This window comes from Artibeus jamaicensis, unplaced genomic scaffold (assembly GCF_021234435.1).
Source record: "Artibeus jamaicensis isolate MK-2021 breed Jamaican fruit bat unplaced genomic scaffold, CSHL_Jam_final scaffold_474, whole genome shotgun sequence".
NCBI classification, from domain to species: domain Eukaryota; kingdom Metazoa; phylum Chordata; class Mammalia; order Chiroptera; family Phyllostomidae; genus Artibeus; species Artibeus jamaicensis.
The window spans coordinates 49540952-49610977 of record NW_026522046.1 but is presented as its reverse complement, the minus strand read 5'-3'; the positions used below and the strand labels follow the sequence as shown (position 1 = coordinate 49610977).

At 50.9% G+C, this 70026-nt stretch overlaps 6 protein-coding genes across 6 annotated transcripts; 1 reads left to right on the top strand and 5 right to left on the bottom strand.

The window, feature by feature from the left end:
* Positions 1-2799: 2799 nt before the first annotated feature.
* LOC119060955 (keratin-associated protein 15-1-like) lies at positions 2800-3231 on the top strand. The gene has a single exon (XM_037161305.2). It carries the CDS (start codon positions 2800-2802, stop codon positions 3229-3231), a length of 432 nt encoding a protein of 143 aa, XP_037017200.2.
* Positions 3232-22460: 19229 nt separating this feature from the next.
* On the bottom strand, positions 22461-28160 carry LOC128626231 (keratin-associated protein 19-3-like). The gene is made up of 2 exons (XM_053657562.1): positions 28085-28160; positions 22461-22588 (listed from the first exon to the last, which is right to left on the bottom strand). Exons 1-2 carry the CDS (start codon positions 28158-28160, stop codon positions 22461-22463), a joined length of 204 nt encoding a protein of 67 aa, XP_053513537.1.
* A 5262-nt stretch (positions 28161-33422) lies between these two features.
* Positions 33423-33602, bottom strand: LOC119061003 (keratin-associated protein 19-7-like). Its single transcript, XM_037161377.2, has one exon. It carries the CDS (start codon positions 33600-33602, stop codon positions 33423-33425), a length of 180 nt encoding a protein of 59 aa, XP_037017272.2.
* A 15022-nt stretch (positions 33603-48624) lies between these two features.
* LOC119061008 (keratin-associated protein 19-7-like) lies at positions 48625-48804 on the bottom strand. Its single transcript, XM_037161382.2, has one exon. The coding sequence runs from the start codon at positions 48802-48804 to the stop codon at positions 48625-48627; it is 180 nt and encodes a 59-aa protein (XP_037017277.2).
* Positions 48805-53934: 5130 nt separating this feature from the next.
* Positions 53935-54114, bottom strand: LOC119061012 (keratin-associated protein 19-7-like). The gene has a single exon (XM_037161387.2). The coding sequence runs from the start codon at positions 54112-54114 to the stop codon at positions 53935-53937; it is 180 nt and encodes a 59-aa protein (XP_037017282.2).
* A 5266-nt stretch (positions 54115-59380) lies between these two features.
* Positions 59381-59563, bottom strand: LOC128626240 (keratin-associated protein 20-1-like). The gene has a single exon (XM_053657648.1). It carries the CDS (start codon positions 59561-59563, stop codon positions 59381-59383), a length of 183 nt encoding a protein of 60 aa, XP_053513623.1.
* Positions 59564-70026: the final 10463 nt, after the last annotated feature.

Sequence of the window (70026 nt, the reverse complement as noted above, 5' to 3'; positions counted from 1 at the left end):
GGCGAGGGCTCTGCAGCCGGCACGGCAGGGGATGGAGACAGAGCCTGGGCGGAGGGCGGGCTGAGGGGCTTCCACTCCACGTGGCTCCAGGTCTCGGATGGACTCACTTTACAGAAAAGCATCCATTGCACTCCTCACTCAGCACAAGTGTCTGGGGACAAAGACTCTGGTGTGGTTGAGAAGAGAATGTTCGATATTACTTAACAGGATCTCACAATATGCTTCCTTGGAAACCGCGTCTCTAAGACAGGCTGGCACTGAATCAAGGGAGCAAATTCCATTTAGGTGGCCGCAGTATTTAGATGGATGTCTTCCTGTTCACTATTTTAGGGACAGACAAAAGAGGAAGGTTTGGAGTGCATTCTGTTATTCATGATCCAGAAGACAAATAAATAAGAATTATTTATTTTGTAAAGAAAGGACAAAGTGTGCTAACTAATCAGTGAGGGACAACTGAGATGAGTGTGTCTATCCGCGCGTGTGCCAACGATCGGTGGCCCTTCGGTGCGCTGGCCGGAGTGTGAGTGCAGCAAACACTCACCACCTACATTCACTGCACTCAGCGAGGATCTCCGGCTCTCTGCAGACTGGAATCCACCACAACCACACTGGATCGTCCCCGGGTCTCAAGGGGAAATCTCTTTATCTACAGTCCCTCCTTTTGTCATTTTAGCCCAGTCTTCCCTTATCACCTCCACGCGGAAGTCTCCATTCTGCGTGGAATGGGTCTCAGCTCACTTGTGTTGAACGTGAATCCGTTATGGGAGGTGGGTGTCTCCAGGGGCCGCCGCTTCCTACAGGCTGCTGTGAGCCCTGGGGCCCCCAGTTCAGAGCCGGCCAGGGGGCCCCACGAGAGAGTCTAGAAAGCAGCCCCGAGTCCGGTCCCCTGGGCAGAGCGCAGGCGTCTCCATTCCAGGGCCCTAGACTCACGCCGGTGCGCAGGCCGATGCCCCGCCCCCACGTCCGCTCATAAAGCTCATTCATCTGTAGCCATGAATTCTTCAAATGCTTCACCTTTGCGCAGCGTGCGTGGCGGACGTGCTTCCTGACTTCTCGGTTTTCTTTACCCTCCGCTGTACCCTCCGCTGCCCTGTGCGAGGGGACCAAGGGAATGAAGGCCCGTTTCTCCTGTGTCGTACTTACTGTTTCGTTCTCAAGGGCACCACCGTGACCAAAAATCACGTAGGGTGTGTGGGGACGGGGAACTTCCGACCGTTCACTTTGTTGACGGCTTCTCACGGAAGCAAGTCGGCCGCAGAGCGGAGGTTCCTCCGCTTCAGCCTCTTTGCGGGGATTTCGGAAGCCCTCCTACCAACGCGAGACCCCAGTGCCGGATCAGCCACCACGCGGAGAACTGTCTCCTGACCGAGCCCCCCACTTCTGGGTGCATACGTGCAGAAGTCTGAAATGCTGGTCAGAAAAGTTGTGTGCACTTCGTGTTCCTCACGGTGTCACTTACAGTGGTGGGGACATGGAAGGCACCCACATGCGTGTCGGCAAACGAGGGCATGAGAAAGCGGTGGTGGGCGGTGGAACACTACTCAGCTGTGAAAAAGAGCGAAGTCTCACCATGTGCCAGCCCGGCTTTACCTGGAGCACAGGCGGCCCACACAGGGCCCGGGGGGCTGAATCCCGTCCTCCGCCTGGTTTCAACCCGCGGCGGCTCTGAGCTCCTGACCCTAGTTAAGGAGTGGTTACATTCACACAGTCCTAAAGTTACATTTGGCCCTTTGAAGGCAACCATGGGCCTGATGTGGCCCCTGGTGACAGTGAGTTGGACACCCCTGTCCCAGAGGGTGTTAGGCTAAGTGAGATAAGTCAGTGTGAGAAAGACAAATACCGAATGGTTTTACTTGTATGTGGAATCTGAAGAACAAAATGAATGAAGAAGAAGAGCAGAAACAACAGACTGGCAGTCCCCAGAGGGGGCGGGGTGAGAGGAGGGAGCTGGGTGGGCGGTGTGAGGAGGTACAGGGAGGCAGGTACGAAAACCGCCACAGGACCACGGAGTGCAGGACGCAGAATGTGGTCGGTAACACGGTGACGGCGGTGTGTCGGGGGCCAGGTGTGCACTGCTGATGCGGGGGGCACTTTGTCAGGTGTGACCGTCCACCCACGGGGCGCCACGCCGGAACCTAACACAAAGTTGTCATAAACGTAAACTGCCAAAGAAGTAAGTAGACGGCTCCGTGTCCCCAACAGTGCCGGGGGTGCTCGTACTGTAAGGAAACCGGAATTCAGAGGTGTCAGACATTCATTTAGTGTTTCCACCGGGGAGCGCTGTTACCGAGTGAGTCTTCTACAAGGCCCGCGGGTCTGGGAGGTGAACCAGACGCTGAGGAGTGTTTTTCTGTCCTTGCCTGGGTTCCTAACGTGGAGCAAAGTAGGTGCCGCCTGCCAACCAGACACCAGTTTCAGGGCTTTAAACACAACCAGATCACCTCGGCGTTACCCACTCAGCATGACACACCCAAGGCTGGGATGAACAGAACACCAACATCATAGGTACAATTACGCCACAATGAACTCATCTACCCACGCTGGATGAATGAGAAAGGACATTTGTGTTTCATGAATAATTGCTTCGGAAAACTAATGAAATTCTTCTTTGAAAGCCCGTGTTCGTAAAAGAGTCCTTTGAAGGTCAGTGCGTCTCATTTTGCCTGCAGCCTAATTCAGCGTTCTTACCGCGAGGCCCCTGGTGCCACGCCCAGGCCTGAGCATAAAAGCGTCCGGGCGGATGGTGGCACCCACCCCCGACTCCTGGCTTCGACTCGGCCACACTCAGCCTCGCTCAGCATGTCTTGCAGCCTCAGCTCCGGGAACCGCTCCGCCCGCTCCTACCGGCGGGCCCTGCTCTGCCCCGGCTCCTCCTGCGAGTCTGCCTTCCAGGGCAACGCCGTCTACTCTCCGGGCACCTGCCAGCCCGGCCCCTGCCAGCCCGGCTCCTCTCTCTATGGCAGCTGCCAGGACGCCTACTGCGCACCCACCAGCTGCCAGACGTCCTACTTCCGTCCGAGACCCTCCGTCTTCTGCAGCCCCTGCCCATCCAACTACTCCGGGTCCTTAGGATGTGGCCACACCGGGCCCTTTGGCTACGGCAGCCCCCAGGTCCAGTCTCTGGGCTGCGGGCCCAGCTTCTACCGCCCCACTTGCTTTTCTTCCAGGAGTTGCCAGTCCGCCTGCGTCCAGCCAGCCTTCGGCTCTTGCTGTTTTGGACAAAATTACTGAGCACCCTGGGTCATTTCGCGGTGCTGCCTGCGACCTCTGAAGCCAGAACAGGCCTCCGGCCCGAAAGCCGTGACTGCCGACTCCCGGCCTTGCCGAGACTCCTGTCCCAGCTCCTGGAAGCCTGTGACTTGCTGTGGACAAAGCGACCTTGCCTATGACCTTCTCTGAACCAGACGCGTGAGACGGAGCTAACTTGCATTCTTGTGCCAGAGCTCAGACTCGAGTCTGCCACTTTCTAAGGTTCTTCTCTTCCTTCTCTCCTAGCATTTGCTCACATCAGTGTGTTTCAGATAAATACAGCATCCAAAATAAACTCATTTCTCCGAGATGAATCCGCGTTGCATTCGCAGTGTATCTGGCCCACTGGGGAGTGGCCGCCCTGCCTTCGCCCGCGGTCAGTAGGAGGGCCTCTCTCTGTTGTCTGCGTTTTGTATGTTTTAGGGTTGTTTTGCTGGATAGAACATGGGAAATCCAGAGGAGAACTTAAATACATGGCACCCCTTGCATCTTAAGAGACTCATTTCCCCTCATAGTTGCATTTGCTCATCTAACGGCTTCAGAAATGTGTTCTCGGTCCGTCGTTTTTCACGGAAAGGCCTGCAGAGCAGCCTGGTGCTGAGGAGGGACAGGCCCCGCCTTGGGGGTCGCGTGCCGGCCGCGCCCGCCTGCCGTCCCAGGGCCAGGGCGCCTGTGGGGACAGCAATGTTTCAGTGGGGACACGGACAACAAGGGCTTCGAGACAGCAGGCAAAACCAGGGGAAACCATCACTGGCAGTGGGAAGGGCGAGGCGGCCGCCCCTCCCCACCCGTCAGTCTGCGGGTCCTCATGTGTCAGCGGGGGTCCTCTGGGAAAGGCCTGCCCCACAGGGCTTGACACGAGGGTGTGTTGGTGACAGCACTTGTCAGGGAAAGTGGGGGGGCGGCAGGAGGGCTCTGGAGGGCTGTCGGAGCCTGAAGCAGGTCTGAACTCAGGGAAGGGGGGGGGAGAAAGGAAAAGAAGGAACAGGGTGGGGGGGAGTAGAGAAGAGGGGGGAGGGGAGAAAATGGGGTTAGAATAATACTCCTGAGGGTAATTCCAAGAAAGTCTCAGTACACCACCCCTCGAAGGAACTCCCTGTGTGGCGGAGATGGGCCTCCCTTAGCGCCCCAGCCCGGCTCCGTGACAGGGCTCCCCCGACCTTGGCCGACACACCAGAGCAGCTGCCAGACGGCAACTGGAGCTCTGGGTCAGTCACGCGCCCGGCGGTGGGGGCCTGCCCACCCCCGAGCTTCCGCGTCTGAGAATTATTCTGGTCTTACATCAGCCGAAGGAGCTAACTAGTGTACGGAGCAATGATCGATGCACCCATGGAGTTTTCAGAGGTCAGGTTCGATATGCCCTGTTTCACTTACTCTGATCGAAACATTAATTCCCACATCGAGCCCTGTTCGGCAGAAGTCATGGAGCAGACGTCTAACCCTGAACCTGAACGTGAGCGGCTGCTGAGACTAACTGGGTGGTTTAGGTCATCCCATCGCTCACCTTTCCTGCCTTCGTTCACTTCTGTCATGGCCCCCTTTTCTCGTCACGCTCTTCTTTGTCATCTTCATCACCCGCAGGGGCCTGCCCTCTCGCCCAGTGTCCCCTCCTCACCATTCCCACGCCCCATGGCACTCACGTCCTTGGGCTGCGCATTCTTAGTCACGACTGGGCCGTCCTGAGCCTTCTGAGCTAGTCGGCAACACCCCGGCCCCTCCAAGCTAGACACCGGTGGCACCACCGCCAGCTGTGACAACGAAATGTGTCCCCAAACATGCCAAACATCCTCTAGGGACAAAGTTATCCCCCATTTATAACCATTAATTTCTATGAGTATCCTGGCCGTGGCCTGCTAGGGGCGTTCTAAGGTGGGAACCCTGGACCTGTCCCTTATCTGGGGTGAGGGTGGGACAGTGAAGTTCAATGCTGTACTGCTCCACGGGTGAATGAGGGGCCACAGAGGAGGGCTGCCAATAACTGTATTTACGCGCCATAAACCTAAACTGACATGGAGCTGCGACTTGATGAATATAGTCCCCAGTGCACAGGCATACAGCAGCCCTGGTTTGTTCACGTTTGTGATTATAATATTGTGTTTACAATTATGCTGTACTTGTGTTTACAATGACAACGACCTGTTCAGCTACAATTAGAGGGGAGAACGGTGACATTCTGTGACAAACTTCACAGATCAGGAATGTCCGAGTGGTCCCTGGCGGTCACACCCACCGTCTGACCATCCTGGACTGAGAAGGACAGGAAGACGGGGGTCACTGTCCTGCTCAGTTTGGGACGAGAGCGACTGCGACCAGCTGCTGGTCTGGAGACTCTGCTTCGATTCGTGTCGGGCAATTCCGAGGGCTCTCCCTGACTCGGCTGAGTCGTTCCGCACACCGCACGCACACACACGCACGCACACAGATCCAACTCAGTGCCCAACAGCACTTGTCGGGCCGATCCTGAACCACGTTGTCTTCACGGTGAAGCTGTGCAGCCCGTACCACTGGTCTGACTCTCTGAGGGTCTCGGCACCTAAATTCAATCCATCAGAAGGGGCCTCACTGACCGTGACCTTCTCCCACGTCTCCCAAATGTTTCTGGTAACAGACCTCTACTCAAAGAGGTTGCTGTTTCCAATACAAGAAACAAGTTCACTCGAACGGTTGTTTATCAGTCCCTGTTGTCGGGGTTACGCCAGGCTCTGGAGGCTGCATGTTCAAGTCATAATATAATGGAACTGACCCATGGCTACCAAAGTGTTACAAACTGACTGTGACCCCAGTCAGACTGATACGATCTCATGAGAAACGAAACGGCAACTGGAGGGCTCTGCCCAGAAACAGTGAAGCTCGGCCGGGACCGAGAGCACAGCGCCTTTGGCTGCACCTTCACACTCACAGGACAGGAAAGCGGAGGGGACACGGCGGGGCACACGGACTCTCCCTTGTCTTCTGTACGGGAGGAAGCACTTGGCCTTGAACTGAGATGTTTATGTGGTCATGGGTATCATGCTAACAAACTTGAATCATAGTACTCAAGAACTACAGATCAATGGAAATTTCTGAGTAGTCATTTCAGGAATTTATTCTTTCCCCTAAATTGAATATTCCTTTTGGGGGCAGAATTTTTAATTAAGAACTTCACTAATGACTATTTCAAGCATGTTTGTGTATAGAGGAATGAAAATATTCTGAAGCCTGGATCACATTTAACACCAGATTACACTGGTCTGATTTTGTTGCTGGCTGGAAACAAGATCACAACATTTGAAAAGTTGTACTGCAGACAAAAATAAAAATAATTTCTGAAAATGAAAGTCAGCCTATTCACTTTTATATGATTTTGAAAAACAGTAGTCAAATTCTGTGAGCTCTCCTTTTTAACAATACATGTTATAGGAATATATACTCTTATAATTCATAAAACAACATAGAGAGTTAGGTTGGGTATTGGCTCAGTCACTTTTTTCCAACTTATTTTTATTTAAACAAGACATCTGAGGTACAGAGAAGTCAGTTTGCCTGAGATCAAACCGCTACTTGGTGGTCTGCTGAAAACTCCGCTCCCTTTTAAAGCGTTTAAAAAACACATTACCTTGGGCAAGGAGTAAAAACAAATAAATAAAAGAGCAGGCATGGCTAACAAATTGCATTTCTGCAAATTCATGTTCCGAATCCCAGGAACCAGGAAAATCAACGCTGAGAGGAGTTCTCGGTGGAGAGCGCGGCACGTGAAGAAGAACCTCAGAACCTTCATCTGAGCGCGTGGAGCGCGGGCCGAGGGCGGGGGACCCGGGGGAAAGGGCCTGGAGAACGGGGCAGCGTCCACTGCAAAGTGAGGTCCTCCCCAGCACAGAGTCCAGCGGGCGGCGCAGGAGGCCTAAGGCAACAGCAGGCTTCCTGTGGGGGGCACGGCGCACCCCCGGGGGGCCCCTGGCCACCGCACGCTCCGCAGAGGCTTCTAACTGTTGTCAGAGTGACTTCAGTGGCTGGGTTCTACGTAATTCTAAAGGGAGCACACTAAGAACCAGCAAGAAAATTAAGAATATGGGACTTTTTAATTTTGTCCTTTCAAATGTCATGCTCTGAATATTTTTGCTGCATTTTGGAACAGGAATGAAAATCTCTAATGATAAATTCCAAATTACTGAAGCCCACAGTACCAGGCTACCGTGAAGCTGTGGTCCATCAACTGCAAATCTGCCAGATTTCCTGATTAGAGATTTTCCTGCTAGAGATTTTGTACAAACTCTATCATAAGGAATTAGAACTTACTTAGTTCGTTGTCCCCCTCAATCCCCAAAGACACCCTGCATTTCCACGTGACTGCTTAACTACTCAATACTTGTATTTTTAAATATGATGAGCACACAGCCATTTTATAATGGTGTGAGGCCATTTTATATTTGATATATTAAATGAGCTCTATTAAGAATAAAACTTATCATGAGCTCCAGTAAACATAGAAATGTTTTCTTTTTTAAAGTTCTTAAACTGATAAGACAAAAAAGAAAGAAAAGAAAGAGAGGGAATGAAGGAAAGAAAGAAAAAAGAAGGAAGGAAGGAAGGAGGGACAACTTTTGTGGAGAGGCCGAGATTCCGAGTGTCCACTGAGCAGTTCTTGGGGAAGGTGACTTACAATTTCGTCTCTCAGTGTCCATGTTATTCCTGACACAGCTACTTAATTATTTTCATGATAGATTTTCTTACATGGGGTGACTTTTCTGTCACGTGAGCCAGTGAACTTTGGTGACTTTCCTCCGAGGCTCAGCTTCTTCATTTTCATAATTGGATAAAATCGTGTATTTGGCAGGATTAGTCTAGGGATTAAAGGAGATGTCCTATTTTTTGAAAAGCCATTTATTATCCACAGGAAGGCAGCTGGCCAGGGTGGCGTCCCTCCCACTGTCCTTTTCACTGGCTTTAATGTACTTGTCCTGAAGCCAGGGTTTCCTGGGTGGAGAGCTAACCAACTCGGACTGAGTGCTGCTGGGCGAGGGGCCTGTGGCAGCCGCGGGTTTGCAGAGAGGAAGGGACAGCGCTCACTCGAACGCCAGACCCGGGTGGAGACGCAGTCGGAGGGCGGAGGGCGACCCCGCAGACCCAGAGCACGCGAGACAACGGGCTCTACGTTGCGCAGGAAGCTGCGTGTTCTCCGGGGCCGCGAGGTTAAACGGACTCTTCGCACGGGCATTTTATCAATTCTCCGTCGTCGTCCTCGTCTTGGAAGGGCCCCAGGACACCTCTCCCAGCAGAGCACCCACAGCGCTTCCCCGGGGCCGTCAGCGCTCGGGGTGACAGGGGCAGGTCTTGGGGACCAGGGGCTTTCAATTCGTGGGCCCCCGACCCCCGTCAGACCCTCATTTCTCTTCTAAGCCTAGTTCTCTCCCTCCCCCCCCCCGTAGAACCAGCTTTCAGAACAAATGTATGAGATGACTGTGCAATTTCTATCCCATCCAATTTCATTCTATTATTTCCCATTAAAAGAAGCCTGAAAATAGTCATCAGTGAGTGGATTGATTTGGTGACCCGCTAACAATGCCAGACTCACGTGCCGAGCGCCCCTCAGTGGAGACCACCCACGGGGGGGGGCATGACGGCCGCTCGTCCCAGGCCTCCCAGCGGGACCTCGGCTCAGCTTCCCGCTCCCTCAGGTGACAGCCCGCGGCCTCTCTCCCTCCCCCTCCCAGTAAGAGAAGCAAAATTCTATTCAACCGTGGGTCGCCTGGGGGTCACCAGTGTCCACGGAAGCAACCTCAGGTTCCCGGGAACTTTTTACAAGATGGACTTGCACACCTGGGACTGAGAGTTAGTTGAGGAGAAATCAATGAGGCATCACCTCGCACCCGTCGGAATGGCCGTCATCAATACACCGACGCACAGGCGTTGGCGAGGACGGAGAAGGGGCACCGCGCGCCGTTGGTGGGGATGCAGAGGCCCCGACCCGACTCGAAGCAGCAGCAGCAGCCAGCTGCGCCCTCCTGTCCGCTGAGCACTGTTAGCCACGCCCACGACGTCAGAGTGACCTGCACGCCCACCCGTGGATGAATGGACGAAGAAAAGGCGGCATGCACAAAAAAAGAATGTCAGCCAGCCTCTTAAAAGAAGGAAATCTCACCATTGTGACCACGTGGATGGACCAGAGGACACGGTGAGAACTGAAGAGACACAGAAAGACAAACACCACAGAAGCCACTTAAACAAGAAATCCGGGGGCCAGAACTCGTAGAGTGATGGTCGTGGGGCTTGTGGGGGTTGAGACCGAAGCGGGAGGAGGGTGTCCAGCAGAGGGTGACAAGTGTTGGCCACGAAATGTGACCGAATCCTAGAGATCTGCGTGATGCTGCCATGAACGATGCTGTATCGTTTCCTTAAAATCTGCCGAGAGGGTTGACCATGTGCGGTGTCCTAGTCATCGTCGCCATCATCACCCTCACCCCCAGGGTGGAGGCAGCCTCACCGGGGGACGGGCGTGTTCATGGCACCGGGCGTGGTCACAGTTCCATGGAGGTGCACCCGACGCCAACAGGATTCAGACGGCTTTCTGCATCTCAGCCGTCCTTCAGTAGAGTGGTCTCTAAAAATGAAGGCAAGAGCAAAGCAGGGGAGAATCGCACCAAACAAGTCCTAACGGAGCCAGGAGATTTCTCTTAGGTTTCTCTTAGGAAACGAATACGAATGTCAAGTCCAAGTCGGGGCACTTCGCAGTGTTATCGGAACGTTGCTTGTGTAAACAGGCGTTTATTAAACTTACCAGAAGCTGGTTTCAAACAGGAGATGGAAGATGAATGTTGAGCCTAATTCCCGGCGAGCGAGCAGGTGCTTGCGAGAAAGTAGCCCCCCTCCTTCGGGGCCGATCTCCCAACACGCGCGTGAAAGAGTGAAAGCGCCGTTCAGCAAAGCGTTCTTCCATGTCCTGCGCACGTCTCGTGTTGAGTTCTGAGGACTCAAGCCTCTTCCTTCAGGACTCAATGCAGTTAAAAAGCAATGTCTTCATAACTTCAGGGACACTGGCGGGTAAACACGCAAGCTGAAACATCTGCTGAAAGAGGCAGCATGAGAGGCAACTGAGTGATGCATCTCTCACCCACTGATATTTCTCTCCCTCTCTTTCTCCCTCCCTTCCCCTCTCTCTAAAAATAAATAAATACTGTTTTTAAAAGAAAGGAATGAGACATAAAAAAAGAAAGTTGGTGAGACGGAGAGTGATCTTGGCCACCATTGCCTGTGACCGAGGGGCGGCACCGTGAGTGGACTTTGGAGGGAGGGGCCTCTGGCCTGCTCCCCCCGCCCCCCGTGGGCACACAACACGAGGGAGGGGCTTTCGTGTGAAACCGCACCTTTAAGTGGTGAACTTTTCACAGCTTCACTGAGACATGATGGCAAATCGTAAACATCACATATCTCCAAGGTGTACAGTGTGATATTTTAATAGGCATATATATTGTAAAGCGATGATCATAACCAAGCTACCTAACATATTCATCACCCACCTCACTTTTCACGGCCAGAACACCGGAGACTCTCCCTCTTGGCGACTCTCAAGGGCACATCATCGGCCGCGATCCCGGTGCCATCTGTGGAGCCTGCAGGACTCACTGCCCCGTGACCAGTGGTCCAGACCTTCGCCGGCACCTTCCCCTGTGACTCCGCCCCCCACCCCCGAGCACCGACGTCTCCCTTACCGTGGGTGTGGTGTTTCTAGATTCCACATCTAAGTGACGTTAGAAAGTATTTCTCTTCGTGTCTGGCTTATTTCGCTTAACATAATGTTCTCCGGGTTTCTCCATGTTGTTGCAAACTATGCTGTCTTAAATGATAGATTTTTTTAATTTAAATTCAAATAAATGGATCCCAAGTGATTAAATCTGAGGCCAGCCAGCTTAACTGCTAAGCACTGTATAACTCAAACTCATCAAAAAGCATATGTTCACCTTTTTATTTTTAGCAACACATGTCAATTCATAAAGGGAAAGAAACTGTCTTGAAAATAAAAGTTTGTTAATCCAAGTTATTGCAAGCCATGAATTTAAATGCTCTCTGGATTCTTTGGCGAACACTGCAGCATTTTTTACAGCTTTGTACTTTCTGCAAAGCTGGGGAAATGCGTTTGACTTGAAAATTGTAGTGCTTTCCTTACAGATTTTGTAGGTCACCTATCAGGTAATCAGACAACTGAGAGAGACAGACAATCAACATTTAAGACATGCTTTTATGATAAAATAAAAATTGTGAATGCATATATATTTGGTAATAATCTGTAACAGTAATAAGAATTCTTAGCCATTTATCTTAATCCAAAAATATACTTTATAAAGCATTTGGCTTTATTTCTAAAGAAACTCTGCTTTGCAGTGATGGCAAAAACAGGGTCACAAGCCGTACAAACACCCCGGTCACCCCTTACCCTACAGATGCAGAGAGCGAGGTGCAGCCGCTCTGGAAGCAACGTGGGGTCGCGAGCACGCCGCGTGATGTCTGCCTGTGCCGCTCTCTGGAAGGAAAGTTGGACAAATTAACTCCACGGGTAAATCACAACTGAGGTCGCCACAGACGATCTATCAGTGCATCTACAAGGAACCCGGGGACACGTTCCTGCTCAGAGTTGAAAGACCGTTGTGTCCGCTGCACCATTTAAACGGCTGAGCAAAGCCGCTGTCTCCTGGTCAGGACGGCCGGTGTCCATGGGAACAACAGGTATTGTTACCAAAAAAAAAAAGAAATCACGGCTCGTTTAGAAGATCCATTCCACACAAAAGAAGCACAACACTCAGAAATCATTGCTTTTTGCAACAATAAGTAGATTCAATGTGAAAATACAGAGGAAGTCATGCCTCACACAGTCCATGTGGAGGACATAAGCTGAGTATCGGGGTCACGGTCAAGCAAATGTTAGAGCATCGCCCCGCAAGCGTGACCACAAAGCCGAGGGAGCCACAGGTGAAACCGACTTTCTAAACCGAAGAATGAATACAATCAACCAGGTGGAACAGGGGGTTCAAGGTGCCGTAATCCTGGTGTTTCTTTGCTGTTAAGTCTTTACTGAGATGAGGTTGCTATTTCTTCTGTATTCATATGTCTTTTACCATAAACACAGATTTTCTCAGCCCAGACCCTGAATATTTAGTGCACCAGAAATAGTAGAGAAAAATGAAAAATAAATAACAATAGTGCTCTACACGTTGCAAATCAGCTTTTTTGCACATCTGCTTGGACGGACCTGCTCTCATGGCCGGAGACGTGGCCTCTCGCTGGCGTCCTGCGCTGCTCCCCAAAGCCCAGTCGCTCATTTGCTGTTTTTAGGTGTTTTTATTTAATTATTGTTCAAGTACAGTTTTCTGCCTTTTACTCCCACCCCAGCCCACCCCCCAGAGGTCCCCACCTCCTTCCCATTTCCACCCCCTTAGTTGTTGTCCATGTGTCCTTTCTACTTGTTCCTGTAAATCCTTCCCCTTTTCCCCTGAAACTCCGTCCCCTCTCCCCTCTGGTCACTGTCCCCCTGTTCTCTATTTCAGTGTCTTTGGTTATATTTTGCTTGCTTGTTTGTTTTGTTGTTTAGCTTCCTGTTAAAGGTGAGATCATATGGTATTTGTCTTTCACTGCCTGGCTTATTTCACTCAGCATAATGCTCTCCAGTTCCATCCACGCTGTTGCAAAGGGTAGGAGCTCCTTCTTTCTTCCTGCTGCATAGAATTCCATTGTGTATATGTAGCATAATTTTTTGATCCATTCATTTACTGATGGGCACCTATGTTGCTTCCAGCTCTTGGCTATTGTAAATTGTGCTGCTATGAACATTGGGGTGCATAGGTTCTTTTGGATTGGTGTTTTGGGTTCTTAGGATATAATCCCAGCAGTGGAACTGCTGGGTCAAAAGGCAGGTCCCTTTTTAGTTTTCTGAGGAAATTCCATACTGTTTTCCACAGTGTTGTACCAGTCTGCAATCCCACCAACAGTGAACTAGGGTCCCCTTTCCCCCACAACCTCTCCAACACTTATTGTTTGTTGCTTTGTTTATGACAGCTATTCTTAGAGGTATAAAGTGGTATCTCATTGTGGTTTTAATTTGCATCTCTCTGATAGCTAGTGATATTGAGCATCTTTTCATGTGTCTCTGAATCTTCTGTATGTCCTCCTTGGAGAAATGTCTGGTCAAGTCCTTTACTCACTTTTTAATTGGGTTGCTTGTCTTCTTAGAGTGGAGTCGTGTAAGTTCTTAAATACCAGAATAAAAAAATGCCACCTATACCAAGAGCACGCCATCGTGACGAAGAGTGTCCGGTGAAAGTTCCTCCAAACAAGGCTCGGTCAGCTCCTCTCAGGCCCGAGGCTGCCTCACGGGCTACTCCTCCTTCCCCGTGGACACGTTCTCCCGAGGACCCATCCGAGGTGGGGAGTAAGCAGCCTGGAAGATTGCAATGTGGTCCGTCAAGCATCAAATCTGAAGTTTATTCTGCGGTTAAATACTGAAGGAGTCACACTGCAATCAGTTGAGGGGGATAATGTCTATCTTTAAAGATCCCAGTCTACAAATGTCAAAATCGTTCCCAATGATGGGACAAAGGTGCTATTAACTCAATGAGCACAAGATCTTAGCAGCTCGTTCTTGGGTGTTGAATTGATCACTGAGGGCAGAGTCCCTTCCTGACCAGACAGAAGCCAGAATATTGCCCTCACCTTGCCATCCCAAGTCCTCACCGCCATGGAGCTCAGTCTCTGCCGCAGGGATGAACCCAGTGGGGCAGCAAAGCTGAGACACTTGAGCTCCGGGTCACTCTGCACAGCGACCCGACAAGTCCTTTAAAGTGGGTACGGTGAAGCCGACGGCCTTCACATCTGGCAAACCACCTGGGCCCCCCAAACCCTTTCCTGTCCCCTTGATGCCAGCAAGGGGGGCCTGCCGCACATGAGCGTGTGTTAACTTCGAGTTCCCTTGGCCAGCGGGTGCCTGTTCAAGGTGGCTCCATCCTCAAAGCCTGCGCTTCCACCTGAGCCTGGTTGGCTTCCCGTAAGCTCATCCCATGACGAGAGGAAACAGCGCAACCGAATTTGGGGAGATTGCTGGGGTTCGCCAGTCGTGCGTGAGTGCTTCCGGCAGTCTGCACAAGGAGACATTCTGGGTGCAAGTCAGGACACACAGCCCACCTCTGGTAAAGGGCTCACCACCTCGCCGGCCTGTGGGCACACACAGCTCTCGCCTTGGCGATGATAATGGGGAGAACGGTGTTTATTCACACTTGCTATGTAGCGTGAACTTTAGATGCGTGAACTCACTGAACGTCATCTCCTGTGAGGTTAGCGCTACGATTGCCCTCGGTTCTCAGAGGGCTTAGCGAGCACAGGGGTCAGCACGGCCACGGGCACCGCAGCTGCTAAGTTGCGCGGCTGGGTTTGAACTTGGGAGAGCAGACTCGAGGGCCCGGGTATTTCCCACGTGGCTGCACGGCTGGTCCAGAGAGCTTTCCGGGAGGGGAGTAGGCAGGGGAGTAGGGTAGACCCTTCTCTACGAGGTTTTCTACAACACGCTTGGATTGACTGAAAGCTGGGCTGTCACTTTTGCAGAGGTGACAAAAGTGACGGTCTTTGCGGACTCCGCATCCGTGTCCTGTCATCTGGGCCCCTCCCCTGCCACGTCGGCTCCAAGGAGCTCACCCGCGTGGGCTCCCCGTCTGTCACCACACGTGAGCTTGTCCTCTTGACACCACACATCTAGTCCAGATCTGCCCCTTCACTTCCTCCCAACGCACACACGTGTGTGTATGTGTGTGTGTGTGTGTGTGTGTGTGTGTGTGTGTGAGCTTGAGCACATGCCGTCCCAGGGAGGGGTTAGGAGGGACATGCAGCCTGACCGCCTCCCGGAGCCCCGGAAACGTGGGATTGTTCTCACCGTATCTCGTGTCACGGCCGAGGGCTACGTGCGCATCTGATTGGATTTCGGGGGATTTTCATCTCCTGGAGCTGAGATCTTCAGCCATTTCCATCTCCGGGCACACGGACCGCTAACATTCTGCCGCACGCCAAGACACGTCATTTGAGCAACCCGATTTAACACGATAGGCATGATTCTGATTCAGTCACACCAGGTGGCTATTGCTGTGTTGGCTGTTGTCACTTCTTTTAAACTCTGACAATCTAAGGGAAAAAGAGGTCGGTGGCCCTGAAGAAATCGTCAGATGTCCCATGTTTAACAAACTCCTGCTACACAGTGAGAATGGCTGGTCTGCAGAAAACCAGGGGACTGTTTGCGGGTGGGTCCACCAGGGTTCGCCAGGTAGATGAGCCAGTGGTACACACACTCTCTCTCATGGGACCTCACCATTAAACGACTGCGCTATTGCATATCATAGGCCACGAAGACGGTGGCGATGGCCTAGAAATTTCCTGTCACATCTTCACTCTCCTGAGACTCTGGACCAAGCCTTGTAGGAGACTGGGGGAGAGAGCTGAGTCTGGGCCTCGTGCTCTGGTGCCAGTGACCCCTGGGACGGGGTTCCAGTGACGTGTTGTCCTGGTCTTGTGCGTTCGCTGTGTGCCTAGGAAGCAACCTCGTGTTCCGTGTGAGCTGTTTAGAAGTACTTAGCAGATTATCTTTGTTACAGTTTCACCCTAAAAGTGTGGCATAGAATAAACAGAACTTACAAGGGGAACACATCAAGTTTAATAGCAGCCATGAGTGAAAGGAGAAAGGAAGACCGTGCACCGGGTGAGTCGAGAATGAATGTCGGCACTGCAGGTGCCCGAGGCTGGTAAATGCAGGCTTCACCGGAGCCCATGCTGCTGAGCAGGAAGGATGCGCCGACGTCACAGTAGCTGACAAGCGCAGGTGGAGAAAAAATAAAACACGTGGAGAGAATATCGTTGACCCCAGACTGGCTTTTTTCTTTCTGAACCATGACGTAAGAGTAATTTTTGTGTGCTTGTCCTTAAAGGGCGAGGAAGTGTTTCTATTGAGTGAAATAGAGAGAAAAGTTATTGTAAAGAGATAAAAGCACAGAGGTAATAATAACAGTTAAAGCAAACATCTATTGTTCATTCCATGTCTGGCTGTTCTTCTGTGCTTCGCCGACATTAGCTCATTAAATCCTCTCCATGTTACAGGAAAAACAATCAAATCATCTTCATTTGCGAATAGCAGAGATGAGAATTAATGAGGTCAGATGAATTGTGCCAAATCATATATTTAATCAGCAGTCGAGTTGATGCTGCCACCCAAGCCCTCTGGGTTCCTGGGTCTCTAACAACTCAGAGCTGAAGATGTGAATGGAGCGACAGCTGAGTGGGACAAAAACTCACAGACACCATTTGGACGATGAGACGTGAAGATGCCAAGAGGAGCAGACTCACTGATGAGGAAGATGGGACCTCGTTGAGGAAGATGTCAGTGGCGGAAGGAAGGGTAACTAGCAGTCAGTTAAGGAGCAGAGGACAGAGATGAGGAATTATTTTCGGGACTGGCTTCCCAGTCTTGGAGAGCCGGGTGGATGGAAAAGTCCAGAACGGAGGTCGGGACACAGCGAGGCCGCACAGGAGGAGTGTGATCTGCGGACCAGAACCACTGAGTCCGGTTGCCTCTGTGGACACATTTGGGAACATCCTTCCAACAGGAAAATGCCAGGAGAAAGGCCAGGTTGGGAAGGTGCTGTGCTGTGCAAATAAAAACTCGGAGTTCCAATTAGACGTACATTTCAGATAAATTAAAAATGGGGGTATAAATATATTCCGTGTGATGTTTGCTCATTCTTATTTTTAAGACATATTTTTGCTGATCTGAGATCCACACGTCTCAGGTCATGCTGCATCTGGTCTGGCTTCCCCTCGGACACCAGAGGCCGCCCTGTGAGCCCCGCCCCCAACCCCCCCCCCCCGGAGGTGAACCCGAGACTGTGGGGTCCGGGGCAGGAGGCCGGGTTGGCCCCTTGCGAGATGTACTCTCCGCCCCGATCTCTGTCGTGTCCTCCCCACTGACTCTGGCTCAGCTATGCCTCATCCAGCTTTAGCCCCAAAAAGGAGACAGAATCAGGGGTGCCCCAGGGTTAGGGTTAGGGCGATCCCAGCTCCCCGAGCCCACTTCTTGCACTTACTCACTGTGATAGCAGCGGCCGTCTCTCGGAGTCTGAAGCTTGGGTGTGTCCGGCATGTAAGGCCAAGCAGAGTTGAAATGAACGATGCTTAACATGAAAATAAATGCTTGTTTTTCATTCATGGAATTATATTATAATTCCAATTTTAGCTTGTTGAGGAAACTCCACACTGTTGTCCACAGTGGCTGCCCCAGTCTGCATTCCCACCAACAGTGCACTAGGGCTCCCTTTTCTCCACAGCCTCTCCAACACTTGTTGTTTGTTGATTTGGTTGTGGCAACCATTCTTAGAGGTGTGAAGTAAGTGGTGTCTCGTTGTGCTTTTAATCAGCATCTCTCTGGTGGCCAGTGATGCTGAGCATCCTGTCACATCTCTCTGAGCTCTGTGTGTCCTCCTTGGAGAAGTGTCTTTTCAGGCCCTTTGCCCGTTTTTTAACTGTGTTGTTTGTCTTCCTGGTGTGAAGTCCTGTGAGTTCTTTATGCATTTTGCAGATCGAACCCTTGTCTGAGGTATCATTGAGAAATGTATTTCCCCATACACTTGGATCTTTTTTCATTTTGTTGGTGCTTTCTTTATCCATGCAGAAGCTTTCTAATTTGATGAGACCCCATTTATTTATTCTCTCATTTATGTGCCTTGCTCTAGGGGACACATCAGTGAGGATGCTGCTGCCTGTGGTACCTGAGATTCTCCTGCCCATGTTCTCCTCCAGGACTTTGATGGTGTCGTGATTTATATTTAAGTCTCTCATCCACCCTGAGTTTATTTTGTGTGCGGTGTAAGTTGGTGGTCGAGTTTCAGTTTTTTGCACGTGGCTGTCCAGATCTCCCAACACCATTTGTAGAAGAGGCTATTTTTACTCCATTCTATACTTCTTCCCCCTTTGTTGAATATTAATTGACTGTAGAGACTTGAGTTGATTTCTGGGCTCTCTATCCTGTCCCATCCACCTATGTGTCTGCTCTTACGCCAGCACCAGATGAAGCCGAAGGAGGGCAGGACAGAGGGTGGGAGGGGGTGGTGCGGGGGAGAGTGGGGGGGTGGGGACAACTGTACTTGAACAACAATAAAAACAAAGATTATATTATAGTTAACAGAACTCTTAATTTAACAGAGAATCTGGCACAGGAACAAAAACCAGCAGGTGACTGCTGTCACAGGTCAACTCAGTCCATATTTCATGAGGCACTTCCGGTGGGCCAGGCACCACTCGGGGCACCGAGGGTCCGTGGGACAGTGCAGTGGACTGAGTCCCTGCCCACGTGGGGTCGTGTGAGCACACACACTCAGCACCCACAGGGAATAAGCGAGTGCGAGGAGAGCGCCAGGCTCTGGGAGGGACGGAGGCCCCTCGGGCGGTCGGGCGGGGCCCGTGGGGTGGGGGCGTCCCAGCAGGGCTGAGAGCTGGTGAGTTCTAAAGCCGACTGGATCTCATTATGAAAGGTGACGAGCGCCCCATCGGAGCCGAGGACAAAGGCGGCTGTGGGAGGAAGACTGCGGGCCATTCAGGGAATCCCGCGGTTCTTTCGGTTACTTTTACTGAGCTTCACCGCTGCCGGGGCCCAGCGTCACGGTCCCCGCTCCGCCGCAAACTGGCTCTGACTGAACTGGCTTCCGCTTCTCCCCACCAGCCCCGTTTTGTTGGTCAGGGCAGCGTCGGGTACCAGGCCAGGGAGCCACCTGAGGTGCCATCTGAACAAAGGAATGAAAGGGTGAGGGCGGCCACGAGTCCCGGAGACCAGAGAAGGACAGAGCAGAGGGACGGTCCCAGTGCCAGTGACAGATGATGACGAGGGACATCAGGAAACAGGTGAATGTGTGCCTTTGAGGAGGCGGCACAGAACAGCTGTGCTTCTGGGAACGTCACTGCGTGTGGACATCAGAGAGGAGGCGCGGGAGGCCCCGCCCCATCCGGCCGGCGTGGCTGCGTGGGTCCCGGTGCCACCGGCCACCGCCTGGACCACGAATCCGCATGGTGTCTGGAGCCCGCAGCAGGTGCTTCGCAGCAACACAACCACAAATGCACCAACAGGAAGCTCAAAGTCCCCAAGTTCATTGCTAGAGCCGCAGACAGAGCCACAGCTTCACCTGGTCCTCCGAACTGGGAAGACGGCAGTGACACCTGCAGAAAGCCTGTGCACGCCCGTACGGGGTCGGCGGAAGTGACGCTGGCTTGGGTGTGGCCGGAAGAGTGACGAGATGGGTGCAGTAGCCTACAGTTTTAATTTGAACACTTCACCTAACATGTCACGTGCCGTGCTTGAGTGTGATACTGTTGTGTTACACAGTTCCAGGCTGATGATTTTGTAACAAAAAAGGGGCATTATTTGGGCCAGACCCTGTATGTGTTAAACACACACACATACCTTTCACTCAAACTTGAAAAATAGATAAGGGAGCCTGAATTTATATTCTATATAAATATATGATCATAAATTCCCTCAACTGCCTTTGCAAAGTAATAGAGTGTTGTTCATTGGCTAAAGGGTTTTTATATTGATTTTCATCATTAGATTTCTCATGACCAACAGCTCAGTACTATGAGGTGATTACGACAGTCATCTCTCTAAAACCCTCTCCGGGGAGGTAAGAAGTTTTCCTTTTGTGTCCATGTTTCAAGCAATTATTCTCTCTCGATTTCACCCTTTACCATTTACACTGGACCCTAAACGATGCCCGCCCTTCGCTAGCACCCAGGGCACCGCGAGCGTTTCCCTGCCGCCTTCGAAATGAAGACCTTTGTTTTCAATCAGGAGTTTTCCCCTCCACGCTCATCAAGAGGAACCACGTGACCGAGTCCTGTGCAGCCATAACAGACATGAACAAAATTCTCCCAACAGAACCACTTCTAGTGATTGCAATTTAGGAAAATATGTTTCCGACCCCCAATCTTTCAACAATCAAAGCAAGAACATCAGTGTAGCTTTTGTGATGAGCTTCTAAAAGCTGTAATGTTCAGGACAGTCGCTAATTGTGTTTGGGCACAAATGAAATGGAAAAGCATCTGCACAGTTCAGATCAAAGATCAGAAAGGGCCTTGCGGTAAGGCCGACATTTCGCCGGAACAGGCCCGGCGCACAGGCGCACAGCCAGCCTGGAGACGCTGGGCTGAGCGGTCACGTGTCACACAGTCTGAGTGATGGTTCTCTGAAAGGCCGGCGGCTGTTTGTGTTTATCAGGGCGAGCTTCAAATGCCCTCAGCTTTCTGGGTACTTACATCCCTCCGAGATCAAACTGGTTCGCATATTGTTAAATTTCAAACGATGAGAGATAAAAAATCAGAGCTGTAAATCACATAGAGAGCAGTTACAGCTAACTGCGGGCCACTCCGCGGCACCTTCTGCATAAAGCATCAACAATAATGGGAAGAACTTCTGCTTCATCCTGGGGGCTGGGACGGGCTGGCTTTACCTCGATGGAAAGGCGACGTCCCGGGCAGGTCAGCGCTCCTCCGGAGCAAAGCCTCCGGGTCTGACCCCTGGGGACACTTGCTGACTCCACCTCTCACCCAGCCCCCGCCCAGGGGAGCTGGGGCCCTGGCCTGTGAGGTCTCCCACTTTGCTCTGTTCTCTCGCTCCCCTTGTGCGGCTTTCGGATTTGAAATAGAAACGCCAGCGTAGGTGAACCACGAACAGTTCCTCCACTGGGGCGACCAGGGCAGGGTCCAGACTAGCCACGTCGGACACACCACAGAACAGGCTGTACCGGGACTGACCAGCGGGCGAGGCCCCCAGGAGCGCCCCACCCGCTGCGGGGTCCACGATCCCATCGGCGGCTCTACACAGTAACCCAGTGGGAGGGGCCTGAACAGAAGTCCCTTCGGGCGCGTGATGACTTTTCTGGGTGCACAGGGACGTGAAAGGAAGCGCGGCCAGCCTCGGGACCCTGAGCTGCCTGGCAGGCCAGAGAGGCGCTGACCAGTGGGAAGATGTCTCGCGTCCCCACAAGGGTGGGCTTCGTGCCTGTGTCTGTTTATGAGGACATCTGTGCACCAGGAAGAGCCCTCCAAGGGGATGTGGAAGGACACGGAGGGCACCTGTGTCCCCTGCGGTTGTCCCCAGAACCCCTCCCCCAAGCTACCGCACCTGTGGCCGAGCTCCGCAGACCAGTCCGGGGCCCTCGCAGATGCTGACTATAGAGGGTCGCTCCTGCCCGGGGAGTCGGCGGCGCGTCCTGACCTCCCCTCCTCCACGTCAGGACACGGGCTGTGAAAGAGCGCAGGCACCTCTGCCAGACCAGGGGTCCCGGCCGGGGGTCCTGGCCAGACGTTCTGCAGGGGCGGGGGGCAAGGGGGGGACAAGAGGCGATGTGCCACAGGGAAAACACACTGTGTGTTACTATGGTGGGTGCCCATCCTTACCTGCTTGTCCAAATCCACAGGGCGCAGCACCAAGAAGGAAGCGAAGGTGCAGGAGGAGCGCTGGGCTCCTGCCTCTGTCGGAACACAGCTGCGGTCTGGTGAGTGACCGGGCTGGGGGTGCCTGTGGGGGACAGGTGTGCGGGACACCCCTCACCTGCTCTCCGGTTCGCTGGGGCCCTGAAACTGCTCTTCACACAGAAGAGACATGTACCTCACAGCAAAGGGGCAACGGGAGGGTGTGATATGGCCCGGACCCTCCTCGGTAGGTCCAGGGAGTCCGGAGGGACGTGGAAGGAGGCCGAGGCCCTAAGTGACTGGATGGGGCAAGTTATGTTCATTCAGTCCTACCTCCGCCCCTATACGTCCTCACGCTTCTATAATGCGGTGAACTAGAAACACCCGCATTATACCACACCGAACGATAGGAATAGAACATCACGGGAAGCCAATTTATTTATATTTTAAGTAATCAATTTATCAGACAAATGCAAAATACAAGTGCTCTCTGGCATCTAGCTAGTCACATAAGATCACAGTCGTGCTGACCACAATCGTAAACGAAAATGTGTTCAGATGGAATGGTTATTCGTGAGGAACGTACATCTGGATGATGGCTTTCTGGGTGGCATGTTCCAGGTGTCCACAGACGCAGGTGACGACCGATACACAGCTCTCAGCAGGAAGTGGGGTGACTATTCCAGGAATGAAACCACAAGGTGGGAACAAACACTTTTGGAGATTTCCCACCTGTGTCAGCTTTTAGCAACTTTTTAATAGATAGCATAGACTCCGTGTCCCCCATAGAATGACGGACGCCAGCAACCGTGTCTGTAGCCTCCATAGCCACGTCCAGAGCCGTAGCCCAGGCCACCAAAGGCACCGTAGCCGTAGCCCAGGCCTCCATAGTAGCTGCCATAGTAGCTCATGGTGTCAGTGGGGTGAGTGTGTCTGCTGCTCAAGACAAGACCCTGAGTGTGTCTGTCAGGGAGTGTGCAGGGGCACTTATATACCCTGTGCAGAGCGTGCGGTCGAACACGTGCCTCCTTCACTGCGTCTTTTGGTGCGATCTCAGCTGATGCAATCCCAGCATCTGAGGGTGACGTCTCCAGTCTCATTAAAGTGTCTCTGCTCACACTGGTGCCCTTAAACGTATCGCATCTCTTTTATGAGAAGAAATTGCTGCATCTTCAAAGCCTGGACATACCAGGCTGCTGGTGTTCCTCCTGGCCGAGCGCATTGCGTAACACGCTGGCACATTCGAGAGCTGAGTTTTAAAACTGAGTATTGCCTCACCTGTGGGTTTACTTGTGTTGTTATGCCGCACTGAGGGGTAAATGAAACAGGCCGCCCAAATCCAGGCGAGAATGAATCCTGTGCTTTCAAAGGCCCCCGACACTTCTGGGTGTGGCTGCTTTTCACAGCCCAGACCCGGGAGAGGCTGAGGCCCCCACCCGCCCACTGTGAACACGCAGACAGAACTTCAGGAGGAAACGCGGAAATACAACCGTCCTTTTCTGTTATTCAGTAACATTGTCAATCACCAACAATATCCTCTTTTTGCTTTTACATACTAGTTTGGAAAATAAAAAGTATTCGGATCACTACCATGGGGTGATCAAGTTCAGATCTGAAAGGCAGGTTACAGTGATCAAGCACCTATTTTAAAGCAGCCTACAAACTGTTCCAAACCCTGTTCCCACATCCTCACTCCTGGCTGGCACATGCCCTGTTCACCACGTGCGCCACCAAAAGTGGAGAGCACACTGCTCCCCGTGGTCCCGAGGGCCCAGTCCTGCCTCCCCCACCCAGGACCCGGAGACCAGCCCTGGAATTCAGTCTGTTCCCACGTGTCCCTGGGCCCCTCCCACCCTCACAGGCTGGGGACAAGGGCTGGCAGAGAACCAGCTACACTCTCTCTAGGCCTCGAGGGCTTCTCTGTCACCCCTGCGGACACACAGTTGCATCCGCCTCCCCTCCCACCACAGTCCTGCCACCTCCGCGTCCTCTTCCCCTGTTGTGTGCTCATTTGCTGCTTTCCAAAAATAGTGAACTAGTCTACTCAAATATTAAATATTCACCTGGATCTTTGATGTCGAAGTGTATGTCATCTCCCGGGGCGGGCTCACCTGGGCGCCTGGACCTCCGGGGCTGTGCTCTCCCGAGAGAGCAAAGCGCCATCCAGGTCGTGAGGCTGCGACGCAGGACCTGCCCTGCACTGGGCAGAGGCCCCCAGAGCAGTGATTTCCCATCACGATGGTCCGGTCTCTCTGCGGCACCGCGGGAGGGGCGAACGCCTTATCCAAGGAGCTCTGGCCGCTGTTCTCCTTCCTGGAGCCTTCCCTGTGCTCAGGGAGACAGGCTGTCGCCCATTAAACACACGACGGTTTCGTCGGGATCCAGCAGACTAAGAAGAAAGCAGGGGTGGGCAAAAATAGATCGACAGTAATAACCATCAAGAACACAGCAACTCATAACTAATGATTCCAGAATGAACCGTGTTCTGCATACTCACAACTGAAGACCTGCTCTTGCCCTGGTGGTTAGTTATCGGGTGGACTCCAGTTCTTCTCTGGCCTGGGCATCTCAGAGGTGACCCACAGCAGTGCGTGGACACCCCCAGGGTCCACCTCTCACCCTCCCCCCCCAGCCGACAGAGCAAATCTGTCCTTAGGTTTAGTGAACAACTCTCAGTGTTTGAAATCCTTCGTAATGTTTTATGGCACTTGAACTCCACACTGTTTATTAGTTCCTTTTTTTCTGGTCCTGCTAAGCTAGAAATTCATAAATGAAAGATTCTAAATAACCTCGAGCACTGCTCTGCAAAGCCAGGGGATGAACATGAGGGCGGGAGGATCCTTGGTGCTCGGCACTGATGTCCCTGGGGTGCAGGGACAGACGCACAACCAAACTGTAGCGCTATCTGTCCAGGAGGAATCCCGGAGGGATACACAGTGCATGGGGCCACAATGTCATTAAACAAATAGACGACTAAAGCCACGGTGCCACTTCAACAAAGGCTAATTTGTTGCAAAGGGAAAAGAAAACGTGCCCGTGGTGACAGTGCAGAGTGAGGGACCCGGAGACGCAGCACCAAGCAGACGTGAGACCACAGGTGGTCTGGAGACCCACGATGCTGAAGGTGTTGATCCGGGCTCCGCCCCGCTCACCTTGCTTCTTGCAGATTCTGGATAATTTGACTAATCGTCTCAGAGCCTCAGACCAGGGGCTCCCAGGATGGGGTTTCAGTGCAAACCGGAGAATCTGCCTTCTGCACGGGGCTGCGGAGCAGACTGACACCCACCCTCACACTGAAGGCAGGGGTCTGCCTGGTGCCAAGCACCCAACAAAAAAGCATCTGACTTTCAGCCACAACAAGAATGGAAACATTCATGTTATTTATGAAAAGCCAAAAGGCAAGAAAAAACACTCAGCAATAAATCACCAGAGCCAGACTCATGTGTAACAGGACATTGGAATTAACAGGCTGAAACAATCTGTGATGGATTCTATTATGGGCATTTACTCAACTAATGTATTCACTTATGTTTGTGATTTTATTTACTTACTTTTTTTAAAGATTTTATTTATTTATCTTTAGAGGGGAAGGGAAGGAGAGAGGGAGAGAAACATTAATGTATGGTTGCCTTCCGTGCGTCCCCTGCTGGGAATTGGCCTGCAGGGAACTGGCCTGCAACCCAGGCATGTGCCCTGACTGGGAATCGAACCGCGATTGTCTGGTTTGCAGGTCCGTGCTCAATCCACTGAGCTACACCAGCCAGGGCTTGATTTTATTTACTTACTTTTCATTGTTGTGCATTTACAGTTGTCTCCATTTCCCCCCATTACTCTCCTCTTCCCTCCCCACCCCCACCTTCCACACTCAATCCCCCCCCACACCTGTTGTCTTTGTCCCTGGGTCCTTCATACATGTTCCTTCAGGACCCTTCCCCTTCTTTACCCCAGTCCTCCCTCCCACCTCCCCTTTGGTTACTGTCATTTGTTCTTAATTTCAATGTCACTGGTTATATTTTGTTTGCTTACTTCTTTTATTGATTGGGTTCCACTTATAGGTGAGATCATGTGGTATTTGTCTTTTACTGCCTGGCTTCTTTCACTTAGCATGGTGCTCTCCAGTTCCACCCATACTCTCACACATGGTAGGAGCTCCTTCCTTCTTTCTGCTGCATAGAATTCCATTGTGTAAATGGACCATAGTTTTTTGATCCACTCATTTACTGATGGGCCCTTAGGTTGTTTCCAATACTTGTATATTATAAATTGTGCTGCTATGAACATTGGGTGAGTAGATTTTTTAAAATTGGTGTTTCACATTTCCTAGGGTATAATCCCAGAGGTGGAATTGCTGGGTCAAAGGCCGTTCCATTTTTACTTTTCTGAGGAAATTCCACACTGTTTTCCACAGTGGTTGCACCAGTCTGCATTCCCACCAACAGAGCACTAGGGCTCCCTTTGCTCCACATCCTCTCCAACCCTTGTTGTTTGTTGATGTGTTAGTGATGGCCATTCCTAGAGGTGTGAAGTGGTGTCTCACTGTGGTTCTAATCAGCATCTCTCTGATCACTAGTGATGCTGAACATCCTGTCATATGTCTCTGGGCCCTCTGTATGTCTTCCCTAGAAAAATGTCTTTTCAGGTCCTTTGCTCACTTTTTAATTGGACTGTCTTCCTGGTATGGACTCCTGTGAGTTCTTCATATATTTTGCAGATCAAACCCTTGTCTGAGGTATCATTGAGAAATATATTTTCCTTACAGTTGGTTCTTTTTTCATTTTGTTGGTGCTTTGTTTATCCATGCAGAAGCTTTCTAATTTGATGAGACCCCCATTTGTTTATTCTCTCATTTATGTGCCTTGCTCTAGGGGACACATCGAGGATGCTGCTGCCTGTGGTACCTGAGATTTTCCTGCCCATGTTCTCCTCCAGGACTTTGATGGTGTCGAGATTTATATTTAAGTCTTTCATCCACCCTGAGTTTATTTTTGTGTGTGGTGTGTGTTGTGTGTTTTCCTAATGGTGAGCTTTTCTTCCATCCTCACCTGAAACTCACCTGGCCCTGATGCATTGCCGTTTCATACATCGCTACCTTCAATTTGTTCACAAGTTCCAGGGAGTTTTACACGTGTCTTAATTTTCTGCAAGTCTGAGTGAGAAATGCTGGCCTGTAGTTCACCCTGCTGATGACATTATATTTTTGTTTTGAGATATTGTAAAAAAAAATTACAGGTATTTCTATTATTTTCTAGAACAAAAAGAATTCACCAGTGAATCCATCTGACACTAAATAGGTTTTATGAGGAGACTTTTATCATGGATTTAATTTCTTCATGAGATACAGAGGCATGGATGCAGATTTTTTCTTCTCAGGTCACTCTTCATAAATTTAAAATAACATTAAATATTTGAGGCCAAGAGAATGGTTTTTGCTTTTATTTCAGATTTTTTATTTTATAAGATGTTTTGAACATGCCCAAATGAGGAAGACTAAACAACAGTACAGCCGATGGCACACACCCATTTCTGAGAGGTCACAATTCTTAACATTTTCATGTAATTCTTCTATTTTACTTTCTCGAGGATTCTAAGAGACTTCACATACAAACTGAAGTTCCTCCCTATTGCTTTGCTTTGAAATTAACAATGTGATTTCCAAGGAATCATAAATTTAAAATGTTAAACTGAAGTTTGATTATTGTCACAAACCCATTTACCTTTAGACATAAAACCCCAGGTTTGGGTCAGGAAGAAGGGAGAGATGAGGAGGAGGAAGAGGAGGGAGAGATGCTGGAGAAGAAGAGGAAGAAGAAGAGGAGGAGGAAGGTGAAAGAGAAGGCAGGAAGTAAGAAGAGGTAGAAATGCACACGCATCTAATTTAGTCATAAACATGGACAACACAAGAAGAAACCAGCAGCGAGTGGACGATCGTGTTGACGCAGCCCAGGGATTGGTCGTGAGGAACCGGACTGAGGCTCAGAACAGGCCGCCCCCAGCAGAGAAGTTCACTGTCAGACATCAGATCTGGAGAGACACAGCCCGGCTGGAACATGACGATCCTCCCTCCTGCTCAGAGGTGGACCCCGAGGAACAGGGCTGAACAATCTCCAGCATCCAGGTCCCCGAGCGTCCCTGCCCTCGTTGTGGGAGCCGGGATGTCAGACCTCAGTGCAGAGATGCAGGCAGGAGGTGCAGGCTACAGGTGGGGGCTGGGCTTCTGGGGGCAGTAGGGCTGGCAGAAGTCCAAGTGCACACACTGGGGGTCGTCATGTGCTCACTCAGTAAAAGCCAGAAGACCAGTACCTTCCACAGCAGCAGGGGCGCCAGCAGCCACACCCACAGCCTCTGTAGCCACAGCCGTAGCCCAGGCCACCAAAGCCACCGTAGCCATAGCCTAGGCCACCAAAGCCGCCATAGCCATAGCCCAGGCCTCCATAGTAGCTGCCGTAGTAGCTCATGGTGTCAGTGGGGTGAGTGTGTCTGCTGCTCAAGACAGGATCCTGAGTGTATCTGTCAGCAAGTGTGCAGGGGCACTTATATACCCTGTGCAGAGCGTGCGGTTGAACACGTGCCTCCTTCACTGCGTCTTTTGGGGCCATCTCAGCTGATGCAATCCCAGCATCTGAGGGTGACGTCTCCAGTCTCATTAAAGTGTCTCTGCTCACACCGGTGCCCTTAAACGTATCGCATCTCTTTTATGAGAAGAATTTGCTGCATCTTCAAAGCCTGGACATACCAGGCTGCTGGTGTTCCTCCTGGCTGAGCGCATTACCTAACACGCCGGCACATTTGAGAGCTGAGTTTTAAAACTGAGTATTGCCTCACCTGTGGGTTTACTTGTGTTGTTGTGCCGCACTGAGGGGTAAATGAACAGGCCGCCCAAATCCAGGTGAGAATGAATCCTGTGATTTCAAAGGCACCCGACACTTCTGGGTGTGGCTGCTTTTCACAGCCCAGACCTGGGAGAGGCTGAAGGCCCCCACCCGCCCCCTGTTAACGCGCAGACAGAACTTCGGGAGGAAACGCGGAAATACAACCGTCCTTTTCTGTTATTCAGTAACATTGTCAATCACCAACAATATCCTCTTTTTGATTTTACATACTAGCTTGGAAAATAAAAAGTATTCGGACCAATATCATGGGGTGATCAAGTTCAGATCTGAAAGGCAGGTTACAGTGATCAAGCACCTATTTTAAAACAACCTACAAACTGTTCCAAACCCTGTTCCCACATCCTCAGTCCTGGCTGGCACATGCCCTGTTCACCACGTGCGCCACCAAAAATGCAGAGCACACTGCTCCCCGTGGTCCCGAGGGCCCAGTCCTGCCCCCCACTCAGGACCCGGAGACCAGCCCTGGAATTCAGTCTGTTCCCACGTGTCCCAGGGACCCTCCCGCCCTCACAGGCTGGGGACAAGGTCTGGCAGAGAACCAGCTGTACTTTCGGCCTCGAGGGCTTCTCTGTCACCCCTGCGGACACACAGTTGCATCCGCCTCCCCTCCCACCACAGTCCTGCCACCTCCGCGTCCTCTTCCCCTGTTGTGTGCTCATTTGCTGCTTTCCAAAAATAGTGAACTAGTCTACTCAAATATTAAATGTTCACCTGGATCTTCGATGTCGAAGTGTATGTCATCTCCCGGGGCGGGCTCACCTGGGCGCCCGGACCTCCGGGGCCGCGCTCTCCCGAGAGAGCAAAGCACCATCCAGGCCGTGAGGCTGCGATGCAGGACCTGCCCTGCACTGGGCAGAGGCCCCCAGAGCAGTGATTTCCGGTCGCGATGGTCCGGTCTCTCTGCGGCACCGCGGGAGGGGCGAACGCCTTATCCAAGGAGCTCTGGCCGCTGTTCTTCCTGGAGCCTTCCCTGTGCTCAGGGAGACAGGCTGTCCGCCATTAAAACACACGACGTTTTTTGTCGGGATCCAGCAGACTAAGAATTCAGGGGTGGGCAAAAGTAGGTCGACAGTAATAACCATCAAGAATGTAGCAACTCATAACTAATGATTCCAGAATGAACCGTGTTCTGCATACTCTCAACTGAAGACCTGCTCTTGCCCTGGTGATTAGTTGCCGGGTGGACTCATGTGCTTGCCTGCCCTGGGCAGTGCAGAGCTGACCCACAGGAGCCCAGGGATGACCCCCAGGGTCTGCCCCTTCCCCCTCCCCTGGAGCTGGCTGGAAAAATCTGTTCTTAGATTTATCGACCAAGCCTGAGTCTTTAAAATCCACCCTAAGTTTTAATGGCACTTAATGATTTTTTGGACCATAAGACGCACCTAGATTTTAGAGGAGAAAAATAGGGCAAATATTTTTGAAGCAAAAAAAGTGTTAGATGCACCCCCTTTGCTCCCGAATTCGAGGGACAGTGCCTCTTAAAGTCTGAAAAATACCAGTAAATTTCACACTGTTTATTAGTTCCTTTTTTTCTGGTCCTGCTAAGCTAGAAATTCATAAATGAAAGATTCTAAATAACCTCGAGCACTGCTCTGCAAAGCCAGGGGATGAACACAAGGGCAGGAGGATCCTTGGTGCTCGGCGCTGATGTCCCCGGGGTGTGGGGACAGACCCACAACCAAACTGCAGCCCTGTCTGTCAAGGAGGAATCTGGGTGGGATACACAGTGAATGGGGCCACAACGTCATTAAACAAATAGACAACTAAAGCCACGGTGCCACTTCAACAAAGGCTAATTTGTTGCAAAGGGAAAAGAAAACGTGCCCGTGGTGACAGTGCAGAGTGAGGGACCCGGAGACGCAGCACCGAGCAGACGTGAGACCACAGGTGGTCTGGAGACCCACGATGCTGAAGGTGTTGATCCGGGCTCCGCCCCGCTCACATTGCTTCTTGCAGATTCTGGATAATTTGACTAATCGTCTCAGAGCCTCAGACCAGGGGCTCCCAGGATGGGGTTTCAGTGCAAACCGGAGAATCTGCCTTCTGCACGGGGCTGCGGAGCAGACTGACACCCACCCTCACACTGAAGGCAGGGGTCTGCCTGGTGCCAAGCACCCAACAAAAAAGCATCTGACTTTCAGCCACAACAAGAATGGAAACATTCATGTTATTTATGAAAAGCCAAAAGGCAAGAAAAAACACTCAGCAATAAATCACCAGAGCCAGACTCAGGTGTAACAGGACATTGGAATTAACAGGCTGAAACAATCTGTAGATGGATTCTGTTTTGGATATTTACTCACTAATCTATTAACTTATGTTTGTGATTTTATTTACTTACTTTTCATTGTTGTGCATTTACAGTTGTCTCCATTTCCCCCCATTACTCTCCTCTTCCCTCCCCACCCCCACCTTCCACACTCGACCCCCCACACACACCTGTTGTCTGTGTCCCTGGGTCCTTCATACATGTTCCTTCAGGACCCTTCCCCTTCTTTGCCCCAGTCCTTCCTCCCACCTCCCCTGTGGTTACTGTCATTTGTTCTTAATTTCAAAGTCACTGGTTGTATTTTGTTTCCTTGTTTGTTTTGTTGATTGGGTTCCACTTATAGGTGAGATCATGTGGTATTTGTCTTTTACTGCCTGGCTTCTTTCACTTAGCAGGGTGCTCTCCAGTTCCACCCATACTCTCACACATGGTAGGAGCTCCTTCCTTCTTTCTGCTGCATAGAATTCCATTGTGTAAATGGACCATAGTTTTATGATCCACTCATTTACTGATGGGCAATTAGGTTGCTTCCAGCACTTGGCTATTGTGAATTGTGCTGCTATGAACATTGGGTGCATAGATTTGTAGGACTGGTGTTTCTCATTTCCTAAGGTATAATCCCAGAGGTGGAATTATTGGGTCAGAAGGCCGTTCCTTTTTTTACTTTTCTGAGGAAATTCCACACTGTTTTCCACAGTGGTTGTACCAGTCTGCATTCCCACCAACAGAGCACTAGGGCTCCCTTTGCTCCACATCCTCTCCAACCCTTGTTGTTTGTTGATGTGTTAGTGATGGCCATTCCTAGAGGTGTGAAGTGGTGTCTCACTGTGGTTCTAATCAGCATCTCTCTGATCACTAGTGATGCTGAACATCCTGTCATATGTCTCTGGGCCCTCTGTATGTCTTCCTTAGCAAAATGTCTTTTCAGGTCCTTTGCCCACTTTTTAATTAGACTGTCTTCCTGGTGTGGAGTCCTGTGAGTTCTTCATATATTTTGCAGATCAAACCCTTGTTTGAGGTATCATTGAGAAATGTATTTTCCCATAAGGTTGGTTCTTTTTTCATTTTGTTGGTGCTTTGTTTATCCATGCAGAAGCTTTCTAATTTGATGAGACCCCATTTGTTTATTCTCTCATTTATGTGCCTTGCTCTAGGGGACATATCAGTGAGGATGCTGCTGCCTGTGGTACCTGAGATTTTCCTGCCTATGTTCTCCTCCAGGACTTTGATGGTGTCGAGATTTATATTTAACTCTTTCATCCATCCTGAGTTTATTTTTGTGTGTGGTGTGTTTGTGTGTTTCCCTAATGGTGAGCTTTTCTTCCATCCTCACCTGAAACTCACCTGGCCCTGATGCATTGCCGTTTCATACATCGCTACCTTTAATTTGTTCACAAGTTCCAGGGAGTTTTACACGTGTCTTAATTTTCTGCAAGTCTGAGTGAGAAATGCTGGCCTGTAGTTCTCCCTGCTGATGACATTATATTTTTTTTTGAAATATTGCAAAAAAATTACAGGTGATTTTATTATTATCTGGAATAGAAAGAATTCACCAGTGAAACCACCTGACCTTAAACAGGATTTCTGAGACTTTTATCATGGATTTAATTTCTTCATGAGATACACAATGATGGATGCAGATTTTTTTCTTCTCAGGTCACTCTTCATAAATTTAAAATAACAATAAATATTTGAGGCCAAGAAAATGGTTTTTGCTTTTATTTCAGTTTATATTTTTGACATATTTTGAACATGCCCAAATGAGGAAGACTAAACAACAGTACAGCGGATGGCACACACCCATTTCCAAGAAGTTACAATGCTTAACATTTTCATATAATTCTTGTACTTTATTTTCTCAAGCGTTGTAAAAGAATTCACATGCAACCAGAAGTTCCTCCTTACTGCTTTGATTTGAAATTAACAATGTGATTTTCAAGGAATCATAAATTAAGAACGTTAAACTGAAGAAGTTTGATTATCATCACAGAGCCGTTTACCTTTAGACATAAAACCCCTTATTTGGGTCGAGAAGAAAGAGATAAGGAGGAGAAAGAGAAGGGAGAGGTGCTGGAGAAGAAGAGGAAGAGGAGGAGGAGGAAGGCGAAAGAGAAGGCAGGAAGTAAGAAGAGGTAGAAATGCACACGCATCTAATTTATTGATAAACATGGACAACACAAGAAGAAACCAGCGGCGAGTGGACGATCATGTTGACGCAGCCCAGGGATTGGTCCTGAGGAATGGGACTGAGGCTCAGAACAAGCTGCCCCCAGAGGAGAAGTTCACTGTCAGACATCAGATCTGGAGAGACACAGCCCGGCTGGAACATGACGATCCTCCCTCCTGCTCAGAGGTGGACCCTGAAGACCAGGGCTGAGCAATCACCAGCATCCAGGTCCCTGAGCCTCCCTGCCCTGGTTTTGGGAGCCGGGATGTCAGACCTCAGTGCAGAGATGCAGGCAGGAGGTGCAGGCTACAGATGTGGGGGACGGGGCTCCTTGGGGCAGTAGGGCTGGCAGAAGTCCAAGTGCACACACTGGAGGTCATCATGTGCTCACTCAGTAGAAGCCAGAAGACCAGTACCTTCCATAGCAGCAGGGGCGCCAGCAGCCACACCCATAGCCTCTGTAGCCACAGCCGTAGCCCAGGCCACCAAAGCCACCGTAGCCATAGCCTAGGCCACCAAAGCCGCCATAGCCATAGCCCAGGCCTCCATAGTAGCTGCCATAGTAGCTCATGGTGTCAGTGGGGTGAGTGTGTCTGCTGCTCAAGACAAGACCTGAGTGTGTCTGTCAGCAAGTGTGCAGGGGCACTTATATACCCTGTACAGAGCGTGCGGTCGAACACGTGCCTCCTTCACTGCGTCTTTTGGGGCCATCTCAGCTGATGCAATCCCAGCATCTGAGGGTGACGTCTCCAGTCTCATTAAAGTGTCTCTGCTCACACCGGTGCCCTTAAACGTATCGCATCTCTTTTATGAGAAGAAATTGCTGCATCTTCAAAGCCTGGACATACCAGGCTGCATGGTGTTCCTCCTGGCCGAGCGCATTGCATAACACGCTGGCACATTCGAGAGCTGAGTTTTAAAACTGAGTATTGCCTCACCTGTGGGTTTCCTGTGTTGTTGTGCCGCACTGAGGGGTAAATGAAACAGGCCGCCCAAATCCAGGTGAGAATGAATCCCGTGCTTTCAAATGCACCGACACTTCTGGGTGTGGCTGCTTTTCACAGCCCAGACCCGGGAGAGGCTGAAGACCCCCACCCGCCGCCCCCTGTGAACATGCAGACAGAACTTCGGGATGAAACGCGGAAATACAACCGTCATTTTCTGTTATTCAGTAACATTGTCAATCACCAACAATATCCTCTTTTTGATTTTACATACTAGCTTGGAAAATAAAAAGTATTCGGATCAATATCATGGGGTGATCAAGTTCAGATCTGAAAGGCAGGTTACAGTGATCAAGCATCTATTTTAAAGCAGCCTACAAACTGTTCCAAACCCTGTTCCCACATCCTCAGTCCTGGCTGGCACATGCCCTGTTCACCACGTGCGCCACCAAAAATGCAGAGCACACTGCTCCCCGTGGTCCCGAGGGCCCAGTCCTGCCTCCCACTGACCCGGAGACCAGCCCTGGAATTCAGTCTGTTCCCACGTGTTCCTGGATCCCTCCCACCCTCACAGGCTGGGACAAGGTCTGGCAGAGAACCAGCTGCACCTTCTCTCGGCCTCGAGGGCTTCTGTGTCACCCCTGCGGACACATGGTCACATCTGCCTCCCCTCCACCGCAGTCCTGCCACCTCCGCCTCCTCTTCCCCTGTTGTGTGTATTTTGTTTGCTTGTTTGTTTTGTTGATTAGGTTCCACTTATAGGTGAGATCATGTGGTATTTGTTCCTCACTGCCTGGCTTCTTTCACTTAGCATGGTGCTCTCCAGTTCCACCCATACTCTCACACATGGTAGGAGCTCCTTCCTTCTTTCTGCTGCATAGAATTCCATTGTGTAAATGGACCATAGTTTTATGATCCACTCATTTACGGATGGGCAATTAGGTTGCTTCCAGCACTTGGCTATTGTGAATTGTGCTGCTATGAACACTGGGGTGCATAGATTTGTAGGACTGGTGTTTCTCATTTCCTAAGGTATAATCCCAGAGGTGGAATTATTGGGTCAAAAGACCCTTTTGTACTTTTCTGACAAAATTCCACACTGTTTTCCACAGTCGTTGTACCAGTCTGCATTCCCACCACAGAGCACTAGGGCTCCCTTTGCTCCACATCCTCTCCAACCCTTATTGTTTGTTGCTTTGTTAGTGATGGCCATTCTTAGAGGTGTGAAGTGGTGTCTCACTGTGGTTCTAATCACCACCTCTCTGATGACTAGTGATGCTGAGCATCTTTTCATGTCTCTGGGCCCTCTGTATGTCTTCCTTAGCAAAATGTCTTTTCAGGTCCTTTGTTCATTGTTTCATTGGATTGTTTGTCTTCCTGGTGTGAAGTCCTGTGAGTTCTTCATATATTTTGCAGATCAAACCCTTGTCTGAGGTATCATTGAGAAATATATTTTCCCATGCAGTTGATTCTTTTTTCATTTTGTTGGTGCTTTGTTTATCCATGCAGAAGCTTTCTAATTTGATGAGACCCCACTTGTTTATTCTTTCCTTTATGTGCCTTGGTCTAGGGGACATATCAGTGAGTATGCTGCTGCCTGTGGTACCTGAGATTTTCCTGCCCATGTTCTCCTCCAGGACTTTGATGGTGTCGAGATTTATATTTAACTCTTTCATCCATCCTGAGTTTATTTTTGTGTGTGGTGTGTGTTGGTGTGATTTCCTAATAGTGAGCTTTTCTTTTATCCTCACATGAAACTCACTTGGTCCTGACGCATTGCTATTTCATACATCGCTACCTTCAATTTGTTCACAAGTTCCAGGGAGTTTTACACGTGTCTTAATTTTCTGCAAGTCTGAGTGAGAAATGCTGGCCTGTAGTTCTCCCTGCTGATGACATTATATTTTTTTTTGAAATATTGCAAAAAAATTACAGGTAATTTTATTATTCTCTGGAATAGAAAGAATTCACCAGTGAAACCACCTGACCTTAAACAGAATTTCTGAGACTTTTATCATGGATTTAATTTCTTCATGAGATACACAATGATGGATGCAGATTTTTTTCTTCTCAGGTCACTCTTCATAAATTTAAAATAACAATAAATATTTGAGGCCAAGAAAATGGTTTTTGCTTTTATTTCAGTTTATATTTTTGACATATTTTGAACATGCCCAAATGAGGAAGACTAAACAACAGTACAGCGGATGGCACACACCCATTTCCAAGAAGTTACAATGCTTAACATTTTCATATAATTCTTGTACTTTATTTTCTCAAGCGTTGTAAAAGAATTCACATGCAACCGGAAGTTCCTCCTTATTGCTTTGATTTGAAATTAACAATGTGATTTTCAAGGAATCATAAATTAAGAACGTTAAACTGAAGAAGTTTGATTATCATCACAGAGCCGTTTACCTTTAGACATAAAACCCCACATTTGGGTCGAGAAGAAAGGAGAGATGAAGAGGAGGAAGAGGAGGGAGAGATGCTGGAGAAGAAGAGGAAGAGGAGGAGGAGGAAGGGGTAAGAGAAGGCAGGAAGTAAGAAGAGGTAGAAATGCACACGCATCTAATTTATTGATAAACATCGACAACACAAGAGGAAACCAGCGGCGAGTGGACGATCGTGTTGACGCAGCCCAGGGATTGGTCGTGAGGAACCGGGCTGAGGCTCAGAACGGGCCGCCCCCAGCAGAGAAGTTCACTGTCAGACATCAGATCTGGAGAGACACTGCCCGGCTGGAACGTGATGATCCTCCCTCCTGCTCAGAGGTGGACCCCGAGGACCAGGGCTGAGCGATCACCAGCATCTAGGTTTCCGAGCCTCCCTGCCCTGCTTTTGGAAGCCGGGATGTCAGACCTCAGTGCAGAGATGCAGGCAGGAGGTGCAGGCTGCAGATGGGGGGGGCGTGGCTCTTGGGGGAAGGGGGCTGGCAGAAGTCCAAGTGCACACACTGGGGGTTGTCATGTGCTCACTCAGTAGAAGCCAGAAGACCAGTACCTTCCATAGCAGCAGGGGCGCCAGCAGCCACATCCATAGCTTCTGTAGCCACAGCCATAGCCCAGGCCACCGAAGGCACCGTAGCCGTAGCCCAGGCCTCCATAGTAGCTGCCATAGTAGCTCATGGTGTCAGTGGGGTGAGTGTGTCTGCTGCTCAAGACAGGATCCTAAGTGTGTCTGTCAGCAAGTGTGCAGGGGCACTTATAGACCCCACCCAGAGCATGTGATGCCTGGAGGGGCTGGGATTCCTTTGTGCCAGTCCGCATGTGACCTGTGACGGTGGAACTCTAAATGGTCCCTGTCCCATCACAAGGGCAGACCCACATGCTCATGAAAATAGTTTAGCTGCTTCAGCTTCCTCTTTGGCATGTGCCAGCGCAGGCCGCTCCGCTTTGATGGAGAGAAACGCTCCCTCTCCCACGTCTGTGCGTTCCACGCCCTGCACCGAACTGCTCGTGTGCCGGACAGGTCCCAGCATCTACACACGGTGGCGTTCCTGCTTCAATCAACCACTTCCTCCGCTCCTTCAGCTCCCACACCAATAAGGCCTCTCCACCTCCACCCACAGGTGTCTGTTCTGCCTGTGGATATTAAGCTCCTGCTCACCAAAATGCAAATTTATTTTTCAAGGGAGGACCGAAAAAAAGTGCCTCCATTGAAAACATATGAAAACATTTTAATTTTCTTAAAAAAGCAGGCATCTATGTTTTAGCCTTTGAATTCTAATAATCTGTGTAATATTTTTTGTCTTTACGCACCAGCTTTAGAACCTTTGGTCAAAACCTGGACAATGACTTTCAGAAGCTGATGGCACAGAGTCCATCCCAAAAGCAGGCTTATCAAGTAGCAGCCATTTCCGTCTGAATTCCCTCCCTGATAACCGGTTGTGTTTGAAGCCCCGAGATGGCGGAGTGCACCCCAACACTCGCCAGCCAGCAGCGTCCTGCTCTCTGCACCCTCCTCAGCGTCCCGGTCTGACCTCCGTTCCATTCCCACTATCACTTCCCCGCCTCCTCCTCCGTCCAGCCCCCTCCCTCGAACAGCCAGGTCCCACTGTGAGGGGAGTAGCGTCTCCCCACTCAGGCTTCCACTCTCCCATTCCACTCAATGCTCCTTTCTTTCTACCCCCTCGCCCCAGCCGCCACGAGAGCGTTCCTTCTGCTTCTGGAAGACCATTCTGTACCCACCTCTTCTCCGGAAATTTCTGACCCTCCCGGCTGGTCAGTTAATGCTTCATTAAGATCTCATTTTTGAAACAGGCACCAACACCTACAGCCTTCTGAACGTTAAAGGAATATCTTAAAATTGGGGACATCTTGAAGTGTTCCAGGTGCAGACGCAGTGGTGAAATGACCTGGGACCGAGGACTGTGTGTGAGGACATTTGGCTCTGACATCACAGACTTCACTGAGTTGGGGACCTGAGTCGGGGACTGAGATGAGGCGGGCCCAAGACCCGACGCATCTCCATGTCACACCTGACCCTTGACTCAGGCCACTAACAACTTAATTTACATGACTTTGAACATGCCGTTGAGTTTTTGTGAGATTTCCAAATATTTTTTTATCACAGATGAGTTTCCTCAGTGGCTGTTTCGGTTTGAAACGGCAACACAAGGAATGAAAGGGGGTTGTTGAACTAGGGTAGAAATCACAACACAGGCGCGGTGGCCATCGGTGCCACGACTGCGTGATGCTCTCTGACGGGCGCTGAGCAGCGCCCCTGTTCTGGGGCCGAGACCCACGGGTGACTGCGTCTCTCCATCCAGGTTCTGGTTAACTGTGTATCGTCCTAAAGAAACAACTGATACGTTCAGTTGATCAGCTGAGTTTTTTGCTGCCAGTGAGCTCACCTTTGAAGACGAGGGATCACAGATGACTCCGAGTGGATTCAACACATCACATCCGCTTAACTTGGTCCCATCGTGGGAGTGGACGGGGGTGCTCCGTGTCTGTCTGGGGTGTGAAAGGACGCATCTGCCTAGAGCAAAACGTGACAGTGTCACAGAACCGGTCTGTGGTCATTAGATGTGAAATAGTGATACTAAAATATTATACCTGCTCACGACAAGCCACTTGTCCGGTGGTGTCCCAAGTGAAAAAACAATCCAGATGGAAGAATCTGCTGGAAAATGGGAGGCGCGTGTTTCTCCGTGGAAGTGTAAGTTTCCCGCTCAGACGCAGCGTAGTGGCAACGATGAGCTTCCTGTTTCGTCCTTTGCACTTTGAAGGAGTTTCCTTTGAGGTGCTAGGTGACCTCGGATACTGGGGCGGAAAGAAGAGAATGTGCGTCACTCAGGATATGTAGTGGCCCGCTCCTGCATAAGGTGGAGACTTTTGGGACCCGCGACGGAGGTTTTCCTGTGACTCAGACACAAATCAGTAAAATGTGAGCATGCAGACACAGAAATGTATTGACTACATTACCCCAGGAGAGTCCCTGTGTGCTTTTTGCTTAGTCTGATTATGCTCGGAATTCTTTCTCTTTGCGCCTCCGCCGAACCTTCCCCGGGCCCGGAAGGCACTGGCCGCTGAGAGGACGGGACGATTCCGGACACAAGCGCTCGATGGTCACGGCTCCTTCGACGCAGCCACAGCTTCGTCCTCCTCCTGCAAAAGTTCTGTGAGGAGCAAGTGACACGAGATGGCCAGCTTTGTTTCTCCTCTCCTCTCATTGTGTAAACCGATCCAAATCCTTCTAACAAAAACCCATGATCGCAAGGGTTGAGTTCTAACGTGATTCGTGTTTCACCTGGAAGTCCCACTACAGCAGAAACTGAGACGTAGGGGATCATAGACTTTAAAATCTGACTGAGACAACGAAAACGTTCACGAAAACACAATAAGTGGCAGTTAGCCCAGCAGAGGAAGCGAATCCCCATAAGCCCAACTACAAAATCGTGGCTGTTCATGGACCTGTGAGAAGAACTTGCCAGATGGTGCTGAGACTCACAAACAAACCCTGAAAGGCGTCTCAGGGCGAGCGCGGTACAGGGTGCGGACACCCTTTCTGCTCTGCTCCCCGGGCTGCTTGCAGTGCCCCACGTGGGCCCCAGGGGGCAGCACTGCGCAGTCCTCGCCGCAGCGGACTTCACCAACCCAAACCGAAACTTCACCGCAGACCATCACCTGTGCCATTCACGTTTTCGAAGGCAGTGTGTTGGGTCGCACCTCTCCAATGTTCTGTTATGTGACACACGAACAACAAAATGCTTGCATTCGGCGATTGGTTGTTCATTGAAATTCCACGTTTTTATTTTTTTACTTTATTATTATTTTTTATTGTTCTTCAGCTGGAGTTGTCCCATTTTTCCCCGTTCCTCTCTCCTGCCCCACCTCCCACAGTCAGTCCCCACCCCTCTGTCCACGCCCATGACTCTTCTATTAAGTTCCGTTAAAAATAAAACAAAACTAAGAACTGATTAGATGACTGTCACCCAGTGAAGCAGAGAGTGAGTCCACTTCTTGGTACCCAGGTGTTTACTCTCCACCTGTAGCTGCTCAAGGGGTCACAGTCAGGAGGATGATGACGATACAGGGGGAAAAAAGACACTTTCAAACGTCAGAAAAGACAGAAGGGAAAGAGAAGAAAACCCAGCGATACATGTCCCTTGTGCCCTGCGCGTGTGAGCCCTGTCAGGACGGGTGTGCCCCGGTTCAATCAGTGTTGATGCCCCCTCACACCCACCAAACTCAATCAGGCGTCTGGGGGTGTGGGGGTGGCCTCTGGGGCCCGGGGGTGAGACCAGGCTGGAGAGAGACAGGTCCCCACTGACCTTCCTGTGCAGGAGCTGGGGGGGGGGGGTCGCGAAAACGCAGGCACCGCGTCACGGTGACTTCTCGGAGAGCGGTCCAAGGGTGTCTCCGACGGGGTGGACTTCTGCAGAGTGTGGACATGTGCAGAGCTCGTCGCCGCCGCAGGAGGAGAAACCCGAGTGGGTGTTGGTGGGTGTCTGCACAAGACACCAGCAGAACGTTCGCTCCTCCACGGCTGCCCGGGCGGCGGCCACTGCGGAGCACCTGCCGCTTCGTGACCAGAGGCGTGTTTGGAGTTTGGAGTCCCTTCGAGGAGACGCTGCTACGTAATTGTGGCGGTTTTTCTAAAAAAAATCGCAGCCTACTTTGTGCCACCGTCTTGTTCCACGATCTCAGTTCCGTTCTGCTCCGTGGGTGGTGTGGCCCCGTGCTCAGCGGCCAGTCAGTCAAAGCGTCGGCACCCACCCGCCCCACGCAGGGCCAGCACAACAGAAGTGCGCTCACCTGACTCTCCGAAGGCCCTCTTAGTATCAACCGAGATGGAAGTCAAATGTACTGGTTCTTGTACTAAAATCTACTCAGAAGGCTCGGAAGAAGTCAACGAATCCCTCAAAATAAAATGTTTACTCCCTCCGATGGCCGGGCCCGTTCAAAGGGAGACACACGAACGTTGAAAAAGAGGAAGCAAGGTCCCCATCTTTGCCATCAGAGTCATCGGGAGAAGGCACATTAAAACCACAAAAAGAACACCACTCACCCACTGGAAGCGTTGCTATGAAATAAAGTGTTTTCCTCACTCAGTGGACGATGATTGAGATTAATGGTAATTTACATAAAATTTTCTCTCACTAATTGGATTTACATAAAATTTCTAATATAAAACTGTTTCTAACCTTACTGTGATCGTTAATATAACGTCTCCCCTGGAATAAAGGCCTCGTGCTGGAGTCAGAGAAAAGTCGAAGGTGTGGTGCCTAGTACCACACATCCGAAGATTATGTTAACAGGCTTAATTTGAAGCAAAATTTTGAAAGTGGAAGTAGCAGCAGTTTGGGGAAGAAGCCGCCCCCCAGATCCCTGGCCGATGGGAAGGTTGAGCAGCCCGGGCGCCCCCAACAACCCCTGCGGCCGAAGTAGAGTCGGCTGCGGGGGCGACAGAGGGTCCGAGAGGCCGGGCTCCGAGTCCCAAGCGAGGCTCCGCGCGGCTCCCTGGGGTGGCCCCCCAGGGGCCCAGACTGGGGTGGGTGGGACCGCGTCCACCTGGCCAAAGCCATTCAACCCGCAATGCGGACTGTTCACAACCAGAGTCAGGGCACGGACGCCTCACCTTTCTCCTTCCCACCCTTGCTCTTAACTTCACTGTGATGCCACATATAAAAATATTATGTAATATAATATTCTATGTAGTGCATATGTCCTGAATTTATAGAAAATATATAGTATTTTTGGACAATAAGAGATAAAGAACACCCAGTTCTTTCTGTTAAAGAATTTACTCTTCGGGCAAATAAATAGAAAGGGAGGTGTATTTTACGTGCGTGATGACCCCATAGTGTCACAGCTGGGGTTGGATCTAAAGTCATGCATTTTGAGGTGCCACATGGAACTATTTCGGTGCCGTGAGGGTGGGCGCGGCGAGTGTCCCCAGCGTCCCGCTCTCCTGGGCCAGCGCCAGCTGGGGCGTGAGCACGGCAAGTGCTGCAAGAAAACCGGGGAGCTGGTCACACGGGTCATTCTTACCCGGAGGGCGGAGCCAGCCACGCTCCGGTAAACGTGACCGCAGGTGTGGCGGGCCTTTCCGAAGGAGTGAATAGGGGCCCACGGGTGGGAGGGAAAAAGGAAACAGGCCCTTTGCCACTGCGCCAGCGTCCGCGGCGCGCGGTAGGGACACGGCAGCACGTGGCGGGGGTGCAGAGTGGGGTCGGACGCTGCCGGACTGGCGGGGCGCTGGGGTCGGCGTAAGAGGGGGCAACAGGCGGTCTGCCTCTGAGGACCCGAGATGCCTGTGGAGAAAAGCTTTTCTCTTCGCACGGCGGGCGTGCCCGTGGGGCCCAGGGGAGCCGCCGGGCTCACGGAGCCGCAGGTCAGGGGGTCGGGTAAACCCCGGGTGAGGCTGGGACGCGGGCAGTCCAGCCTGGGCGGCAGTCAGGGCCCCACCTCTGCGATGAAGCCCCGACGGATGCGTGAATGGAGGGCACGACGAACAGAGGACTGGGTGTGACGGAGAGAAGCGCCGACTCAGAGTCACCTCTCAGTTTCAGGGCGTGTGAGGTGAGGACCCTCGCGTCTCAGAAGTGGGTCTGCACCTGCCCCAGTGCTGCGGTGACCCGAACGCGGGCACAGACCCCTCGGGGTCCGTCCCTGGGGAGCGGAAGCAGCGTCTCTCAGGCAGGTCGCCCGCGTGTGAAGGATAAAAATCAGTCGGAGAAGTGACACCGCTTTCGCCATGAGCTCGGCAAACAGCCGGTCTCAGCAGCAAAGGCCCCTGGGGACCCACCCCCTCCCCCGGCCGAGTCTCGCTCACTTCTCGGGGCGAAGAGAGCGGACATCCCAGCAGACTCTGCCTAGCGTGGACGAAGGGCGAAATCCGTACCTGGCAGAAGTATCTGAACGTCTGTGGTCCTGTGGGTGCCGTGTAAAAACGGGGCATCGATTCAGCGAACTGTAAATAAGTAAATAGTCCCCTGAATGGGTCATATCCTTAAATGAGCTGTGAGAGTCATTTCTAAGAAAACAGGAATAAAAGGGAAAATGTTCCACACGAAAATATTTTTCTTGGCAACATACTAATGAATGTTGGAGAAAAAAAATTTATTGCTTTGAACAGTTGAAAGAAATGAAGATGAGTATTTAACGTTCACCAAGAAAGTATATTCAAGAGCAAGTCCAGAAAAACCACAGGAGAAAAAGAAAAGACTGCAAACCATCTCCCAGAGAAGCCGGCGGCGTCTGAGCAGCGCAGCGGGCAATGGGGGTGCTCCCGGGGCCGCAGTGCCGAAGGGCCACTGTCACGGTCTCACAACAGGGGCTGTTGCCGCCCCGCAGTTCTGGAGGCCGCAGCCCCGAATCGCGACCCTCCCAAGGCAGCGCTTCCTCTGCAGAGGGAGGAGCTGTCCTGCCCGTCCCACCCGCTGCCGGCTCTGCTGGCCTCAGCTGCGTGTCCCCAGTCCTGCCTTTGCCGTCACAGGGTGCACCCCTCTGTGCCTCCACACCCCGCCCCTCTGTGAGTGTTTGTCTCTGTCCAAATCCCCCACCTTACTCGCACCCCAGGCCTCCGGCGTAACCATATTAGTGAGGCCCGCCCCAAGGGCTTCATGGAGACCCTCTCTCCACACGATTAAATCTGCAAAGGCCCAGTTTCCAAACAGTCGCATCCACAGGCGTGTGGGGTCACATCTTACAGGTGGGTGGTGAATATTTTGCGTTTAATGTTACTTTATTCAGATCGTATAGTCACTAGAGGATCGAACAGGAACAGGGGATTCAGCATCAGACTTGATCTGTCTCCCAATTCTCTCCACGATTCTAAGCATCTGTTCCTGTAACTGGAAGACCCGTGAGGAGAGGAAACGACGCCTTTGATTCAGATGGATTCTGTTTAAACCGGCAATGACAGGGTCGTTTGTGACCCACTGTCAGAGAGCGGTGGGTCTAATCTGCGTCCTCTCGTGAACACGCTGGCCGGCCGAGCAGCCGCGGCAGCGCAGCGCCGATAAACGCGGCCGCCCCCCCCGCCCCCGCAGTTGGGAGCCGCTGTCAGGGGCCTGCGGGGCTGTGAGTCACAGGAAACGGAAACTAGGATGCAGGTTCGGGGTCCACACGAATAGTCAGGTTTTCTTCACCAATTGTTTGCAGACAGGACCCCATCTCCAAGACTCATTTCATTATAAAAGTATCACCAAAACCAGGACCTGAATTGTGCGTGGGGTGTTGATCATTAGCACCGTATAAACAACACAAAACAGCAGTTTCACTGCCGATGGTCAAGGAGACCCGTATTCCCCGTCACGCCACAAAACACGCTGCTTCACGATGGTCTCGGCCCATCAGCAACCAGCGTGCTTGCCGGGCCGGCCCCAGTGGGTCTTAGAATCGCAAGATGCCCTTGGCAGTAACCATCAGGAAACTTGGAGGAAAGATGCAGGTTTATTGCTGACGAGCCCTGGAAATGACACAGGACACCCAGGCCCGCACAGCAGGGGCCGCTGGCTGAGTGCCGGTGGTGGGGAAAGAGCAGGGAGGGGCCCGAGGCTCTGCTTTTGCCAGGGTCAAGGGTTAAGGCCAAGGGTTACTTGGACTCACTCTTTTGGTGAATTAAAATCACAAGAGCAGGAAATTAAAATGCAGGGAGAGAGGATGCAGGGAACGTCTTAACGAACCTCAAGCAGCCCAGTCCACAAATTCGGAGGTGCAAACAGTCTTCAGTCCATGTGCAGTAACGATGAAAATAAAGGAAAAACACAAAGCACTCAGCTGACAATCCCTGCCCCCACCCCCACACAAACCAACCAACTGGAGGAGCAGGGGAAAACTCTCATGAAGCACTTCGCTTTGAATTAAATATTAAAAAGTTAAATGTTCAAGAAATACAAAGACATAATACAAGATGAAAAACTGATAAAAAGTAAGAGAAAACGATACAATCATATCAAAAGAAGACCAAGTTCTAAAACGCCTACGAAAGCCTGGATTCGAGTGAAACAGAAGATGATATTGAGGAGAAGCAGAGAGAAAATAAAACCAGTGAAGCTGCGGGTAACAGAAATAAAAAGCGGTGAAGTGGGTGAAGCGGGAGGCAGACAGACACCCCGCTGGTGAGACCGAGGGCAAACAGACCCCCTCACCCGTTGCTGGTGGGCACACAGGTCGGCAACACACAGATGGGGCAAGTCGTCGGTAGAATGACGCCCCCACAAGGTCCAGGCCTGCGTCCCCATAGCCTGAGTCTGTTAGCTGTACATGGGCCACGTGACTGTGGTGACGGACTTGAGGTGGGGGGTTGTCCTGTCCCCTGGGTCCTTAACAACGGAGAACCTTTGCCGCTACAGAGAACCAGGGAGATGCACACAGGAGACGGGTCTCATCTGGCGCCGCTGGCTTTGAGACTGAGGAGGGGCAGGGGCCACGCAATGTGGGCAGCTTCTGGGGGCTGGATGGCCGAGGAAGCAGGCTCTGGCCAGAGCCTCCCCGGTCTGTGCGGGGCTGCGACTGGAGGTCGGCAAGATGGCAAGTATGGATGTTTAAGCCACCGAGACTGTAGTGATTTATTCCAGCAGCCACAGAGACTAACACACACAATAATTGGCCACAACTGCAAATTCCAAACCTGTGAATCCCGATGCCTCCCGGAGTTTACCCTGAAAATGCGTCTCTAGCAACATGCACGAGGGAACTCACTGCCCGTCATTTGTGATCGCAAACGATGAGGAACTGCGGCTCTCACGCCTGAGAGGATGGGTCACCAATTAATAGACTACGTTCCACCATTATTGTCATCACTACCACCCCGTTTTATTTCTGGGCGGCGGGAGCCGTTAGGCACCGTGGGGCAATGGCGCGTGGAAGTGATGGAAGGAGAGGCCGGCGTCTTCTTCCGCTCGGGCGCGGAGCACCGGTCACTTCACCCCCAGGGAGCAGGCTGGCTGCGGGTCTCCCCTCTGGTCGGGTTGCGGGGCTCCAGCCATTCCTGGTTTCCGCTCCAGCAGGCAGAGCGCTTGGACCCCGTCGCTTCAGTCCTCACGGCAGGGAAAGCGAAGGGAAGAAATGATGTCATCGCACCCGCTGGGCAGCGGGGTTCGAGCGAGTCTGCGCCCTGCGTCTGCAAGGAGGGAGTCTGGGGTCGCACACCTGCGTCCTGGCTAAGGTGGACCAAAAGAGACCCACGGGTGGCGACTTGGGCAAACTTCCGGAGGCTGAGGGTGTGAGGATTGCAGAGCCCTGGAGGCCAAGGCCGCAGGGGCATGACACTCATCAGAATATAAAACATCCAGGCCTTTTCCTCGATGGAGGCCTCCTCACCAGGGACCCAGGCCTCCGAGAGCTTCATTGCGCCCCTCGAGAAGGGAGCTCCGCCCACCCCAGCCCCTCCAGCCACCCCCCAAATCTCACTGAGAGGAGGAGACACAGAAAGACCACGGGAATGGCGTCCCAGTGAACACCCGGGAGACGGGAGGCGGGACCACTGGAGAAGCACTGGGACGTCGGCCGAGGGACACAAGGCCACCAAAGATGAGACTCGACTGTAAGGTAACAATCCTCCCACCGTGGGGGTGCCGGTGTCGTGGGGGGTCACATCTTAGGGACTGGGGAGATACGGGCTCTCCCTGCAGGAGAGGGCGCCCTAACCACCGAGGGGGAGGGAGCAGGCCGGCCCACAGCCCCCGCCTCACCGGTGACAAACCCTCGCACGGCACGGCCGGCTGCCGCGTCACTGCCCAGCGCCCGACAAGAAGCGCGTCTGGCCTTCAACACCCACGGGAACGTAAATGTTTGTATTTGTGAAATGCCAAAAGGCAAGAAAAAACACTCAGCAATAAATCACCAGAACTAAACTCAGACACAAGGACATTGGAATTAACAGGACGAACACTCACAATAATCCGTGGGCGTGTGCTCTTTGGCATTCACTCGGCCAACGTAGCGGCTCGTGTTTCTAGTTTCCTGGTGGGGGGGCCTCCCTTCCACCCTCACCTGACACTCACCTGGTCCCGACGTGTTGCCTACTTCATGCATCGCTACATTCGATTTGTTGGTATGTTCTCGGGAGTGTTCACATGTCTTCCTTTTGCACACATCTTAGTGAGAAACGCTGGCCTGTAGTTCTCCCTGCTGGATGACATTATGTTTTTCTTTTGAGAGATTGTAAAAAGAAATTACAGGTGTTTCTATTATTCTCTAGAACAGAAAGAATTCACCAGCGAAACCATCTGACCTTAAACAGGATTTCTGAGATCTCTATCGTGGATTTCATTTCTACATGAGATACACAACGATGGATGCGGACTTTTTTCTTCTCAGGTCACTCTTCATAAATTTAAAATAATAATAAAGATTCGAGGCCAAGAAAATGGTTTTTCCTTTTATTTCAGATTTTTTCCAACATATTTCGAACATGCCCAAATGAGGAAGACTGAACAGTCCAGCCGATGGCACACACCCATTTCCCAGAAGTTACAGTGCTTAACATTTTCATATAATTCTTGTACTTTATTTTCTCAAGGGTTCTAAAATAGTTCACATGCAACCTGAAGTTCCTCCCTATTGCTTTGATTTGAAATTACCAATGTGATTTCCAAGGAATCATAGATGAAAATGTTAAACTGAAGTTTGATTATCGTCACAGAGCTGTTTACCTTTAGACATAAAACCCCACATTTGGGTCGAGAAGAAAGGAGAGATGAGGAGGAGGAAGAGGAGGGAGAGATGCTGGAGAAGAAGAGGAAGAGGAGGAGGAGGAAGGTGAAAGAGAAGGCAGGAAGTAAGAAGAAGAGGTAGAAATGCACACGCATCTAATTTATTGATAAACATCGGCAACACAAGAAGAAACCAGTGGCGAGTGGACGATCGTGTTGACGCAGCCCAGGGATTGGTCGTGAGGAACGGGGCTGAGGCTCAGAACAGGCCGCCCCCAGCAGAGAAGTTCACTGTCAGACGTCATTTCTGGAGAGACGCTTTCAGCTGGAACATGATGACCCTCCCTCCTGCTCAGAGGTGGACCCCGAGGACCAGGGCTGAGCGATCGCCAGCATCCAGGTCCCCGAGCCTCCCTGCCCAGGTTTTGGGAGCCGGGATGTCAGACCTCAGTGCAGAGATGCAGGCAGGAGGTGCAGGCTACAGGTGGGGGCTGGGCTTCTGGGGGCAGCGGGCTGGCAGAAGTGAGTGGGCTGCTCACTCAGTAGAAGCCAGAAGACCAGTACCTTCCATAGCAGCAGGGGCGCCAGCAGCCACATCCATAGCCTCTGTAGCCACAGCCGTAGCCCAGGCCACCAAAGCCACCATAGCCATAGCCCAGGCCACCAAAGCCTCCATAGCCGTAGCCCAGGCCTCCATAGTAGCTGCCGTAGTAGCTCATGGTGTCAGTGGGGTGAGTGTGTCTGCTGCTCAAGACAAGATCCTGAGTGTGTCTGTCAGCGAGTGTGCAGGGGCACTTATATACCCTGTGCAGAGCGTGCGGTCAAACACGTGCCTCCTTCACTGCGTCTTTTGGGGCCATCTCAGCTGATGCAATCCCAGCATCTGAGGGTGACGTCTCCATTCTCATTAAAGTGTCTCTGCTCACACCGGTGCCCTTAAACGTATCGCATCTCTTTTATGAGAAGAATTTGCTTCATCTTCAAAGCCTGGACATACCAGGCTGCTGGTGTTCCTCCTGGCTGAGCGCATTGCGTAACACGCTGGCACATTCGAGAGCTGAGTTTTAAAACTGAGTATTGCCTCACCTGTGGGTTTCCTTGTGTTGTTGTGCCGCACTGAGGGGTAAATGAAACGCCGCCCAAATCCAGGTGAGAATGAATCCCGTGCTTTCAAATGCACCGACACTTCTGGGTGTGGCTGCTTTTCACAGCCCAGACCCGGGAGAGGCTGAAGACCCCCACCCGCCGCCCCCTGTGAACACGCAGACAGAACTTCGGGAGGAAATGTGGAAACACAACCGTCCTTTTCTGTTATTCAGTAACATTGTCAATCACCAACAATATCCTCTTTTTGATTTTACATACTAGTTTGGAAAATAAAAAGTATTCGGACCAATATCATGGGGTGATCAAGTTCAGATCTGAAAGGCAGGTTACAGTGATCAAGCATCTATTTTAAAGCAGCCTACAAACTGTTCCAAACCCTGTTCCCACATCCTCAGTCCTGGCTGGCACATGCCCTGTTCACCACGTGCGCCACCAAAAGTGCAGAGCACACTGCTCCCCGTGGTCCCGAGGGCCCAGTCCTGCCCCCCCCCACCCAGGACCCGGAGACCAGCCCTGGAATTCAGTCTGTTCCCACGTGTCCCTGGGCCCCTCCTGCCCTCACAGGCTGGGGACAAGGGCTGGCAAAGAACCAGCTGCACTTTCTCTGGGCCTTGAGGGCTTCTCTGTCACCCCTGCGGACACATGGTCACATATGCCTCCCCTCCCACCGCAGTCCTGCCACCTCCGCGTCCTCTTCCCCTGTTGTGTGCTCATTTGCTGCTTTCCAAAAATAGTGAACTAGTCTACTCAAATATTAAATGTTCACCTGGATCTTCGATGTCGAAGTACATGTCATCTCCCGGGGCGGGCTCACCTGGGCGCCCGGACCTCCGGGGCCGCGCTCTCCCGAGAGAGCAAAGCGCCATCCAGGCCGTGAGGCTGTGATGCAGGACCTGCCCTGCACTGGGCAGAGGCCCCCAGAGCAGTGATTTCCCATCGCGATGGTCCGGTCTCTCTGCGGCACCGCGGGAGGGCGAACGCCTTATCCAAGGAGCTCTGGCCGCTGTTCTCCTTCCTGGAGCCTTCCCTGTGCTCAGGGAGACAGCCTGTCCGCCATTAAAACACACGACAGTTTTCATCGGGATCCAGCAGATTAAGAAGAATACAGGGGTGGGCAAAAGTAGGTCGACAGTAATAACCATCAGGAATGTAGCAACTCATAACTAATGATTCCAGAATGAACCGTGTTCTGCATACTCGCAACTGAAGACCTGCTCTTGCTCTGGTGGTTAGTTATCGGGTGGACTCCAGTTCTTGTCGGGCCCGGGCATCTCGGAGCTGACCCACAGCAGTGCGTGGACACCCCCAGGGTCCGCCTCTCACCCTCCCCCCCCACCTGACAGAGCAAATCTGTCCTTAGGTTTAGTGAACAAGTCTCAGTGTTTGAAATCCTTCCTAATGTTTTATGGCACTTGAACTCCACATTGTTTAGTAGTCTGTTTTTTGCTGGTCCTGCTAAGCTAGAAATTAATAGATTAAAGATTATAAATAACCACGAGCACTGCTCTGCAAAGCCAGGGGATGAACACAAGGGCAGGAGGATCCTTGGTGCTCGGCACTGATGTCCCCATGGTGTGGGGACAGACCCACAACCAAACTGCAGCCCTGTCTGTCCAGGAGGAATCCGGGTGGGATACACAGTGAATGGGGCCACAATGTCATTAAACAAATAGACGACTAAAGCCACGGTGCCACTTAAACGAAGGGTAATTTGTTGCAAAGGGAAAAGAAAATGTGCCCGTGGTGACCGTACACAGTGAGGGATCTGGAGACGCAGCACCGAGCAGACGTGAGACCACGGGTGGTCTGGAGACCCACGATGCTCAAGCTGTTTGATCCGGGCTCCACCCCGCTCACCTTGCTTCTTGCAGATTCTGGATAATTTGACTAATTGTCTCAGAGCCTCAGACCAGGGGCTCCCAGGATGGCATTTCAGTGCAAACTGGAGAATCTGCCTTCTGCACGGGGCTGCGGAGCAGACTCACACCCACCCTCACACTGAAGGCAGAGGTCTGCCTGGTGCCAAGCACCCAACAACCAACATCTGACTTTCAGCCACAACAAGAATGGAAACTTTCATGTTATTTTATGAAAAGCCAAAAGGCAAGAAAAAACACTCAGCAATAAATCACCAGAGCCAGACTCATGTGTAACAGGACATTGGAATTAACAGGCTGAGAGCTTAAAACAATCTGTGGATAGATTCTATTAGGGCGTTTATTCAAGTAAATGTTAACTTATATTTGTGATTTTATCCACTTATGTTTTTATTGTTGCTCAATTACATTTGTCCCCATTTTCTCCCCATTACGCTCCCCTTCCTTACCCACTATTCATCCCCCAGTTCCCAACTCAGTCCTGCCCCCCACACCTGTTGTCTTTGTCCCTGGGTCCTTCATACATGTTCCTTCAGGACCCTTCCCCTTCTTTGCCCCAGTCTTCTCTCCCACCTCCCCTGTGGTTACTGTCATTTGTTCTTAATTTCAATGTCTCTGGTTATATTGTGTTTGCTTGTTTGTTTTGTTGATTAGGTTCCTGTAAAAGGTGAGATCATGTGGTATTTGTCTTTTACCACCTGGCTTCTTTCACTTAGCATGGTGCTCTCCAGTTCCACCCATACTCTCACAAAGGGTAGAAGCTCCTTCTTTCTTTCTGCTGCATAGAATTCCATTGTGTAAATGGACCATTGTTTTTTTTTTATCCACTCATTTACTGTTGGGCACTTACGTTGCTTCCAGCACTTGCGTATTATAAATTGTGCTGCTATGAACATTGGGTGCATAGAATCTTTAGAATAGATGTTTCAGTTTTCCTAGGGTATAATCTCAGAAGTAGAATTGCTGGGTCAAATGGCCGTTCCATTTATACTTTTCTGAGGAAACTCCACACTGTTTTCCACAGTGGCTGCACCAGTCTTCATTCCCACCAACACTGCACCTGGCTTCCCTTTTCTCCACAGCCCCTCCAACCCTTGTTGTTTGTTGATTTGTTCACGATGGCCATTCTCATTGTGCTTTTAATCAGCATCTCTCTGATGGCCAGTGATGCTGAGCATCCTGTCACATCTCTCTGAGCTCTGTGTGTCCTCCTTGGAGAAGTGTCTTTTCAGGTCCTTTGTCCATTTTTTCATTGGATTGTTTGTCTTCCTGGTATGGAGTCCTGTGAGTTCTTCATATATTTTGCAGATCAAACCCTTGTCTGAGGTATCATTGAGAAATGTATTTTCCCATGCAGTTGGTTCTTTTTTCATTTTGTTGGTGCTTTCTTTATCCATGCAGAAGCTTTCTAATTTGATGAGACCCCATGTGTTTATTCTCTCATTTATGTGCCTTGCTCTAGGGGACACATCAGTGAGGATGCTGCTGCCTGTGGTACCTGAGATTTTCCTGCCCATGTTCTCCTCTAGGACTTTGATGGTGTCGTGATTTATATTTAAGTCTTTCGTCCATCCTGAGTTTATTTTTGTGTGTGGTGTGTGTTGGCGTGGTTTCCCAATGGGGAGCTTTTCTTTCAACCTCACCTGAAACTCGCTTGGTCCTGATGTGTTGCCTATTTCATACATCGCTACCTTCAATTTGTTCACAAGTTCTGGGGAGTTTTACACGTGTCTTAATTTTGTGCAAGCCTGAGTGAGAAATGCTGGCCTGTAGTTCTCCCTGCTGATGACATTATGTTTTTCTTTTGAGAGATTGCAAAAAATAAAAAATTGTAGGTGTTGCTATTATTCTCTGGAATAGAAAGAATTCACCAGTGAAACCATCTGACCTTAAAAGGATTTTTGAGATCTCTATTGTGGATTCATTTCTACGTGAGATACACAATGATGGATGCAGACTTTTTTCTTCTCAGGTCACTCTTCATAAATTTAAAATAACAATAAATAGTTGAGATCAAGAAAATGGTTTTTGCTTTTATTTCAGATTTTTTTCTAACATATTTTGAACATGCCCAAATGAGGAAGACTAAACAGTCCAGCCGATGGCACACACCCATTTCCCAGAAGTTACAGTGCTTCATATTTCAGTGTTTAACATTTTTATATAATTCTTGTACTTTATTTTCTCAAGGGTTCTAAAATACTTCACATGCAACTTGAAGTTCCTCCCTATTGCTTTGCTTTGAAATTACCAAAGTGATTTCCAAGGAATGATAGATGAAAATGTTAAACTGAAGTTTGATTATCATTACAGAGCCATTTCAACTTTAGACATAAAACCCCACATTTGGGTCAAGAAGAAAGGAGAGATGAGGAGGAGGAAGAGGAGGGAGAGGTGCTGGAGAAGAAGAGGAAGAGGAGGAGGAGGAGGAAGGCGTAAGAGAAGGCAGGAAGTAAGAAGAGGTAGAAATGCACACAGCATCTAATTTATTGATAAACATCGACAACACAAGAAGAAACCAGCGGGGAGTGGACGATCGTGTTGACGCAGCCCAGGGATTGGTCGTGAGGAACGGGACTGAGGCTCAGAACAGGCCGCCCCCAGCAGAGAAGTTCACTGTCAGACATCAGATCTGGAGAGACGCAGCCCGGCTGGAACATGACGATCCTCCCTCCTGCTCAGAGGTGGACCCCGAGGACCAGGGCTGAGCAGTCGCCAGCATCCAGGTCCCCGAGCCTCCCTGCCCTCGTTGTGGGAGCCGGGATGTCAGACCTCAGTGCAGAGATGCAGGCAGGAGGTGCAGGCTACAGGTGGGGGCTGGGCTTCTGGGGGCAGCGGGCTGGCAGAAGTGAGTGGGCTGCTCACTCAGTAGAAGCCAGAAGACCAGTACCTTCCATAGCAGCAGGGGCGCCAGCAGCCACATCCATAGCCTCTGTAGCCACAGCCGTAGCCCAGGCCACCAAAGCCACCATAGCCATAGCCCAGGCCACCAAAGCCTCCATAGCCGTAGCCCAGGCCTCCATAGTAGCTGCCGTAGTAGCTCATGGTGTCAGTGGGGTGAGTGTGTCTGCTGCTCAAGACAAGACCCTGAGTGTGTCTGTCAGCGAGTGTGCAGGGGCACTTATATACCCTGTGCAGAGCGTGCGGTTGAACACGTGCCTCCTTCACTGCGTCTTTTGGGGCCATCTCAGCTGATGCAATCCCAGCATCTGAGGGTGACGTCTTCATTCTCATTAAAGTGTCTCTGCTCACACCGGTGCCCTTAAACGTATCGCATCTCTTTTATGAGAAGAAATTGCTGCATCTTCAAAGCCTGGACTTACCAGGCTGCTGGTGTTCCTCCTGGCGGAGCGCATTGCGTAACACGCTGGCACATTCGAGAGCTGAGTTTTAAAACTGAGTATTGCCTCACCTGTGCGTTTCCTTGTGTTGTTGTGCCGCACTGAGGGGTAAATGAACAGGGGCTCAGCAGGTGCACCCGTAGCCTCTGTAGCCACAGCCGTAGCCCAGGCCACCAAAGCTGCCACAGCCGTAGGCCAGGGCTCCACAGTAGCTTCCGTAGTAGCTCACGGTGTCAGGGAGGTGACTGAAGTCCAGTGCCATGTGTCAGTTTTGCGAGTGTGACAGCACAGAGACATCTCAGTGCACGGGTGGGGGGTGGAGAGCCCCACCTCTGAGTGCCACCCGAGAGGACAAACTCCTTGAGCGTTGTGTCAATCACCTGATCTCCTGACTGGGTCGGCGTCTCCCTCTGGTTCGTGTGACTCGTTATTGAAGGGGCACGTGCCGTGTTTCTCTGTTTTATGTAAATTCCTAGAAAGGTATTTACTGTCGATAAGATGCTACCGTGTTTTTATGATCGGCACACTTGTTTGCGTTTCTGAGTGTCAAACTCTGTAAATAGTTCATCTCTAGAGCCTCAGAGAGTCTCCCAGCTGCATCGCGTGGGCTGCCTCTGCCCCTGACCCTGCCCTCCCTCAGCGGCCTGTGGCTGTTCACGCTTTCTAAGCCAAGGGTGCTGTGCTTCTCCTCCCCAGAATCCACACACACTGAAGCCCAGGTCTTCCCCGAAGTACCGGTCCTGTGTGAGACCGCAGCCGGCTGTGCCATACCCTGTAATACAACCTGCTCTTCCTGTCAGCTGAGAGCCCCCTTGGCGACATTTAACTTTTTAGAGGGCCACAGGCTGAAGTCAGAGCAGTTTCCCAATCACCACGTGTCACGTGGGAGAAGCCTGCTGGGCAGATGCCGTGGAAGGTGGTATCAGAAGAGTTTCCGCGCGTCCGTGTAAATGTTCCCTGCAGTACTGTTACAGTCCTGCTCAGTTACCGGCTCAAGGTCAGGCAGCTGGCTGGTGGCCGAGATGAGCTGAAAACTGCTCCTTTTGGCTCAAGAATCACTGCTCCCGAGCACAGGGCGTGGCGCGCTGGGAACCCCGCCCCCACCAAGGCCTTCGGAGGCAGCGTGGCTTCCAAAGAAAGTCCTTAACACTCACAGGAGAAACACAAACTATGAAAAACACAGTTCTTTTTAAAAAGAAATTAAGATTAATGCTTTAAACATTCCTTTTCAGGTCTACTTTGGTTGGCTCAAGAAAGCAAGGACTGCTGCTCAGAGTGTCGCCTGTCTGGATGCCGCAGGAACGCCGTCCATCGTGGGTGACGGTCCGTGTCACTGTCACCTAGAAATTCCCGGGGGACTCGCCAGCCGGCACGACTTTCCAAGTGGTTGCTCCACCCACAGACAGTCACCTAAGGATTCGTTGAGGAAACTAGAATGAAAATGATTGTAATCCCAAAAAGCTGTTATAAATGTTGCAGAAGAACATGAAGTTCTTTGAAAAGAATACGATATTCTTTACCAAGTAAAAATATCCTTCACTAATGTTTTACGTAGGAGAATTCAGTGAAAGCCTCCAGCAACACATGCACGATTAAAACTTACGGCCATTAAAATAGTGTCTTTCTTACACAATCAGTTCTGTAACTTTGATCTTTAGACTAATGACGGTTACAAAACAGGGGCCCGATTCTTCAAAGTCACCTCCCATCGATTTCACATGCGCACTCGTAGCAATTCCTGCCTGATGGTCACCACTGTCCCTGATGACCACAGTCGGCCGGCTAGCCCACTCCCGCGTCCAGTTTCCGGGTGAGTCCCCCCGGAAGCTGTGGGGTGAGCGCGTGTGTCCTGGGCCAGCTGCCTCCAGCTGTTGTTTGCAGGGAGATTGGTGCAGACCACTCGGCCGGACGCACACACTGTGCCCAGCACAGTCGAATCCTCCCTTCTTTTCTTTGTAATTTTTTACAGTATGTTGACTGACCTCTGTGTACCCTCCTTGGGGAAGTACCTGTTCAGACCCTTAGTCCATTTTTTAATTGGATTGTTTTTCTTCCCGGAGTGGAGTCGTGTGAGTTATTTTTGTATTTTGGAGATCAAACCCTTATCCGAGGTTTCATCAGCAAATATGTTTTCCCATACGGTTGGTTTCTTTTCCATTTTGTTGATGCTTTCTTTATCCATGCAGAAACTTTTTTAATTTGATGAGATCCCATTTGTTTATTCTTTCCTTTATATCCCTTGACCTAGGGGACATATAGTGAAAATATTTCTGCTGTGTTTTCCTCTAGGACTTCTATGCAGCGCCCGGAGACCCGTGAAAAAATACTCAGCATCCCTGGCCATGAGAGAGATGCAAACGAAAACCACAATGAGACACCACCTCACACCAGTCAGAAAGGCCATCACGACCAAATCCACAAACAAGCGCTGGTGAGGCTGTGGAGCAAGGGGACCCTCGTGCACTGCTGGTGGGAATGCAGACTGGGGCAGCCGCCGTGGGAAGCAGTGTGGCGTTTCCTCAAAAAACCGAAGCTGAAACTATCTTTTATAGGTACATTTAATGTACAAACTGACAGTAACGGGGCGGGTGCAGAGGAGGGTGGTAATGGGGAAAGAAGGGGAAGGGACAAGCAAAGGAACATGAACAGAGGACTCGTGGGCGTGGACAATGGGAGGGCTTGTCTGTGGGAGTGGGGGGAAGGGTAGGGGTGAGCAATGGGGAAACAGCGGGACTACTATATCTGAGCACCAATAAAAAGTATATCTTAATAAACGATGTTTATTGATTTTAGAGAGGGGAAGGGAGTGAGAAACACCAATTGTTTGTCTCCCACATGCAGTCTGACCAGGGGTTGAACCCGTAACCTAGGAATGTTCCCCGACCCGGAATCGAGCCCCCTGTCTGTTGGTGTCTGGGGGGTTGCTCCAACCAATGGAGCCCCCCGGCCAGGGCGAAATGCTCTCTGCTCGTGCTTCTGTTTAATGCTGACTTCAGGCAGGGAGCGTTCGCTGGCTGGCGACCCACGGTCTGGGGAGATGCCCCTGCGGGGAGACCCCCGCACCCAGTACCGAAACCTCCCTCACAGGCGGACGCAGAGAGTTGCAGCTGTGCCTCCCTCCGTCTGGGCTGCAAGGCCGTCTGGGTCACGGGGAGCTTTGTCCGTCTCTCTGCCTCTGGTGATTAGGACCCTCCAGCCCCCACGTGATGCCATGTCATTCTTGGGGGGCTGATGGGATAAGTGAGTGGTGGTGTCGGTCCGGGAGGCACCGTCACCAGGGTGACGCCGCGCACCCTGCTGGCTCCGGCCCACGCGGTTCACAGCACGATTCTTCCCAGGTGCCCAGCCCGGGCTGCCTAGTGACAGGGGCTGCCTTGCCATGTGGACTAATGCGCACTTACTTTGCAAACTCACGGCACTTCTGGTCTCGGTCGCTGGCACTTGTACTGCAGGTGGCCTGCTCTGCCTCCCGTCCACCAGTGTCACTGAGAGCTGCCCCAAGTTCTGGGAGTGGCCCGTGGAAGACACCCACTGTCACTGTGTGCTTTATTTTCATGATGACCTCGGGTTCTGGTGGCGTCTCGCAGAGATTTTTTTACCCCCTTTTCCCAAACGTTATGTGCTTCTGCTTTTGACCAGTGAGGTCTCTAGAATCCAGAGCTAAGGACGCAACCGTCATAATCGATATGTTAGTGGGGCGGAGGGCCTTTCGGAGGCTGCCATTCGCGTAAGACACATCATGAGAACTCCTGTCCTGACGTCGGAGAGGAAGCTCCTGGAAGAGGCGACAGAATTCCGTTCCTGCAGGATGTTGTCACCCTGATGTTAGTTCTGTGTTGCGTGGTCTTGTCTGAGTGAGCGGCGAAGCAACTGGAGGCAGGAGCGATGGGGGAACGGAGCGGGGGGGGCGATGCGGGCACTGCGTGACGCCCGCACGCAGAAACACGCTCACACGCGTGCCCCGGGCTGGCTGGGCCCTTTAAACAGAATCACACACGGACTCACAGACGTGCAATCAGTCCGATTATTGGAGGGAGCACTAACCAAGGCAGGGACGCTCCGAGGAGTCAACACCTGCAGTTGGCAAGTGTCTGTGTGGACACCCGAGGTGAGGACTTGCTGAGCCGCGCACTGAAATGCAGCGCAAAGCTCCGGGTTCCTGTAAAACGGGGCCAGCAACTTGGCTGACCCATCACCACAGTTGGTGAAGGCCGTCTGAGCCCCTCAGGTATGGTTGAGTCCAGAGAAGTGGCCGCAGTAGAACAGACCTGTTCACAGCACCGCTTCTGACAGCACTGGAGCGCAACCTGCCCGGAGCCAGAGCCCGGAGCCTGGAGCCCAGAGCCCGGAGCTCGGAGCCAGAACCGCTGTGTGACAGCTTGTGCAGTGAGTGCGAACAGCCTGGGGCTGTGGACAGTGGTCCCTCTGTGGACAGGGGACCAGACCAGAGCAGGTGCGGCTGGGCCGACGCGCTGCTGACCAAGTGCTGGAAGAACTGGACGTCCCCCGCCCCCCGCAGGCTGACTCCGGGTGACAGCCGTGCCACCATCGCCAGGTGTGGCCCAAATGCAAGCACGCGGACCCACTGCGGGTGGACACCCCGAAACCTGCACCGCTGGCAGGAAAGGGAAGCCCGGCTGCCGGGCAGAGACGCAACAGGAGAACACATCGCAAGTGCTGGGGGAGCGAGTTTAATGAAAATTTCCTCATCTCACATAGACAATCTGGAATGAGGGTTGTGCCAAAATATGGACCCCCAAGGAGCATCGTCGCCCAAATGCCCCCCCACACCCCTCGCCCACACCCAGTGGAGTTCAGGTGACTGTCCATCCAGTGCCGGGTACCGAAGTCTCAGGTGGCCCCAGGACCTGGGGCCGGCCCATGACTTCAGTAATCGAACCAGGTGCCGACAGTGGGGTGTGTCCAGGGAGGGTCAGCGAGGGGACGGGCAAGGCCACAGGCAAGGCCACTCAGTAGTAGCCAGAGGACCAGAACCTCCCATAGCAGCAGGGCCGGTAGCAGCTGTATCCGCACCCACCGTAGCCCCAGCCCAGGCCCCCAAGGCCGTAGCTGCAGCCCAGGCCTCGGTAGCAGCCGTAGCCACAGCCCAGGCCCCCATAGTAGTTGCCGTAGTAGTTGCCGTAGTAGCTCATGGTGCCAGGAGGTGAGGGTTCGGAGGAGAAGGCGAGTCTGTGTGCAGAATGGGCGGTGAGGCTGCAGCGGGACCTTTTATACACCCTGGGCCGTGGGCGTGGCCAACAAGCAGCCCGGCTCACGTTTGACAACTAATTTGTAGGAAAACTATGTCATAACCGTGTGGTCATCTAGAGAGGAGGCCCTCACACCCACTCACGCCAGCGTCACTGCTGCCTCTGAATTCTTGGAGGTGGACGTGGGCCTCAAGTAATAAGGCCAAATTTACTGCCGTGCTTGGGCTCTGCTGCCGAGCTCCCTGTCCTCGCATCCTTGGAAGCCACGCTCACTACTCGATCTCGCTGTGAAATAAGCCCACGTGCCTCAGCACATGCAGGACACAGACGGCAGAGTCCCCAGGCCGCCCCGGGGCGGGGGGCACACAGGGCCGCTGGTGCTTGCCAGCCACACGGTCCTGAGTTTTGTTTTGGGGGAGTCCGGATAAACACCGCCTTTTGTCTTGTTTTAGCTTTTTGGCAGAACCGATGTTGGGGTTTGCCGGCCAGTCGTGTTTTTAGAGTAATTCACAGCGCTGCGTTCCTCCTGGTTCAGAAGTTTTCACGCAGCTGTGTGCTGCTGGGTTCCACATGCACCCACATTTCGTGAGCATGAGAAGTCTAGAAGATGTTCGCCCGGGGAAAGTAGGTGTGTATTTGTGTGTGTGTGACATTTATGAGTGTCTTCAAAGGTAACACCTGTAGAGGAATTGTACATATTGACAGGTGTATTCTATACACCAATATCTAAGATGCACCCATCCTTTCTCTCACTCTCGGAAACCGATTTCCTTGACATTTCCTAGTGGCACCCAAGGGCCAGTGAAACACACATGGAGGGACACTTACCCAACACTGGGGAGACCGGGCGGAGCACCGGCAACACGACCGTGTGGAGGGTCCGTGGCATTTTCAGTGTGGATTAGCTGTCACCAACGTTGGAGGTGAAGGGCAGCGCCGTGTTCTCACCGAGTCCCACCCAGCAGTACAGCCTGAGCCGCTGCGCGCGGCTTCGCGTCTCGGTTCTTCACTGCCGTTCACGTTCCCCGATTACGGTTCTGTTGCTGCTGAAGTATTTCCACCTCCAGCCAGTTATTGCTGATGTTAAAAAGAATGATGGTGGTGTGAAGAGTGGTGTTTAAATATGACAAGAAAGCTCTGTTTACCCAGGAAAGGATCAGAGAGTCTTCATGAAATGAAATGATTAGAGACACAGTTTTTACGGGTAGAGATTTTTTTAGATATCTGATACAAAATCTGTAGATCATTTTTTGACCATCCCAATGGTGATCTTAATTTTACAAGATAAAGACATGGTTGTCTTATTAACTGACTCTATGAACAACACTTAGCCACAGAAAATGAACCATTCTCTGTTTCTGTGTTTCCCAAAAGGGCTGCTTCAGTCTGAGTGCACTGTTCAATGTCATCGTCAGTGTGAAAAAACACGCGTGGACTCTGCAAAGGAGCACTGAAATGAGGCAAGTCCGGTTTCCACGATTAGCGCATCTTCCGCAGAGGAGGTCAGCTCACCAGAGGCGGTGCAGCAGAACGCGAATCCTGCCGGAGGGCCCAGCGCGTGGTCCCACCCGGCGACACAGAACATCAGAGCAGCGACCAGGGAGAGTAACAAAGACTGCACGGGAGTGGACTGTAATAAAATAAACACTATACACTCAAAGACCCTTCTGTACCCGCTGCCACAGCCTCACAGAAAGTACTCGCGGATGACAGCTCATCCAAGTTCAACGTCGGTGTCAACCAACCAGCAGGGAGCGCCGGTCGCAGGGGCAAGAACTACAGGGAACAACGAGGAAGGGCCTGAGTGGGTGAAGTGACGTCTGTTTCATTATATGAGAAGATAACACGCAGAAATGATGATAATTCCTCCCAGTTTCAATTTATAAATGCAGTGGGCCCCTAATTGGCTCCAAAATTATCTCACCATTTATCTGAAAGAATGTATACTTTTCCACATTAGAGCTTCCCCAGTAGGTGTTAAAATATATAAAAGAAAACAGCACGGTACCTTTGCTGGAATTAACCGTTCGTGAGAAGGCGCTAAAAAGCTCAATTTATCTTTATCTGCATTCATCTCCCAGTGTTTTCTTTAGGAATTTTATGTCTATAAAGAAAGGCATTAGCACCTTTGAAATATTTATTGGAAATATTTTCATTTACTTCCATAATTACTATTCTAGTTAAATTGCCCATCTCGGCTTAAAATATTTATAGATTTAAAGCATGACTTTTATGGAGACGTTTACGGCTTCTTGACATGCGAACTGAATGTTGTTGACCTACAATTTGGGAGAAAAAAAAAACTCTTCTGTAATCATTTTATATTTTCCTGCTTATATTTAATTTCTTGTACACACAAAATTTACACCCCAGGTCTTTTTTAATTTCTTCAACCAACTCATCTATTTATCGACTCTACTGACTTTCTATATTTTAATATTTCACTGTATGCTTTAATTTTTGTAGCTTCCTCTTTCTGTGTAATTGCCTTTTTGGACTCCTCCTAACTTTTGAATTCCATAAATATACCTTTAATTTTATTCCTTTAATTGTGAATATCAAATAATAAACATACTTAAAGCACCGACTATGTTTCATTTTATATGTTGAGAAGTTTACATTTTTATTTGCAATTAAACAGATTTCCTGTTCCTTTCATACTCGATAAAACAGCCTTTCTGTTATTGTCATATGCAATCACACAGACGTGGTTTTATTGTTTTATCCTGGATGTTTCCTTCTGCTCACTACTTAATTAAAATATGTATTTCAATACAGTTTTTAGCGAACCAGTCTCTAGTGTTTTATCACTGTGGGTTGATAAATGCCACTTTAAAATATTTGTTAGTTATTAAACTTTTTCTAGGACATAGACTATGCTTGCTGTTTTTCTTTTTTTAATTTAAATATATTTCATTGATTAGGCTATTACAGTTGTTCCATTTTCCCCCTTTATTCCCTCCCACCTGCATTCACCCCGCTTAGTTCATATCCACGAGTCGTACGTACAAGTTCTTTGGTTTCTCCATTTCCCACACTATTCTCAACCTCCCCCTGTCTATTTTCTACCGACCATTTATGCTTCTTATTCCCTGTACATTTTCCCCCATTCTCCCTCCCCTTCCCCACTGAAAACCCTCCATGTGATCTCCATTTCTATGATTCTATTCCTGTTCTAGTTGTTTGCTTAATTTGTTTTTTGTTTTTTTGTTTTAGGTGTGGTTGTTGACAGTTGTGAGTTTGTTGTCATTTTACTGTTCATATTTTTTATCTCGTTCTTTTTCTTAGATAAATCCCTTTAACATTTCATATAATAAGGGCTTGGTGATGATGAACTTCTTTAACTTGACCTTATCTAAGAAGCACTTTATCTGCCCTCCCATTCTAAAGGAAAGCTTTGCTGGATAGAGCAATCTTGGATGTAGGTCCTTGCCTTTCATGACTTGGAATACTTCTTTCCAGCCCCTTTTGCCTGCAAGGTCTCTTTTGAAAAATCGGCTGACAGTCTTATGGGGACTCCTTTGTAGGTAACTATTTCCTTTCCTCTTGCTGCTTTTAAGATTCTCTCCTTATCTTTAATCTTGGGTAATGTAATTATGATGTGCTGCGATGTGTGCTTCCTTGGGTCCCACTTTTTGGGGAGTCTCTGAGCTTCCTGGACTTCCTAAAAGTCTATTTCCTTTGCCAGATTGGGGAAGTTCTCCTTCATTATGTTTTCAAGGAATTTTTCAATTTCTTGCTCTTCCTCTTCTCCTTCTGGTACCCCTGTGATTTGGATGTTGGAACATTTGAAGTTGTCCCAGAGGTTCCTAAGCCTCTCCTCATTTTTTTGAATTCTTGTTTCATCATTCTGTTATGGTCGAATGTTTATTTCTTCCTTCTGGTCCACACTATTGATTTGAGTCCCAATTTTGTTCCCATCACTGTTGGTTCTCTGCATATTTCTCTTTATTTCACTTTGTATAGCCTTTACTTCTTCCTCTATTTTGTGACCTTACTCAACTATTTCTGTGAACATCCTGATCACCAGTGTTTTGATCTCTGCTTCTGATAGGTTGGCTACCTCTTCATCATTTAGTTGTATTCAGTTCTAGAGCTTTGGTGTGTTCTTTCATTTAGGCCATTTTTTTTTGTCTTGGCATGTCTGTCATGTAGTAAGGGGCGGAGCCTTAGGCGTTCACCCGGGCAGGGTAACCCACCTCATTGCCTTGTGGCGCTGTGTCGGGGGGAGGGGTCTGAGAGGGAACGGTGCCACTTGCTCGGCTCTCTCCCTGCTTTCAGTCACTTCCCCACTTCCCACAATCAAACTGGGCCCTTCTGGTGCTGATTCCCGGGTAGGTGGGTGTGTAAGTCCTGGGACCTGTAGGTCCCTCCTACGGACTCTCCTGTGAGGCTGGGAATCTCTCCACCTGCCTCAACCCCCACAGGTGTTTTCAATCAGAGGTTGAGGCTTAATCTCCCTGAGCTGGAGCCCTCAGTTGTGTGGTCCGTTTGCTGCCTAGCTGTTCCTCCCGGTTTGTCTGCACCCAAATGTGGGCCCACGTGGTCCTCCCGCCGCTGCCTCGCCACGAGTCCGCTCTGCCCGGGCTGCCCGACTCCGCCCTCCAACCTCGGCATGAGCAGTTCTTCTTTTACTCCTTGGTTGTCAGACTTCCATACGGTTTGGTTTTCTGTAAGTTCTGGTTGTTCTTGTTTTTAAATTTGTTGTTGTCTTTCTTTTGGGTGTGCAAGGAGGCAAAGTGTATCCACGTACGCCTCTGTCTTGGCCATAAGTCTCACTTTCTGCTTGCTGTTTTTCTGAATATTCTACAAATTACTAAAAAGAATGGTTAAGAACAGTACTGTTTTTCTACAGCACCAACGGTATTTTTATTTCATCTATGGCTTTTTCTAAATTTACGGTTGTGTGGTAAATTATCAAGCATCAGATATATTCCCCTCAAATTTGAATATTTTACTTCCCATCATTTCAAGCGCTAGCGTTTGGCTCATAGCTGACAATAACTGTAACTTTATTACTAATTGCACCATTGTTAATGTGTAACATCTTGACTAGGTAATGCTTTCAATTTGTACATTATTTTGGGAGACTTTTGGTCCTGTGGGGGTTTTTTGTCCTGTTTTTCCTTTTATGTATTTGGCTATCTTTTTAAAAAATATATACTGTATTTGCCTTTCTCATTTTGAAAGCAAATGACCACTACTGACACCTACTGGCAGCGTACTCCAAATGCATGAAGTAGTTATTTGCTGGAATTATTACTGATTGGACAAATACAATGTCTGGAACAGTAAAGCACGATGTCTTAGTCATTGTCACAAAGTCCGGAAAGTTAGGTTCCCTTCAATGTGTCAAATTGCTGAAAATGAGAGACATTCTTCTCACAGAGAAAAGGAGACAAATACAGCGTTTTAAATGGAATCTCAAGATGTAAAGAGAGCCAGCAATTAAAAGCACATGAAGTTAATGAAAGCTAAGTTAGGTGACTCATAGGCTGGGCGTCTCGGCCCCTAGTAGAGGACACTCAAAGTCCTGCAACATTGAGGTAGCGAAGGGTTTTTTTTCATTTTACCTTTCAATTACAGTTGACGTTCAATGTTATCTTGCATTAGTCCCAGGTGTACAACATAGTGATTAGAAAGTTGTATGATTTACAAAGTGATTCTTTAGATAATTCAAGTACCCATATGGCATCACACATACATTGGGGAATTTTTTTAAATAGCAGAAACACACCTTCCACTTCCAGTCTCCCTTCACCTGTGGATGAGAGGACGGCTTAGCCCCCTTCCTGGGAAGGCGGAGGCGTGGCGCGAGCCTCTGGCCATTCCCGCGGTGGCTTCTGGCCGTGGTGAATCTGTCAGCTGGTCTCTCGTCGTGATCTCATTCCCTGTATAAAGTGAGAGGACATGGTTGTGAAATCGGCTGTGGTATTTCCATCCCCCTGTGACAGGGATTTGTCTCTGCAAGTGAATAAAATGATCCAATTATGATTGGATTTCCAGGGAGGTTAACTATAAGGAGAGGTCACAAGGTCAAGCAAACTGAAGTGTTTCCGTTCCTGCAACAGTTGCTTTCTACTCCTGAGTCGGCAACTGTGTGCTAGAGACAATCTGCCCGCACTGCTAACGCTGCCCCCCCCGTCCCCCCGGAGATGAGGCAGATCTCAGTGCACAGACTGAACCTCACATGTGACCGTGACCAGCCTCCAAGCTGCGGAGGGAGCCGGACTCCAGATCAAACAGATTTATCAGGGCGGTTAAGGTTTTCCCAGAAGGCTTCCGGAGAGCTGGCTGCCTGCGAGATTCTGGATCCTTCTCTCCATCCTCTGAGAGCCAAGAAGTGATAACTATGCAAGGAAAGCTTTTCGTCAACACATTGCCTGCGCCCATCATATTCCAGAAGATGTAGTTGCCTGCTTCCTATGTGGGTCTACAGGCAGCATTCTCGGTTGGTCACCTGTGCAGGCCCCCTGCTGGGCCCTCCCCGCCTGTGCTTCTATGGCAACCACAGCCCACCCACCCTTGTCACGACTGGTCTCCCCTCCGATGCACTAGTTGGCTAAATGCTGTGTTTTGCTTTGCAGCTAGCTGTCTTTGATTAATGCATGAGGTTTGCTATCTTCCTTTGTTATTTTTAATCCCATGAACTAACCATCTGAACTACCGTGCCTTCTGTTTTATTTGTTTGAATTTCCTCCTGGCACGTCCTGACCGAGATGCCTTGAACCCTGTAGCCAAGGTACTCACTGCACCTTGGTACCCTGGCAGCCCGCCCGCCCCGCAGACACGGACGGTCTGCACGTCGCTGGTGAGAAAGAGTCCAAACAAGCGGCCCCGGCAATGCAGCCGTGGTTTAGTTTCTTTAGCTCTTTTCTGTCAACCACAAAACAGATTGACCCGATGTCCACAGTGCTGGAGTATTCTGAATGCAATTCTCATGTTCTTAAAAATCATGTGTAACAGCCCTGGCTGGTGTGGCTCCGTGGATTGATTGCCAGCCTGTGAACCAAAGGGTTGCCAGTTCGATTCCCAGTCAGGGCACATGCCTGGGTTGCGGGCCAGGTCCCCAGTAGGGGGCGTGTGAGAGGCAACCACACATTGATATTTCTCTTCTCTTTCTCCCTCCCTTCCTCTCTCTAAAGTTAAGTAAATAAAATCTTTTTGAAAAATAAAAAAATAATCTATAATAGACAGTAATTTTCACAAAATTCTACTGTCACAGAAGCTGCTGTTGAGGCACATGGCTTCCCATCCACCACAGCACAGATTCCTCAGTCCCTGCCCCCCCCAGAAACATAACCGGGACTCAGTGGGACGGCACAGTTGCCCACACTGAGTGAGGGGAACGAAAACTTACACAGGGCTCCTGGACATGATGCTCGTGCTATTTTAACATGGAGAGCCCTGACCTACACCCTGGGCAAATGCAACGCAGTGGAGTCAAATCCCTGGACGACCACATTTTTATCCGGCCACGGCGGGATTACCAGTGGGTCCCTGGCAGTTATGCCATCGGCCGTTACCGAGGACTCTGACCAGAGCGTTTTCCAAAGTTCATCCCTGTAGTGACCGGGAAAATAAAGGCTGGCTGCCGTCATCTGGGTCCTCACCCCACACGCCACTTCCCGGGCACACGGCCTCCACTGCACAATGCAGCGTGTTCTGTACACGCGTGGAAGGGCGGTCCCTCAGACCTCGGGCCAGGCGCGACCCCGTCGGGGAAGGAGGTGTACCTTCACCCCGTGGACACTGATCACACCACGAACGTCTGCGATGGCTGCCAGGAAATGCAGAGCAAAAGTCAGGAATTGTTCCCAGAGAAAAAAAAAGATTTCAAAATGCACAGCACATGTAATAATTACAACTTTCCCTAAGGATCAGATACGAAAGAATGATAAAAGTGGAGCCCGAAGGCATTTGTCTCAGTAGTTCCTATAATAATAAGAACAATAATGAAAACAGCCCGCGTGCGCAGCAGAGGAACCGTGAACCGAAGTGCCCGGACGCATCGAACACTCGGCCATAGTTAAACACAGTGTTCACACGGCGTGTGTTGCCACAGGAAATCCCGAGTGGTCTGCAGCTAGTGAACAAAGCAGCACAGAAAAATTACTATGTGATTTCGACGATCTGAATCACCTAAAATGTCACAAATGAAAAATGGGGGCAGGGTCTAATCATAGTGATTAGGATTGGTGACAGGACTGTCACCAGAGCAGAAAGGACAGGAAAGCAGCACCCACGCCCACTGAAAGGGTCAGGAGTGTCCTCCACAAAGACACGCAGAGCCCAGGGCAGTGCCTTGGCGGTCTCAGGCCACAGGAGACGAGAGCCCGCGCGCCGGAGCGAAGGGCGTCTCCCGCAGCCCAGGCCCCCCCAGCTCCTGAGCAGCCGCGTGGACGGGTGGAGAGGGAGCCTGGGCGGGGGAGCAGTGTCCGCGGGTGGGCTGAGTGCGCCGCGTCGAGGCGGCCCCCGAATACCAGCCTCAGCAGACAGACGGAGAAGGGACACCTCCCAGGAGACCTGACGTCCGCCCCCCAGCACAAGGGGGTGTGACCCACGTGAGTAAACCCCAGTGGCTTTAAGTTGGGTCATTCTCACGCCCGCTCGCTCAGCAAATATCTATTATGTGTAGAGTCTAAGGTTGGTTTTAAGTTTTGGAGAAACTGGGATTATCTTAAGCAAACGGATGCAGAGTGGGGGAGAAGGGACGAAGCCCAGCTCCCCTCCCCGACTTAAAGGAGCCCCTCCTGGGCGCCCTGCAGACCCCCTAGTTTCCTCCGCAGTGGGGGGACATGCCTCAGCCCCGAGCTTGCACTCGCCCCCTCCCTGCACAGGTCGCCCTCCCACTTCACTGCCCCGAAAACACTGGCGGGCAAGCCTGGCCCCGGCTCCTCTCTGCAGAGGCCATCCTCGGACAGGTCGGAGGACAGCCCGGAGGAGGAGCCGAGGTGCGATGTGGCTGCCCACGGGGTCCCCGATGTGGGCTGCAGTGACTCCAGCCCGCAGCATCCAGGGGGACATCGGGAGAGCCTGGTTTTCTATGTATCCATTGCTGGGGCATTTGGGTGCTGCATGCTCTCCGTGTTGGGTCACCCAGGTGATGTTTGGGTTTGGGGAGGGTCTGGAGGATGGGGACTTGAAGATGAGGAAGAGGTGACACCACGAGGAGACACAAGAAGGTGGATGGTACAGGAACCAGGAAAGTGGAGGGGTCCGGGTGGGAGGGGCTGTGAAGGGACAGGGGCCGCTGGAGGACCCTCCGAGGGCAGAGGTGAGCCCGCAGCACTGTCCTGTGTCCTGATTTCAGGGCCGCCGCCCCCAGAGACGGTGTTACCGGGAAGCACAGGGTGAGCCGGTGGCCGAATTGATTTACCCAACAATAAGGAAAGGCCTCCTGCAGGGCAGGGCCCTGCACCTCCAGGCGCCTCCAGGCCGTGGACAATTCCGTCTGCTCCATGGTGACGAATGGCCGCAGCCCTTGTGTGCAAAATGAAAATGTTCACATCCTGGAAAATAGGCTGAAACATTACATTTCAGTTCCACTGTGACTCGAGATTTAAAATATGGTCATTTCAACGTTGAGCCTCTCTCTCTTTCTCTCTGGATTGTTTAGTTTTCTGCATTGAATATTTTCCAGTTATTTTGACTTCCATTGCTTCTATTTCTCTCCCAGCACCTGGCACCCCCTCCCGCATTTCTGAGATGTGTGCACACACGGAGACACACAGACACGCACAGAGAGACCCGTCCTCTTCGTCCAGCGCTCCTCCGTCACCTCCTCGACCTGCAAATGTCACTTCTTCCAGGAAGGCCTCCGCCTTTCCACAGTGTGTGGTCTCGGGCTATTTCACGCTGTTCCAGGAATAAAACGTAACATTGTTGTCCGACGGTCTAATGTACTTCCAGTTCCTGCGCAGGTAGACCTGCACCTGAGAGAAGACGGACCACAGTCACCTCACACACGTCTTTGTATCCGTGGTGTCAGTCTGATGAGGCCTCAGCAGGAAACCGTTGCACAAATGCTTGGGTCACGACCCCGGATGACTTGGGAGCACCTGTGGAGCCGTCGGTCATGCAAACGCAAATGTAAACACGAAGTGATGGCAGAGGAACAAACCAACACAAGAGCAGAGCCACCTCGGGGAGGTCACATGACGTTTCTCTTAGTAACCAGGAGTGTTCTCGCACAAACAACCTCACGGAAATGCGTGGGAATTATTAAAATAGTACGATTGCTGCAAAAGAGAACATAAAACTTTGGGACACCTTTTGCTCAGCTTGGACCTGCGGTGGGAGGCGGCACCAACAGTGACAGGGGACAGAGCACCCCAAGGTTCTGTGCAGGGAGGACCCTTGAGACCTGAGACACCCACAGGGAGGAGGAGGGGAAGGGGGAGGGG

Coding starts and splice junctions, on each gene's coding strand:
- LOC128626240 (XM_053657648.1), bottom strand. CDS start 59,563: ATGAGCTACTACGGCAACTACTACGGCAACTACTATGGGGGCCTGGGC.
- LOC119061012 (XM_037161387.2), bottom strand. CDS start 54,114: ATGAGCTACTACGGCAGCTACTATGGAGGCCTGGGCTACGGCTATGGA.
- LOC128626231 (XM_053657562.1), bottom strand. CDS start 28,160: ATGAGCTACTACGGCAGCTACTATGGAGGCCTGGGCTATGGCTATGGC. Junction 22,589..28,084: donor TGGCCTAGGCTATGGCTACG/GTGGCTTTGGTG, acceptor GCTACTATGGAG/GCCTGGGCTACGGCTACGGT.
- LOC119061003 (XM_037161377.2), bottom strand. CDS start 33,602: ATGAGCTACTATGGCAGCTACTATGGAGGCCTGGGCTATGGCTATGGC.
- LOC119060955 (XM_037161305.2), top strand. CDS start 2,800: ATGTCTTGCAGCCTCAGCTCCGGGAACCGCTCCGCCCGCTCCTACCGG.
- LOC119061008 (XM_037161382.2), bottom strand. CDS start 48,804: ATGAGCTACTACGGCAGCTACTATGGAGGCCTGGGCTACGGCTATGGA.